Source organism: Oncorhynchus gorbuscha, linkage group LG01 (genome assembly GCF_021184085.1).
Source record: "Oncorhynchus gorbuscha isolate QuinsamMale2020 ecotype Even-year linkage group LG01, OgorEven_v1.0, whole genome shotgun sequence".
Lineage (NCBI taxonomy): Eukaryota > Metazoa > Chordata > Actinopteri > Salmoniformes > Salmonidae > Oncorhynchus > Oncorhynchus gorbuscha.
This window is the reverse complement of record NC_060173.1, coordinates 46,416,237-46,488,325: the sequence shown is the minus strand read 5'-3', so window position 1 is coordinate 46,488,325 and position 72,089 is coordinate 46,416,237. Positions and strand designations below refer to the sequence as shown.

General features: G+C 43.4%; 1 protein-coding gene across 2 annotated transcripts; it reads left to right on the top strand.

The window, feature by feature from the left end:
- Positions 1 to 14,854: 14,854 nt before the first annotated feature.
- Positions 14,855 to 65,800, top strand: LOC124038519 (fibulin-1-like). Of its 2 annotated transcripts, none has more exons than XM_046354522.1 (17): positions 14,855 to 15,129; positions 25,131 to 25,239; positions 27,047 to 27,179; positions 28,360 to 28,510; positions 28,876 to 28,944; positions 29,055 to 29,147; positions 29,300 to 29,437; positions 29,904 to 30,041; positions 30,744 to 30,887; positions 31,193 to 31,318; positions 31,999 to 32,124; positions 34,680 to 34,799; positions 34,946 to 35,077; positions 35,351 to 35,474; positions 46,534 to 46,676; positions 47,368 to 47,505; positions 64,961 to 65,800. In XM_046354522.1, the coding sequence occupies exons 1-17, from the start codon at positions 15,075 to 15,077 to the stop codon at positions 65,098 to 65,100; spliced, it is 2,079 nt and encodes a 692-aa protein (XP_046210478.1). In that variant the 5' UTR covers positions 14,855 to 15,074; the 3' UTR covers positions 65,101 to 65,800. The 2 variants fall into 2 exon arrangements, with proteins under 2 accessions (XP_046210478.1, XP_046210468.1); XM_046354512.1 differs by having other exon boundaries at positions 14,856 to 15,129; positions 46,531 to 46,676.
- The last annotated feature ends 6,289 nt before the right edge of the window (positions 65,801 to 72,089 follow it).

The window sequence follows — 72,089 nt, the reverse complement described above, 5'->3', positions numbered from 1 at the left end:
GATGCCTGCTGGACTGTCCATTAATCATGGTACTCCATTATGTTTGTTTATGTTTTTATCTGTCGGCCCCAGCCGCACTCAGGCTCTGTGTGTAGTTAATCCGACCCTCTCTGTCTAGTCAACACCATTTTACCTGCTGTTGTTGTGCTAGCTGGTTAGCTGTTGTTGTCTCACCTGCTGTTTTAGCTAGCTCTCCCAATCAACACCTGTGATTACTTTATGCCTCGCTGTATAGCTCTCTCAAATGTCAATGCCTTGTATACTGTTGTTCAGGTTAGTTATCATTGTTTTAGTTTACAATGGAGCCCCTAGTTCCACTCTTTATACCTCTGATACCTCCTTTGTCCCACCCTCCACACATGCAGTGACCTCACCCATTACAACCAGCATGTCCAGAGATACAACCTCTCTTATCATCATCCAGTGCCTGAGCTTACCTCCGCTGTACCCGCACCCCACCATACCCCTGTCTGCGCATTATGCCCTGAATATATTCTACCATGCCCAGAAATCTGCTCCTTTTATTCTTTGTCCCCAACGCTCTAGACAACCAGTTTTGATAGCCTTTTTAGCCGCACCCTCATACTGCTCCTCCTCTGTTCGCGGGTGATGTGGTGATAAACCCAGGCCCTGCATGTCCCCAGGCACCCTCATTTGTTGACTTCTGTGATCGGAAAAAGCCTTGGTTTCATGCATGTCAACATCAGAAGCCTCCTCCCTAAGTTTGTTTTACTCACTGTTTTAGCACACAATGCTAACCCTGATGTCCTTGCCATGTCTGAATCCTGGCTTAGGAAGGCCACCAAAAATTCTGAGATTTCCATACCCAACTATAACATTTTCTGTCAAGATAGAACTGCCAAAGAGGGAGGAGTTGCAGTCTACTGCAGAGATAGCCTGCAAAGTAATGTCATACTTTCCAGGTCCATACCCAAACAGTTCGAACTACTAATTTTTAAAATGACTCTCTCCAGAAATACGTCTCTCACTGTTGCCGCCTGCTACCGACCCCCCTCAGCTCCCAGCTGTGTCCTGGAGACCATTTGTGAATTGATCGCTTCCCAGCTAGCTTCAGAGTTTGTTCTGTTCGGTGACCTAAACTGGGATATGCTTAACACCCCAGCAGTCCTACAATCTAAGCTAGATGCCCTCAATCTCACACAAATCATCAAGGAACCCACCAGGTACAACCCTACATCTGTCAACAAGGGCACCCTCATAGACGTCATCCTGACCAACTGTCCCTCCAAATACACCTCCGCTGTCTTCAACCAGGATCTCAGCGATCACTGCCTCATTGCCTGTATCCGCTACGGATCCGCAGTCAAACGACCACCCCTCATCACTGTCAAACGCTCCCTAAAACACTTCTGCGAGCAGGCCTTTCTAATCGACCTGGCCCGGGTATCCTGGAAGGATATTGACCTCATCCCGTCAGTTGAGGATGCCTGGTCATTCTTTAAAAGTAACTTCCTCACCATTTTAGATAAGCATGCTCCGTTCAAAAAATGCAGAACTAAGAACAGATATAGCCCTTGGTTCACTCCAGACCTGACTGCCCTCCAACCAGCACAAAAACATCATGTGGCGGACTGCAATAGCATCGAACAGTCCCCGCGATATGCAACTGTTCAGGGAAGTCAGGAACCAATACACGCAGTCAGTCAGGAAAGCCAAGGCCAGCTTCTTCAGGCAGAAATTTGCATCCTGTAGCTCTAACTCCAAAACGTTATGGGACACTGTAAAGTCCATGGAGAACAAGAGCCCCTCCTCCCAGCTGCCCACTGCACTGAGGCTAGGTAACACGGTCACCACCGATAAATCCATGATAATCGAAAACTTCAACAAGCATTTCTCAACGGCTGGCCATGCCTTCCTCCTGGCTACTCTAACCTCGGCCAACAGCCCCCCCGCAGCTACTCGCCCAAGCCTCTCCAGGTCCTTTACCCAAATCTAGATAGCAGATGTTCTGAAAGAGCTGCAAAACCTGGACCCGTGCAAATCAGCTGGGCTTGATTTTCTGGACCCTCTATTTCTGAAACTATCCGCCGCCAATTTCGCAACCCCTATTACCAGCCTGTTCAACCTCTTTCATATCGTCTGAGATCCCCAAGGATTGGAAAGCTGCCGCAGTCATCCCCCTCTTCAAAGGGGGAGACACCCTGGACCCAAACTGTTACAGACCTCTATCCATCCTGCCCTGCCTATAAAGGTCTTCGAAAGCCAAGTCAACAAACAGGTCACTGACCATCTCGAATCCCACCGTACCTTCTCCGCTGTGCAATCTGGTTTCCGAGCCGGTCACGGGTGCACCTCAGCCACTAAACAGTACTAAACGATATCAGAACCGCCATCGGTAAAAGACAGTACTGTGCAGCCGTCTTCATCGACCTGGCCAAGGCTTTCGACTCTGTCAATCACCATATTCTTATCGGCAGACTCCGTAGCCTCGGTTTTTCTACAAAATAGCTTTCAATATAGCTTTCAAAATAGCTTTCAATACTCTACTCAGCAAACTGGATGCAGTTTATCACAGTGCCATCCGTTTTGTTACTAAAGCACCTTATACCACCCACCACTGCGACCTGTATGCTCTAGTCGGCTGGCCCTCGCTACATATTCTTCGCCAGACCCACTGGCTCCAGGTCATCTACAAGTCCATGCTAGGTAAAGCTCTGCCTTATCTCAGTTCACTGGTCACGATGGCAACACCCACCTGTAGCACGCGCTCCAGCAGGTGTATCTCACTGATCATCCCTAAAGCCAACACCTCATTTGGCCGCCTTTCATTCCAGTTCTCTGCCGCCTGTGACTGGAACGAATTGCAAAAATCGCTGAAGTTGGAGACTTTTATATCCCTCACCAACTTCAAACATCTGCTATCTAAGCAGCTAACCGATCGCTGCCCACCCAATTTACCTACCTCATCCCCATACTGTTTATATTTATTTACTTTTCTGCTCTTTTGCACACCAGTATGTCTACCTGTACATGACCACCTGATCATTTATCATTCCAGTGTTAATCTGCAAAATTGTAATTATTCGCCTACCTCCTCATGCCTTTTGCACACAATGTATATAGACTCGCTTTTTTTCTACTGTGTTATTGACTTGTTAATTGTTTACTCCATGTGTAACTCTGTGTTGTCTGTTCACACTGCTATGCTTTATCTTGGCCAGGTCGCAGTTGTAAATGAGAACTTGTTCTCAACTATCCTATCTGGTTAATATTTAAAAAATCTCAGTAACGAGTGCAATAGGTTTGTTATTTTATCTTTGTGTAGCATAACATTTGTCAACCAATCAATGTACATGCAAAAATACATTGAAACTTTAAACAATTCTGAAAATCAACTTGCAATGGAGCATGCTGGGAAATATGATAATGATGGCATGGTTTTGAGAATTTTACTCTACACAGAGTAAAAATGACACAATCACACACAACACTACTGAGGTTAGTTTACTCCACTGAGTGTTAAGTGAATGTAACTCCTGAATCAACACCATAAATATTACACTGAAAAATCAACACTTGGAAAAACTGGCCAATTTGCTGTGTAACATACAATACACAGCTGGTTCACTTATTCCCTTTTGTTCTCCTACTCTCAGCTGAATAAAATCACAGAAAATAATCATTTGAAAGAGAGAGATCGTGGCAAAGATATCAACTATGCCAGCACTATGTGAAAAGGTTAAGAGAATACCAGATAAATGCACAAATATTCCCATATAGATACAGTCAAAACATTCTCACACTTCTTACATTTATCAGAGAACTCAAACTCCTGATGTGAAAGTTGTTGTTTTGTCATTTGTCACGGAGCCATTCAACATCATTTATTTATCTAGATCTTACATTACATGATTTCTATGCAGTTTATATAAATACTTGCGAGGATCATTGATATTGTTCATTCATTTGACCTAATTTAAGCCAGGCATATCAAGATTCGACAATATGCGTTTTATTTCTCATGTATTCCCAAACGACCTCTCATTTGCTGTTTTCTTATGACTTCATACCATAGATACTTCTGAAAACCAAAATGTTTTATTCATAAGAAATACTTGCGGCTGTTTACAGGGTGAAGTAATGTATGTCTAATATCTTCATCTTACTTCATGATTCTTATTGGTTAAACGTGGGATACAGGCAGCATTTACCGTGATACACATTTTTTTGTTTAATGGGGTGAAAGACATGTAATAATTGATGATGAATGGGTATATTTAAGTTTTAATAGTTTCATAAAGGGATAACAGCTGATCCTCTGTAAGTGTTATACCGTAGTAATGAATTATGGCATTGGACCCCAAAGCTCAGGCCCAGAAACAGTACATGTTAGTGGCCCACCGCTGCGTGACATAGAGAGGACAAGACAAGTCGGGTTGTGCTTCAAAAGGACTGCAGGGTGTGTGTGTGTGTGTGTGTGTGTGTGTGTGTGTGTGTGTGTGTGTGTGTGTGTGTGTGTGTGTGTGTGTGTGTGTGTGTGTGTGTGTGTGTGTGTGTGTGTGTGTGTGTGTGTGTGTGTGGACAGTTTGGAGAAATGGTAGCCTTTAGATCTTTCTGGGGCTTAGGTTTGAGTCTAGTCCTCATCACAGGGCACCCTTATAAGGTCATAGCTGTACACTGATCCTGTGTTCCACCCCCTTCCACATTAAACCAGAGATAAGAGGAGATAAGACAAGGATTATATACCAGCAGTAAAAGTGTTGCCTTCTGGTTGTTCTCTAAAGATGAAGTGAGTTTGTGCTCTCCTTTCTTTTGATGCCACAGCCAAGTGATGTGAATGATGAGGTGGTCTGCAGAAACGTGATACACAATAAAAGTCTAACAGTAAACGTGCCTCTATATTTTGCCACTAATGTTCCTAAGACAATTATTTAGACGCAATTGTTTTACAAGGTGAATACAGAACTGGTGTCTGTTTCACCAAAAAGTTTCTAGGACACTTAGTTGAAACCTGTAATGCAGCTCTCCTCCTTTCAGCAAGGGTACAGAGAAAATGTATTGTAACTAACCCTAGCAGTACAGTAGAGTCTCATACAGTAGAGTGGTTTGCTAGTATTAGCCATGTATGGCTACTTGGAGATGTTTCTAGAGGGACTGTGTGATGTGGTGGTGGTGGTGGGGGTTGGGGGAGGGACACACACACATGGCTCTGATTAGATTATCGTTTACTCTTGGCTCTGTCACCATGCATGCCCAAAGCCAGAGGAGGGCTGATTGAGTTTGAAGAGGGCCTTTGTTTGGTATAAAAGGTTTATCATCCCATTTAGCTATTATTTATCTCCTTGCCAATCTTGGCACATGGCAGAGAGAATGTAGGGCCTGTGTGTGTGTCTGTGTGTGTGTGTGTGTTTACTGTGTGGACCAGAAGTCCCTACAAGAATAGTAAACAAATAAACATTTGACCAACTGGGGAAATTGTGTTAGTCCCCACAAGGTCAAATGCTATTTCTAGGGAGATTAGGGTTAAGGTTAGAATTAGTGTGAGGGTTAGAATTATGTTAAGGGTTAGGGTTATGTATTAGGGTTAGATTTAGGGTTAGGGCTAAGGTTAGGTTTTTGGGTTAGGGTTAGGTTTAGGGTAAGAGTACAGGTTAGGGATTAGGCAAAATAGGATTTTGAATGGGACTGAATTGTTTGTCCCCACAAGGTTAGCTGTGTGTGTGTGCATGGTGTGTGTGTGCACGGTGTGTGTATGTAGTTTTCAAAGGGATGTCTGATTGTGCCCTAAACAGTTTGAGAAACCCTCTGATTCCCGGCAATACTTTGGATATGGAAAGGAACACCGAGAATAGAGTGCAGATGAAGCCATGAACAGGCTGCATGAAATCTTTCCAGTTGAAAGAGAGCCCAGAGCCTTGAGGAGAGGAAAAAAACAGACAAGCACACTATGCTACAGACAGTGATGCCCAAGACCAGTTTATCATAAATTGAGATAATATTATATCCCCCCACAATACAATCTAGACTCTATTGTCCCCAAGTAACTGTTCTTAAAATATAGCATGTAAGTCAATTGTCAATAATTGTTCTGTGTGTGTGTGTGTGTGTGTGTGTGTGTGTGTGTGTGTGTGTGTGTGTGTGTGTGTGTGTGTGTGTGTGTGTGTGTGTGTGTGTGTGTGTGTGTGTGTGTGTGTGTGTGTGTGTAAGTAAACATGTGGTAAAATGAAGAGGTCTGGACAGATTAGGAAAGGATGTTGAGTCATTATTATTCTATGTTTGTATTTACAACTAAGAGTTAATGGTTGTTATTGGTGAGAATGGAGAGGGGCTGTATTTGGAGGATTGGGATGGGGTGACTGGTAGAGCATCAGACACTTTTCTGAGGTGTGCGTGGGGCCTCCACTCATCCCATTTTAGTCTCTTGGAGGACCCACTCACCCCAAGTAGACCCCACCAGCCACTTTACTTTAATTGATAAGGTAATACAAACCAACCACAATATTTAAGAGGCAGCCTTTCCTCAAATGTATGTACGATTTATGTATAAAGTATCCAGTTTTTTCTTTTTGGCTATAAAGCCATAGAGCCTCAGGTATAAAGACATACTTTGCTTAATGTTTTTTGAAATCTTTTTTTGTGTGTTTTTTTTGTTAAATGTTTGCTCAGCCCATATGCTCTACAGTTACAGTACCTGACAAATGTTTCAACACACCAACTCATTCAAGGGTTTTTAATTTATTTGTACTTTTTTCCACATTGTAGAATAATAGTGAAGACATCAACACTATGAAATAACACATATTGAATAATGTAGTAACCCAAAAAGTGTTCAAATCAAGTCCTTTTATATTTTATATTTGAGATTCTTCAAAGTAGCCACCCTTTTGCCTTGATGACAGCTTTGCACATTCTTGGCATTCTCACAACCAGCTTCACCTGGAATGCTTCTCCAATAGCCTTGAAGTTGTTCCCACATATGCTGAGCACTTGTTGGCTGCTTTTACTTCACTCTGAGGTCCAAATCTTCCCAAACCATCTCAATTGGGTTGAGGTCGGGTGCTTGTGGAGACACGGCGGTTGAAACCAAAAATCTCAAATTCGGACCCATCAGACCAAAGGACAGTTTTCCACTGTTCTTATGTCCATTGCTCGTGTTTCTTGGCCCAAGCAAGTCTCTTCATCTGATGCAGACAATTACATTGATGGAAACAACAATCTATCCGCAATATTAAAGCTGATCGACCCCCTACTTTGAAGAATCTCAAACAGAAAATATACTTTGATTTGTTTAACACTTTTTTTGGTTACTACTGTACATGATTCCATGGGTGTTATTTCATAGTTTTGATGCTACAGTGTAGAAAATAGTACAAAAATAAATAAAAACCCTGGAATGAGTACGTGTGTCCAAACTTTTGACTGGTACTGTATACAACAACTATGTACAGTGTTTATACTATGATCCTCCCATTCTATGGAATGCCCACCGCTCTCATAATGTATGTCATATCGACTAAAATGTTTTAAATGGTTCTTTATATATATATATATATATATATATATATATATATATATATATATATATATATATATATATATATATATATATATATATATATATATATATATATAAGGAATGGAGGGATGGCTTTCCCATATTATTCCATTGAACATTTGGAACAAAGTAGCCCCCTTATTTTCACAAATGACAACACACATGCCACTCAATTCAGTACTTCCTAGTTCCATATATCAAACAGTTATTTCAGTTATATTAAAACCAGGAAAATCTGGAGAGTCCCCTGCTGATTATAGACAAGTTTCATAAATTTTGACAAAATAATAGCAAAGCTTATAAGTGTCACGCCTTGGTCTTAGTATTTTGTGTTTTCTTTAATTATTTGTTCAGGCCAGGGTGTGACATGGGGTTATAGTATTGTCGTATTGGGGTTTTTGTAGGCATTGGGATTGTGGTTGATTAGGGGTGTGTCTAGTATAGGCTTGGCTGCCTGAGGCGGTTCTCAATCAGAGTCAGGTGATTCTTGTTGTCTCTGATGGGGAACCGTATTTAGGTAGCCTGGGTTTCACTTTGTATTTCGTGGGTGATTGTTCCAGATAGGCTGTAATTAGGTTTCACGGTCCGTTTGTTGTTTTTGTATTTCTATAGTTATTTCATGTATCGTCATTCTCTTCATTAAAGAACATGAGTAACAACCACGCTGCATTTCGGTCCGACTCTCTTTCTACAAACAAAGAACGCCGTTACAATAAGCAATAGAATGGCAAAAGTCTTACCAGACTTGATACATATCAATCAAACATGGTTTATTAAAAATAGACACAAACAAATACAAAAAATATGTTTAAAAGTTTAATACAATATGCAAAAAACCAAGATCTAGATTTATCAATAATGGTTGTTGATGCCGAAAAGGCTTTGTCTTGAATGGCCTTTTCTATTCCAAACTTTGTAAGCTTTCAAATTTCCAGCTGAAATAATAGATTTTAGAAAATTATTGTATAAATGTCATAAAGATAAAATATACATAAATAATACCATTATCTGATTAAATTGCTTAAGAAATAGGCACAAGACTGGGATGTCCCCTCTTCCCCCACCTGTTTGCACTGGCAATTGAACCGCTTTCAGAAAGAATTAGACAGGACCCAAACAGGTATCTGTTTTGGTAAACATTATTATAAACTAAACTTATTTGCAGATGATATCCTGTTAAACTTGGCCAATATTGAAAACTCAATGCTCCCTTTGCTAAAAATATTTTCAGAATACTTGTCACGACTTCCACCGAAGTTGGTGCCTCTCCTTGTTACTAAATATATGTATTTCCATGACAGAATTGAAAAGTAATTTTGTACTGACCAATGTAGATAGTTTCAAATATATGGAACATAAAAGTTACACATCACACAATTTCGATTTTGAGATCAGAGCAACCTTGAGGGAATCTTATTTGAGTCAGAAAAGGATGTTTATATGATAGGGAAGACATACAAAACCTTGACGAGAGCATATTCAACTAACAATTTCAATCAAACATTTTTAAACTATTGGGACCAAGACTTAAGTATAAAGAACTGATGTTGGCACACAATGGAGGGAATGTTGGAGCATAACTAACAATTACAGTTAACAAAAATGCATGCTTAATCCAGTATAAACTAATGTATAGAATGTATTATACAAGAATCAAAACTCACTAATTCCGTAGCACAACGGCAGAGTCATGTCTCAATTGCAAAATGAATAGTGACTCCATAATCCATGCCTTCTAGGAACATGATAAAGTCTGGAAGTTGTGGTCAAAGCTAGAAAGTTTGAAAGAAAGAAAGAAAGAAAGAACTGAAAACTGCTGTTCACAAATGCTCTCCATCCAACCTCACTGAGCTCGAGCTGTTTTGCAAGGAGGAATGTGCAAAACTGATAGAGACATACCCCAAGCGATCTACAGCTGTAATCGCAGCAAAAGGTGGCGCTACAAAGTATTAACTTAAGGGGGCTGAATAATTTTGCACACCCAATTTTTCAGTTTTTGATTTGTTAAAAAAGTTTGAAATATCCAATAAATGTCGTTCCACTTCATGATTGTGTCCTACTTGTTGTTGATTCTTCACAAAAAATACAGTTTTATATCTTTATGTTTGAAGCCTGAAATGAGGCAAAAGGTCGCAAAGTTCAAGGGGGCCGAATACTTTCGCAAGGCACTGTATATAGCCCTTCTTACATCAGCTGAAATCTCAAAGTGCTGTACAGAAACCCAGCCTAAAACCCCAAACAGCAAGCAATGCAGGTGTAGAAGCATGTTGGCTAGGAAAGACTCCCTAGAAAGACCAAAGCCTAGGAAGAAACCTAGAGAGGAACCAGGCTATGAGGGGTGGACAGTCCTCTTCTGGCTGTGCCGGGTGGAGATTATAACAGAACATGGCCAAGATGTTCATATGTTCATAAATGACCAGCATGGTCAAATAATAATAATCACAGTAGTTGTCGAGGGTGCAACAAGTCAGCACCTCAGGAATAAATGTCAGTTGGCTTTTCATAGCCGATCATTGAAAGTATCTCTACCGCTCCTGGTGTCTCTAGAGAGTTGAAAACAGCAGGTCTGAGACAGGTAGCACGTCCGGTGAACAGGTCAGGGTTCCATAGCCGCAGGCAGAACAGTTGAAACTGGAGCAGTAGCACCGCCAGGTGGACAGCAAGGAGTCATCATGCCAGGTAGTCCTGAGGCATCGTCCTAGGGCTCAGGTCCTCCGAGAGAGAGAAAGAAAGAGAGAAAGAGAGAATTAGAGAGAGCATACTTAAATTCACACAGGACACCGGATAAGACGGGGGGCGCCAACCCAGACAGGAAGACCACGTCAGCGACTCAACCCACTCAAGTGACGCACCAAATGACGCACCCCTCCTAGGGAAGGCATGGAAGAGCACCAGTAAGCCAGTGCCCCTGTAATAGGGATAGAGGCAGAGAATCCCCGTGGAGAGAGAGGAACCGGCCAGGCAGAGACAGCAAGGGCGGTTCGTTGCTCTAGAGCCTTTCCGTTCACCTTCACACTCCTGGGCCAGACTACACTCAATCATATGACCCACTGAAGGGATGAGTCTTCCGTAAAGACGTAAAGGGTGAGACCGAGTCTGCATCTCTCACATGGGTAGGCAGACTATTCCATAAAATTGGAGCTCTATAGGAGAAAGCCTTGCCTCCAGCTGTTTGCTTAGAAATTCTAGGGATAATTAGGAGGCCTGCATCTTGTGACCGTAGCGTACGTGTAGGTATGTACGGCAGGACCAAATCAGAAAGACTGGTAGGATGTAATGTAATGCTGTAATGCTTTGTAGGTTAGCAATAAAACCTTGAAATCAGCCCTTGCCTTAACAGGAAGCCAGTGTAGGGAAGGTAACACTAGAGTAATATGATCAAATATTTTAGTTCTAGTCAGGATTCTAGCAGCCGTATTTAGCACTAACTGAAGTTTATTTAGTGCTTTATCCAGGTAGCCGAAAGTAAACCATTGCAGTAGTCTAACCTAGAGGTAACAAAAGCATGGATTCATTTTTCTGTATAATTTTTGGACAGAAAGTTTCTGATTTTTGCAATGTTACGTAGATGGAAAAAAGCTGTCCTTGAAACAGTCTTGATATGTTCGTTAGAAGAGAGATTAGGGTCCAGAATAACGCCGAGGTCCTAAACGATTTCATTTCAGACGACTGTACAACCATCAAGATTAATTGTCAGGTTCAACAGAAGATCTCTTTGTTTCTTCGGACCTAAAACACGTATCTCTGTTTTGTCCGAGTTTACACTTGTCCGGGTAGACCAATTTGGGTTTCCAATCTCTCCAAAAGAATATGGTGATCGATGGTATCAGAGCAGCACTAAGGCCTAGAAGCACGAGGACACATGTAGAGCCTCGGTCTAACGCCATTAAAAGGTCATTTATCACCTTCACAAGTGCAGTCTTAGTGCTATGATGGGGTCTAAAACCAGACTGAAGCATTTCATATACATTGTTTGTCTTCAGGAAGGCAGTGAGTTGTTGCGCAACAGCTTTTTCTTTTTTTGTTTGAGAGGAATGGAAGATTCGATATAGGCCGATAGTTTTTTATATTTTCTGGGTCAAGGTTTGGCTTTTTCAAGAGGCTTTATTACTGCCACTTTTAGTGAGTTTGGTACACATCCGGTGGATATAGATACGTTTATTATGTTCAACATAGGAGGGCCAAGCACAGGAACAGCTCTTTCAGTATTTTAGTTGGAATAGGGTGCAGTATGCAGCTTGAAGGTTTAGAGGCCATGATTATTTACATCATTGTGTCAAGAGATATAGTACTAAAACACTTGAGCGTCTCTCTTGATCCTAGGTCCTGGCAGAGTTGTGCAGACTCAGGACAACTGAGCTTTGGAGGAATATGCAGATTTAACGAGGAGTCCGTAATTTGCTTTCTAATGATCATGATCTTTTCCTCAAAGAAGTTCATGAATTTATTACTGCTGAAGTGAAAGCCATCCTCTCTTGGGGAATGCTGCTTTTTAGTTACCTTTGCGACAGTATCAAAAATACATTTTGGATTGTTCTTATTTTCCTCAATTAAGTTGGAAAAATAGGATGATCGAGCAGCCGTGAGGGCTCTTCGATGCTGCACGGTACTGTCTTTCCAAGCAAGTCGGAAGTCTTCCAGTTTGGTGTGGCGCCATTTCCGTTCCAATTTTCTTGAAGCTTGCTTCAGAGCTCGGGTATTTTCTGTATACCAGGGAGCTAGTTTCTTACGACAAATGTTTTTAGTTTTTAGGGGTGCAACTGCATCTAGGATATCGCACAAGGTTAAATTGAGTTCCTCAGTTAGGTGGTTAACTGATTTTTGTCCTCTGATGTCCTTGGGTAGGCAGTGGGAGTCTGGAAGGGCATCAAGGAATCTTTGTTGTCTGAGAATTTATTGCATGACTTTTGATGCTCCTTGGTTGGGGTCTGAGCAGATTATTTGTTGCGATTGCAAATGTAATAAAATGGTGGTCTGATAGTCCAGGATTATGAGGGAATCATTAAGATCCACAACATGTATTCCATGGGACAAAACTAGGTCCAGAGTATGACAGTGAGTAGGTCCAGAGACATGTTGGAAAAACCCACTGAGTCGATGATGGCTCCGAAAGTCTTTTGGAGTGGGTCTGTGGACTTTTCCGTGTTTATTTTACCTTTATTTAACTAGGCAAGTCAGCTAAGAACACATTCTTATTTTCAATGACGACCTAGGAACAGTGGGTTAGCTGCCTGTTTTACAATAAAGATTTGTTTCCCACTTTGCCAATCAAGGTGTCCCGATTTAGTGTTATAAACTGGAGAAAGAAATGGTGTCAGGACAATTTGTGTTTGAAGAAGATACATCCATTCTGTGTTCAATATGTATATATATATTTTATTTGTATAGTGTTGTAGATTCAGTGGCGGATTTAGGTATAGGCGACATGGGCAGCCATCCAGGCCGACATCTTGCCGGGGGCAGCATTGGGCGCCCGCACATAAGAAATTGTTATGGTGACATTTGCGTGATCGGTTTTCTATCGCTCATTTGCGTGTCACGTCAATGATATCATGTCACCGTGTGGGGACTGTGGGTCAATTAACCTTGTCGGAGTGGGCGCCCTGATTCTAGTTTGTGAGCTAGGCAGGCTACTGACTGGTAAGGTCTCCCATTCAGAAGTACAGATGGGGAGGGGTGCGAGGTTGACCTAAGGTCTCTCCACTGGAAGCCAGAGGTATGGAGAGCGGGGGATTCTATCAAACCTCTAACTTTGTACAGTACTAATGCAATTAATCAAATCAGTCACACCAAGTAATGGTACCAAATAAACCACAATTCATTCATAATATTGTGAATACATAGTTTCACAGACATATTGTTGCATTTTTTTTCTGGTATGTGCAAAATCGTTAAGAATAATATAAATCCAGTCTGCACACCCCCAAAATGAATTGGTTTAGTCCTGACTCTTGGTTGACAGTGTTGGGGGATGGGTAATGTATTAACAACACAAATTTGTTTCTATTTGTCTTTGTTACTTCTTTTTTTATATTTATGAGTCTTATTTTTGAATAGTTTTTTATATAGCTTGAAATGTTATGATTATTTATTTGTGTTCCAAATGTCTGAATACAAATTACATTTAGTGCAGAATGGTGCTGGGGCTGCTGGGGGCTGCTGGGGGTGCTGAAGGGGGGGGGGAGTTTCGCCCAGGGAGCCTAGAGCCGCCACTGAGTAGAGTTCTTAAGCTATTTAGAATGGTATCATGTTGGGGTTAAGACAATTGGAAGATTCTTTAAGCACATTTTCAGAAAGTGTCCCACTTTACCAATACTCACACTACGTGTGCAACAAAAGTAGAACATTCAACTTTTGATAGTATTTCTGTCAAATCTATGCATACAATTTGATGCATAGGTTGGATAAATCCATTTCATGCGACACACAGAACACTGAACCCACTGAAACAGCCTCCGCAACGCAAGGCTGCAAAGCAAGCGCAGCATTCATTCATTAACATGCTTCTGGTGTACCAAAACGCAATGACGCTGTCGGTGAGGTAGATAGGCCTACATCCATGCATTCACTGTAGTTGTGTATCTACGCACAGGCAGTTCGAATTGAGAGGAAATGGTTTATAGGTTTATATCTCTCCCATATCGGAATGTGCTTTGTTTCACCATTTGGTGAAAAATAAACCCCAAGTCTGTCTGTCACAGTCTGAGAGGATGAAATAACCAGACAGACAGACCAAATAGCATATGCTTCAATTAAATCAATCATTTTCCTGAAGGGCAATTTTGTCAACCTCAAATACCGTGGTGGCGAATAATTACACAAGTCTGTCTACCGAGGAGGATGGTCGTAAATGTTCCAAAATATGGAATATGCATTACATTTTCAAAAATTTGCCTTAACCGACAAAATTCTAAGGATTTGATGTATTGAAGTCTGGCTATGGCCACAACAGGTTTTTATATAACCACAGAACCACTCCATAGTGGAGTCCAGATGTTATTCATATAAAACAGTGGGATCATTCTGTCACAGACAGAGATGTCTGGATGAAAGTAATTGAAGTTGGGGGACATTGTCAAATAATGTCATCATTACAGATTTTCAGTCAAAATAATAAATGTATATTTTAGGCTACTTATTTATCTGTCATAATGGAAAGTCAATGAAACGGCGTGAATTAAATGAGTGTGTCCTATAAGACATTTGGACGTATACTACTGTAAAGTGGAAATCAATACACTACAGTTGGGGTTTCTGGAGTTTAGATTTTTTTTTAGCGTCACCCGCCCCTAGGAGCAAGATAGACGCTCGTTTCGAGGTTGCGTTCCGAGACAGACACGATGACGCTGCGGTTCACTAGCCCCATCACAAGCACAAACACACACTCGTATAGACTACTCCTGTCCAGCGTGAGCTCACCGCTTTTCTACCTTTCGCTTGAAATCTGCGTGTCCGTGAGAAACTGTACTGTTGGTTGACGCTCTTAGTGCAGAATATTACAGATCTGACTGTTTGACACTTTTTTGGGGTTTTGCAAAAAAAGTATCTTCTTTATCCAATGGGTCCCGGGATAGTTATACTTTTCTCTCTGTTCGGATTTCTCAACGGACAAGGTCAGTTACCGTTTTACTTCAGGATACTAACCTACTGTTTCAAGATTGAATTCTTCCCATGAGAATCAATCCATGCCCATGCGTGATGCATATGATTGGAATACCATATCAATTCACTCAGGCATGTTAGATATTTCAAACGTATCACCCTAAGCAGGCTACTGCACTATCACTGTATGGGCAGAGGTCGGGTAGCACTGGAGTTAAACAGTTCCCATAAAGTGTTTACATGTGATTTCATGAACACTTTATGGCAGTTATATTACAGTAGTAACTTGAAGCCTACTGTGTTACATGCTGTTCAGTGTGTGTGTGTCATTTGGATTTTGGTTTGCTTTGATTTTGTGTGTGTGTGTGTGTGTGTGTGTGTGTGTGTGTGTGTGTGTGTGTGTGTGTGTGTGTGTGTGTGTGTGTGTGTGTGTGTGTGTGTGTGTGTGTGTGTGTGTGTGTGTGTGTGTGTGTCTTGTTGCCAGTAAAACATCTGCCCATGATTACCAGTTTTAGGGAAGATTTCAACATTCCCAATTTGTCCTAAAGTGATTTGACAGGGATTAAATGTATTTTGCATTGTGTAAAATATGGACTAATTTCACCAGTAGAAATTTCTCAGACTACTGGAAACAATTTCCCAAGCTGAAACCGTAACAAGGTTTTAAAGTTTAGAGTACGGAAATGTGCCCAAAATGATTGCTGCTCAACCAGCCAACCAGATGCAGGGCAGGTCTCTCCTTAAAACTCACACACCAGTAGGATTGTCAATCTCTTGTGTGCTCACACAGCAAAGACTTGGATGTCGTCAGCCACTCAGCCTTGTTAAACTACTCCAAATCAGAAGGTGGCAGTAGCGCTTGACAACGCATATCAGTGCGTATTGCTTATGGTCTAGATTCCAAGCTATCTGCGCTAATGTTGCTATTTTGTAGAAAGCCCTTGTTGATACTAGCCAGGTGCCTACAACTAGACAACTAGCTAGCAAAATGACAAAGAAACAAGTTATTCCATACCATACTGCCAGTGTTAGCCCACAGCCGAATGTTTAGCTAGCTAGGTAATGTTATCATATCTAGCTAGCTAGTTAAGGACACTGCACTAACTCAGAAGTTAACACAGGCAGCCATTTCATGGAAACTTCTTCAAACTAGCTAATCCATTGTGATTTAATTATCACGTCAATACTAGTTAAAGTGGTTAACTAGTTTGGATGTAGTATTTATTGTTGTGTGAATTGTGTTTGTGCACTTAACTAGTTACCTCCCATAGCCTACATTGCATATGAAGTGTGACTGTCTCATCCGTGGATGTTTGAACAAATGCTCCCCTTTCCCTTTTTTTTGTTGTTGGCTCCCCCACTTGGGGTTTTCGTGCTCTCTGACTGGCTCAAAGTCATTGGCCACTTGTGAGCATTGCGATTCTACAAGTAGAATAGGTAGGTTCGTCACTACGCAGCAGGTATCGCTTTTGTTCTAGCAAGAGAAGGAACGGCCTCCCACTATAATAAGTACTTATCAGAAGTGAGATTCACGGTGTGTTTCATACTTTTCACTATGAGGGTGTGTCAAATGAGTCTGGAAACACTGAGCGGTGGCTGGTCTGGAAAGGGAGCACGGTCCTGACTTAAACCTCTACAGGATCGGTGGGTCCCCCACGGAATGGTTGAGCTAACGTAGGCTAATGTGATTAGCATGAGGTTGAGATTAGCATGAGGTTGTAAGTAACAACAACATTTTCCAGGACATAGACATATCGGATTTTGGCAGAAAGCTTAAATTCTTGTTAATCTAACTGCACCGTCCAATTTACAGTAGCTATTACAGTGAAATAATGCCATGTTATTGTTTGAGGAGAGTGCACAGTTATGAACTTGAAAATGTATTAATTAACCAACTAGACACATTTGGGCAGTCTTGATACACAATTTTGAACAGAAATGCAATAGTTCATTGGATCAGTCTTAAACTTTGCACATACACTGCTGCCATCTAGTGGACAAAATCCAAACTGCGCCTGGGCTGGCAAATGGAAAAAAGGTGGAAAAAGGGGTGGATCCTTAAGAGGGGGACCATCCATGGGTCACAGAGGCATGGGATGACCTACAGTGCATTCGGAAAGTATTCAGACCCCTTCCTTATTAAAAAATGTATTAAATAATGTTTTTCCCTCATCAATCTACATACCCCATAATGACAAAGTGAAAAAGGTTTTTAGAAATGTTTCAAAATTTATACTAAATTAAAATCAGAAATACCTTGGGGTTCCTGAGTGGTGCAGCGGTCTAAGGTACTGCATATCAGTGCTAGAGGCTTCACTACAGACCCTGGTTCGGTCCCGGGCTGTGTCACAACCGGCTGTGATTGGGCGGCGCAAAATTAGCCCAGCGTCGTCTGGGTTAGGGAAGGGTTTGGCCTGGGTAGGCCGGAATTTGTAAAATAAGAATTTGTTCTTAATTAACTGACTTGCCTAGTTAAATAAATAAACATTTACATAAGTATTCAGGCTTGTTTCTATGAGACTCATCCTTGAGATGATTTTACAACTTGATTGGAGTCCACCTATGGTAAATTCCATTGATTTGACATGATTTGAAAAGGCACACACCTGTCTATATAAGGTACCACAGTTTACAGTGCATGTTCAAGCAAAAACCAAGCCATGAGGTCAAAGAAATTCTCCGTAGAGCTCCGAGACAGGATTGTGTCGAGGCACAGATCTGGGGAAGGGTAGCAGTCTTGGTGGATCCAAACATCTTCCATTTAAGAATGATGGCCTCCAAATCATGGCGGATCAATTGAATTTACCAGAGGTGGACTCCAATCAAGTTGTATAATTGAAGGTCCCCAAGAACACAGTGGCATCCATCATACTTAAATGGAAGATGTTTGAATCCACCAAGACTCTTTCTAGCTTTGTCCGCCCAGCCAAACTGAGCAATCGGGGGAGAAGGGTCTTGGTCAGGGAGGTGACCAAGAACCCAATTGTCACTCTGACACAGCTCCAGAGTTCCTCTGTGGAGATGGGATAAATTTCCAGATAGACAACCATCTCTGCAGCACTCCACCAATCAGGCCTTTATGGTACGGTGGCAAGACTGAAGCCACTCACGGCACATGACAGTCCACTTGGAGTTTGCCAAAAGGTGCATAAAGACTCTCAGACCATGAGAAACAAGATTCTCTGGTCTGATGAATCCAAGATTGAACTCTTTGGCCTGAATGCCAAGCATCACTTCTGGAGGAAACATGGCACCATCCCTACGGTGAAGCATGGTGGTGGCAGCATCATGTTGTGGGGATGTTTTTCAGTCTTTCCCTTGATCTTTTCGGATCAATAGAAAGATGAACGGAGCAAAGTACAGAGCGATCCTCGATGAAAACATGCTCCAGTGTGCTCAGGACCTCAGAATGGGGTGAAGATTCACCTTCAAACAGGACAATGACCCTAAGCTCACAGCAAGACAATGCAGGAGTGGCTTCGGGACAACTCTCTGAATGTCCTTGAGTGTCCCAGCCAGAGCCCGGACTTGAACCCGATCGAACATCTCTGGAGAGACCTGAAAATAGCTGCGCAGCGACGTTCCCCGTCCAACTTGACAGAGCTTGAGAGGATCTGCAGAGAAGACTGGTAGAAACTCCCCAAATACAGGTGTGCCAAGCTTGTAGCATCATACCCTAGAAGACTCAAGGCTGTGATCGCTGCCAAAGGTTCTTCAAAGAAGTTCTGAGTATACGGTCTGAATACTTATCTAAATGTAATATTTCCGTGTTTTATTTGTAATAAATTAGCAAAAAAATCTTAAGCCTGTTTTTACTTTGTCAATATGGGGTATTGTGTGTAGATTGATGAGGGAAACAAACTATTTAATATATTTTAGAATAAGACTGTAACGTTACAACATGTGGAAAAAGTAAAGGAGTCTGAATACTTTCTGAATGCCCTGTATATACCCCCAGATCAGGGTCCCCTGGACACACATGGTGCCGATTTCACAGTCTGTGGGGCTCCTGTCGGTGGTGTGCTTAGGAATTCTGGCCCATTGACTTTAATGTAAGAATTTGACATCACCCCTCCTCCGTTGAATTCAATTTTATTGGGCATGTCTCACTGGGGCCATACCCTCCCTCCAACACCTTTCAGCGCCCCTTGCTCCTCTTCTCAGCTTCAATGCTACACGGGAGAGAGTCAAGGGTCAGGGTGGTGTATCACTTCCATTAGGTATGGTGTCAGGGTGGATCGAAGATCTGAAGACGGTCCCATAGAATCAGGATATAAACCGTTCATGTACATGAATCACTTATTCACATGTTTGTGTATGAACTTACTAGACTCAGTCAGTCAAATACGTACCTGCAAATCGAATTTTATAATATGGCCAACAAATGCATTGCTACAGGCTATTCAGACCGTTAGTCAAATTACAAATGATAAAGATTTTAAGCATTTACATTATAAGGTAATTTGTGTCACGATGATGACAGTAGGGTAAACTGACTGAAGCGGGTTAGATAAAGGATGTGACCCATGGAAGTGGACTGTGCTGCTGTGATGTCTGGGTCTGTCTCCGAGAGGCCTTTGCTGTGGGTTTAGGCTGAGGGACTAGAGCTCCACTGGGCTCATTAAGCAGTGTTTACATGAGAAGTCTAGACATGGGCCAGCAATGGTTTTTTTCCCTGTCTCTCTCTCTGTCTCTCTGTCTCTCTCTCTCTCTCTCTGTCTCTCTCTCTGTCAGTCAGTCTTTAATGGCATGGGAAACATATGTTTACATTGCCAAAGCAAGTGAAATAAACAATATGCAAAAATATAACATTTGCAAATAGTTGTAGTATGAATAGTGGGGGAAGATAAATAAACATATTGTATATACAGTACCAGTCAAAAGTTTGGACACACCAACACATTCCAGGGTTTTTCTATATTTTCTTATATTTTGTTACCTTGTACAATAATAGTGATGGCATCAAAATATATTTTGACATAGAGCCTCAGGTATAAAGACATAATTTGCTTGATGTTTTAAAAAATAGTTTTTGGGTGTTTTTTTTGTTAAATGTTTGCTCAGCCCATATGCTCTACAGTTACAGTACCAGTCAAATGTTTCGACACACCAACTCATTCAAGGGTTTTTAATTTATTTGTACTTTTTTCCACATTGTAGAATAATAGTGAAGACATCAACACTATGAAATAACACATATTTAATAATGTAGTAACCCAAAAAGCGTTAAAATCAAGTCCTTTTATATTTTATATTTGAGATTCTTCAAAGTAGCCACCCTATGCATTGATGACAGCTTTGCACACTCTCATTCTCTCAACCAGCTAGATGAGGAATGCTTTTCCAACAGTATTGAAGGAGTTCCCACATATGCTGAGCACTTGTTGGCTGGTTTCCTTCACTCTGCAGTCCAACTCATCCCAAACCATCTCAATTGGGTTGAGGGCCTGATTCACACAAGTCTCCTCTGAACAGTTGATGCTGAGATGGGTCTGTTACTTGAACACTGTGAAGCATTTATTTGGGCTGCAATCTGAGGTGCAGTTAACTCTAATGAACTTATCTTCTGCAGCAGAGGTAAGTAACTCTGAGTCTTCCTTTCCTGTGGCGGTCCTCATGAGAGCCAGTTTCATCATAGCGCTTTATTTCTTTTGCCGACTGCTCTTGAAGAATCTTTCAAAGTTCTTGACATTTTCTGTATGTCTTAAAGTAATGATAGACTGTCGTTTCTCTTTGCTTATTTGAGCTGTTCTTTTACCAAATAGGGCTATCTTCTGTATACCACCCTACCTTTGGGGCGGCAGGTAGCCTAGTGGTTGGAGCGTTGGGCCTGTAACTGAAAAGTTGCTAGATCAAATCCCTGAGCTGACAAGGTAAAAAATCTGCTGTTCTGCCCCTGAACAAGGCAGTTAACCCACGGTTCCTAGGCCAACTTTGTAAATAAGAATTTGTTCTTAACTGACTTGCCTGATTTAATAAATATACCTTGTCATGACACAAATGATTGGCTCAAACGCAACAAGAAGATTCAACAAGTTAACTTTTAACAAGGCACACCTGTTAATTGAAATGCATTCCTCATGAAGCTGGTTGAGAGAATGCCAAGTGTGTGCAAAGCGGTCATCAAGGCTACTTTGAAGACTCACAAATATAAAATATATTTTGATTTGTTCAACACTTTTTTGGTTATTAAATGATTCCATATGTGCTATTTCCTAGTTGTGATGCCTTCACTATTATTCTATGATGTGGAAAATAGTCAAAATAAAGAAAAGCCCTTGAATGAGTAGGATTGTCCAAACTTTTAACTGGTACTGAATATATATATATATATTTTTTAAATCTTCCCCCACTATTCATACTACAACTACCTCTAGAACAATCCCCAAACCACACACATCACTCAGGCTCTAATCCCAGATTATCTTTAGGGTAGGAGAAAAGAGGGAGATAATTAGGCGTGCAAATGCCAGCAATCCGCTGAGAGGTGTGAACACCTCGCTCTCGTAATGTTGAGAGAGAGTAGTGTGAAAACACCAGAACACACCAGGGAGTGAGTCATGTGACCACCTCTTTCCGTCAGTTGAGACTGAAAGTGAGACATTGTATGACATTCTCATTCTATGCCTCCTCTGAGCTTGGAAGGGAACATTCTAGAGCTTTGTGCTTCATGGTAGTTGTTCCCTGGGGGTTTGTCTGATGTTTCTAACGACATACGGAGGCTTCCAGATTCTAGGTGGTTTTGGCAAGGGGATGTCAGTTAATGGCAGTGGTAGTGGTCAAGAAAAATAAAATGTCCAGACTGGCAAAAACTGGCCTGGGGCGAAGCCAAGCAAGGAGAATTGTTCCCCACAGGAGGTGTTAACAATTTCCGACCATTCCCTACTCTTCCAGCAGATGTATTTTACGTGTGTAACTGCTCTCTCTCTGAGCAACACTTTTGACCCTTTCCAAGAGCATCCTGGTGTTGGTCCCTGCCCTCAGATGAAAGCAGAGTTAGACCTTATCACCGTTGAAGATTGTGACTCTAGTCAGACTGAGACCGAAATGAAGGCTGGTTATGGGGCCTGTTAAAATCCCTCTCATCTCCCCCTGTTGCTAAGAGCTTTATTACTCAGTTCACGGCGGGACAAGGAGCTCGACTGTTGCAGTTGTTAGTCTGGCTGGCCTCAACAGGCTTGTTCAGTGAGTCAGCAAAATAGTGTTTCTTGGCTTGGTAATGCATCTATTATACTACCTATTACGTTGTTGTTTGATTATACACTCTGCTGTTGATTTACAATAAGAATGACTTTCACTTGCAGGAAAAGTTAGCATGGTTGTTGTATACCGACACTGCTTTTTATTCATCTGTCCACATCTTTTCATTGCTATTTCCCACAGTTAATGTTGACAGTTCTCTCATTTGCTTTGGACAAATGACCATATTATGTTTTATATTAAGTTCATTTGTTCACACCTTTGGCCCCTGCCTGCAGTTACCATATTCAAGGATATACTGTTCAGTGCATTTGGAAAGTATTCAGACTCCTTGACATTTTCCACATTTTGTTACATTCCAGCCTTATCGTAAAATGGATTCAATTGTTTTTTTTTCCCCTCATCAATTTGCACACAATAACCCACAATGACAAAGCAAAAACGTTTTGGGGGACTTTTTGGGGGATTTTTTTGCAAGTGTATAAAAATACAACGGAAATATCACATTTACACAAGTATTCCGTACTATGTTGAAGCACCTTTGGCAGCGATTACAGCCTTGAGTCTTCTTGGGTATGACGCTACAAGCTTGGCACTCCTGTATTTTGGGAGTTTCTCCCATTCTTCTCTGCAGATCCTCTCAAGCTCTGTCAGGTTGGATGGGGAGCGTCGCTGTAGAGCTAATTTCAGGTCTCTCCAGAGCTGTTCGATCGGGTTCAAGTCCAGCCTCTGGCTGGGTCACTCAAGGACAATTCCAAGTGGGCTGTCGTGTCTTTTGCTGAGGAGTTGCTTCGATCTGGCCACTCTACCATAAAGGCCTGAATGGTGAAGTGCTGCAGAAATGGTTATCCTTCTGGAAAGTTCTCTCATCTCCACAGAGTAACTCTGGAGCTCTGTCAGAGTGACCATCGAGTTCTTGGTCACCTTCCTGACCAAGTCCCTTCTCCTCCGATTGCTCAGGTTTGACAGGCAGCCAGCTCTAGGAAGAGTCTAGGTGGTTCTCTACTTCTTCCATTTAAGAATGATGGAGGCCACTATGTTCCTGGAGACATTCAATGCTGCAGAAATGTTTTAGTGCCCTTCCCCAGATCTGTGCCTCAACACAATCCTGTCTTGGAGCTCTATGGACAATGGTGGGACCTTATATAGGAAGGTGTGTGCCTTTCCAAATCATGTCCAAACAATTGCATTTTCCACAGGTGGACTCCAATCAAGTTGTAGAAAGATCACAACCATGATCAATGGAAACAGGATGCACATGAGGTAAATTTTGAGTCTCATAGCAAAGGGTCTGAATACTTATCTAAATAAGATTTTTCTGTTTTTTATTTGTAATCCATTTGCACAAATTTCTAAAAACCTGTTTTTCACTTTGTCATTATGGGCTATTGTATGTACATTGATGGAAAAAAACATGAATTTAATCAATTTTAGATTAAGGCTGTAACGTAACAAAATGTGGAAAAGTCAAGAGGTCTGAATACTTTCCGAATGCTCTGTAAACCAAGTTCCCTCCTCTGGCAGAAATAATTGGAACTAAAACTTTTTTTATGGAACTGTAAATTTAAGATAAAACCTCCAGGCACTTGTCCTCCTTTACTTGAAACCTCTGATCCTGTTTCGTTAGCCAAGATAGATTTAGCGTTTAGACATCCCCTGATCCACTATGATATGTGTTATTATAGTCAGTGGTTGAAGACACTATTGTTCCTTGTTCCAACAACTGGTTTATTAGATTAACAAATATGATTTTACTCTTGAGTGTTCTTTAATAATGACATATGCCATTTAGAAGACACTTTTATCAACTGGGAATCGAACCCATTATCCTGGCATTGCAAGCACCATGCTCTACCAACTGAGTAACAGAGGAATTTTAGGAGTCCTTTAGGATTACTTATATTAATAAAAACCAATTTGGCAGACAGGCCTTTGTTTAAGCCTAAAGCAAGAAAGGACCAGCCAACCTGCCAAAGCTATTTCACGTTTGGCAGAATACACTAACCACAAGGAAATGAATGTATTTGATCTGATTGCGATGGCTGAATTGTTTACAGAGTCAAGGCATTCCGAGCTCTTTTAATCCACATGGAGAAGCAGACGGAGCGCCACAGAGTTAGTCCAACTCCGGTCGTCACCTCTTATTTCTACACAACATATCCATCATTCAGTATTGCTGGCAAAAGGCTTACAGGCATTTAGAAAAACATTCCAAACAGTTTTTCAATCATTTGGGAGACAAATTGCTAATACTGTGAAAGTGTGAGTGGCATTGGGTGACAACAATATACTTGTGTTTTGGACTATTTTTGTTTCACTTTTTGTAAACATACTTTGCATAATCGTTCTAAACATGTCAATCCTCATGTATTACTCACCCAGCAAAATAGACTCCGTTGTATGCAAGACATGGCTTGGAACCACAATTTATTCTGTTCTAACAGTTTAGTTTCTAATTCATGTGAGAGTGTTTCTTATCCCTTTGGGTTGACTGTCACCTTATGTAACATAGAAGGTGGCTCTGTGCATCATGAGTAACCTGAGCCCTGAAGGCTAGCGTTAGCTCACGGCGCTAGTGCCTGGGCTTTAGCTCAGCAGGCTAACACCCCTATCATGGGAGATCGAATGCAGATGTTGACAGCTCTCATGGGTCTCTAACTGTTTTAGAGGACTGATGAGTCACAGTCCATTTGGGGTCTCTAGATCTCCCACACCGATACTGTTGCGCTCGCTTCAGTAGGCCAAGCCACGGCATTCAGCATAAGCCCATGAATAACACACGCTGTTTGTTTGTGGGTGTGTCCATCCACAGGTGGCAAACAGATCTCCATAGATGAGTGCTGTAAGGATGGTCGGGTTCGGGGCATTGACAACCAGGACTGCACAGCCATCCCTCTCATCTCTGAGTCCACCACGTGCAGGTGAGTGGGGCCTTTTTTTACAGTAGTTAATGTACTCTCTGACTGAACAGCCTTACTCAGAGAAATACAGTGACTATAGAAAATAGATTATATTTCTATGCTCTTAACCTCTGTGCCCATAGGGGGGACTGCTTACCTCAGTATTAGTCCCATGGGGTTGGTTGACTGTAAACGGTATAGATAGACTATGGTGCAATAGGTATGGTGGTAGGCCATAGTGTGAGAGGACTTTACCGTACCCCCCGGTCGTAAATCCCCAGCCACATTCTTGAATTGACGTGAGAGCAGGAGACATTACACTAGTGATAATAACAGTGTAATAACAGGGTAATAACAGCTCTGGTAGTAAGAGTAGAAGGTGTTCTGCCACAGGTTCAAGGCCAATAAGGAGGAGATCTGTCGCTCCATCTTCTCTCTGATGGCAAATGTATTGACATTGGCTACCCAAGTGATCCAGAATTTTTTCAAATTATAGAGTAAGGGTGGAAGTGTGATGGTTTTTGGTTGAAGGGGGGGGGGTGTTGGGTTTAGGGTTTAGAGAGAGGGGGTATTGCCAAATCCAGGAAATACCACTGAGGTGAAACTATAGAGAGAGGTCTGGAAAGGACTGGAGTGGGGGAAGAACAGGAAATCAGAGATCTTATTTCAGACACACACATAAAAAAGACAAGAAGAGAAAAGGCAGTCAGGAGCACTGCTGTGCCCTTAAAAGGTTCTGCGGAGGTGACGTGAGTGCAGTTGTCATGGGGACAGATCTAGATTATAGGGAAAGAGAGAATTTCTGGTAAGAGGGTTGATAAAGACAGGCTAGTTGGTAGAGGAGTGGAGTGGAGAGGAGACCTAAGTGCTGCACAGTACCCAATCTCGTAAAACAGACAATGGGTTTCACGCCCTCCCTTGAGACAGACAGGCAGAAACAGGCAGACACACTGACAGACAGACACAAGCACCCCTGAACTTATTGTCCTTCCTCAGAGTAGCAAACCATCTCTCCCGCTGGAGCACCGTAACCCAGTCTCAGTTGATGGTATGATAAAGAGGTGTTCTGCCTGCTCTCACTCACTTCAGATCTGATTATTTCCAACAGACTCACACAGCTCTTTGTCTACCTCCGTTTTCTCCTTTGAAGTCTTAGGGTCCTGTAACTGTTTCTGGTTTTACTGTAAAAGATTCATGAAGCCACTCTAGCTGGAGAGACAGGTCAGATAGTTGGAAATCACTGGTCATCCTGCTGTCAGGAAGTTCTCCCTGGCCTGTCCAGACTCGGAGAGGGATGTAATTCCAGTAATGTTGTCCGGGAATTCGGGTTACGAAATCCAAGCAGGATTTCTGGTATAACCTGGGAATTTTGGGAAGGTTACCGGAATTTTGCAACTCTATCTAGAAAGTTTTGCCGCCCTACAGCCCTCTGTGTCCATCAGAGGAGGGACATCCAATGGGAGGTGGGAGGGTTAAAACAGTGACGGTAAATAATGGATTCTTAAGTTAGCTTCACTGTACCCATAACAGTTAGCATGGTAAGCCAATTGGAGACAGTGCTGCATTGACCCGACTCTGGTAAAGTGAAGATAATGAACACAAAACAAAGTTTTAATCCACCTTGAGTTTACACAGGGCTTTCCTTCTTCACTCAACCCACGTACAGCAGCTGCACCAACCAGGACTATTAGCAGATCCCCAGTAGGCATGCCTGGGGCTCTTTTTAACAGGAAGCACTTTGAGACAGAGCTCTATTCCACTAAGGAGCACATTGATGGAGTTAAGAATAAACTGTGCTCCCTGTGTCTTTCCTGTTCCTGTCTGACAGGATAGTGCAGGAGCAGTGCTGCGCTGCGGTTCTGGAGGACAATATCTGCACCAGTGGCATCAACATGGCCAAAGAGCAGGGGGTCTGTGACACACAGTTCACTGGAAGCACCTGCGAGACCAAGACTGCCAAGGTGTGTGTGTGTGTGTGTGTGTGTGTGTGTGTGTGTGTGTGTGTGTGTGTGTGTGTGTGTGTGTGTGTGTGTGTGTGTGTGTGTGTGTGTGTGTGTGTGTGTGTGTGTGTGTGTGTGTGTGTGTGTGAAAGACTGTCCGCGTGTGCGTATACAGCCAAATACTTGTGTTTACATGCGTGTGTATCAAAAGTGTGTCGGGGGAAGTAATCATTGACCGCTTCAAGAACCTCACGCTGATCACCGTACATCACTCCGATGGACGTGCAATTTTTGCAGGAGAGTGAATGAGATCGAGTGTCCGTGTGTGTGTGTGCCTGGTGAGCAGGTTGAAACATGTCACTCTGGGGAGGAGTGAGGAATGGAGCTTGTTGCTGACAGGTAGATGATCAATTCCCCTCAGATATTCTATGCCAGGGTGGACTCTCTACACCTGGCTGTCCTCTTCCTCGGGATCCTACACAACCCTCTATGCACCCATCCTGCTGCACACTATGGCATCAGTCAAGGTCCTTGAAGCATTTTGCCAAGTGAGCCACAGTACATTTGCCCAGGAGAATGAGGTCGTTGTTAGTGCAGGCAGCAACACGCCTTTACTTGATCCGCCCCCGAATTGCAGGTGTCGGCTGATTGCATTGAGGTGTGCTGCGTTTGATGAATGGGAGTTTAGAGTGGGGGAGGAACCATAGCATACCATGGTCATTTTTAAGCTCCCCCTAAAAGCTCTCAGTACACTACCACTTTATTTTCTTTGTAATTTAGCAGACGCTCTTATCCGGAGCGACTTACAGGAGCAATTACGGGTTAAGTGCCTTGCTCAAGGGCACATCGTTTTTAAAAGTTACAAAAAAAAGAGTCAGCTCGGTTATTCGAACCAGCGACTGTTCGGTTACTGGGCCAACGCTCGTAACCACAAGGCTGCCTGCCACAACCGCACCACTCAACACCTCAAGGACAGCGATGATAGACAGACCAGACAGACACACTCAAACTAGATTCCTCCCCTTTGACAAGCCCGGATGGATCCCCTTCAGAAAATGGTGATAGATGATGGTGGGGAAGTTGTAAAGAAGTGGTGATGATGATGTAATTTCCCCCCGTCCGTCCGTCCGTCTGTCATTCTGGCCAAATGATGCATATAAACACATTGAGTAATCGTATATCTCTGGTCTGACCCCTTCAGATGTGCTGTGACTGTTGTCTGCTGGGCCGGGCTGCTCGCGAGCATGGTCTGACCTGTGACCACAACCTGTCTCTGGGCTATCAGTGTGGCCTGGTGTCCCGGGCCTGCTGCGATGATGGAGCCCCTGATGTGGAGACCAGAAACTCCCTGGGTAAGAGAATCAACTCTAAGACGAGGGAAGGACTAATGGTAGAGGGTGAAGAGACGGTGGAGGGATCGAGGGAAGAGAGGTGGAGAAGTCAAGCGAGTGGAGTGGTGGGAGGAGGTGAATGCTGGAGTAGAGAGGTGGAGAGTGGAGAGTGGAGAGTGGAGAGTGGAAGGATGTTTGGAACGTTATTCTTTCTAGTGTATGTCCAATGCTACTCTGCCCTCTGGTGGTCATTAGGAGACAGGGGTCTTACTGTCGTTTTAGTAAAGAACTCCATTGTCCTGATGCATTCATTGGTTTCAACACTCTTTGTTTGCGAACTTAGTTTTGGCCAATACTGGTAAATCTTCTCCTTTCTTTCCCCACAGTTTCTGACAAAGACAACGAGACCTTCACTGAGAAGGAGAATCCCTTACCGAATAACATGTGCAGCAGCGGTAACAACCCCTCCACACATGACCTTCACATGTTTGTAATAGACTGTGTCCTCACAGAGAAAGTCAGGAACACGAGTCATTTATCTTCTGTTTGTTTATAATGTGCACAGGATTAGCCAAGTGTGCACAGGAATGTGTGGGCAACAGCACCTGTGCCTGCTTCAAAGGTTACAAACTCAAACCAGATGGGAAGAACTGTGAGGGTGAGTAGACTGGAGGTTCAGTACCAGCCATATCTTGTTGAAAAGTTAGTGAGCTGGAATAAAACATCTAGTAGCTCCCAAGGACTAGGATTTCTCACCTCGTAGATACGGCTTCCATACTATCCGCCCCTCTTCCTCCCTCCATCTCCCAGATATAAACGAGTGCCTGCTGGGGGCCAGTAACTGCAGAGGAGGCGAGCACTGCATCAACACAGTGGGGTCATTCCGTTGCCAGAGAGAGGTCAGCTGTGGTACTGGCTACGAGCTCACAGACAGCAACAACTGCAAAGGTCAGATGTCACAACACAATGCCTCCTACAGGGGGAAAGGGAATAAGGAAGGATCAATATGTATGATTCATGATTCATACATCCATGATAAATTGGATCTATCTGCCTGCCTGCCTGCCTGCCTGCCTGCCTGCCTGCCTGCCTGCCTGCCTGCCTGCCTGCCTGCCTGCCTGCCTGCCTGCCTGCCTGCCTGCCTGCCTGCCTGCCTGCCTGCCTGCCTGCCTGCCTGCCTGCCTGCCTGCCTGCCTGCCTGCCTGCCTGCCTGCCTGCCTGCCTGCCTGCCTGCCTGCCTGCCTGCCTGTCTGTCTGTCTGCCTGCCTGTCTGTCTGTCTGTCTGTCTGTCTGTCTGTCTATTCCCAGCTGGTAGAATTTGACTTGCAATGAAACTATTGTTGAATATTTATGAGAATAGATTTGAATCACATACAGTTTGATTTTCCTCGTACAACATGCCTTCTTTCCCCAGACATTGACGAGTGTGAGTCAGGAACCCACAACTGCTCCCCGGACTTTGAGTGTCAGAACACTCAGGGGTCGTTCCGCTGTCTGCCCAAGAACCAGTGTGGCGATGGATACATCCAGGACGCCATGGGCAGCTGCATCGGTGAGCATCAGGACCCTGACAGACGTTACCATGGCAACCTATCATCAAGGCAACACATAACCCCATCCATCCCACATGTACCCCCAAACCCAGTATCTTCAAAGTACAGTTCACAGTGTTCTCTGACATACATGGCATATTTTAGGGACTCATCATCGTAGTGGTGGCGGGGAGGAAGGGGCACAATGGGTTCAGTGATATGACCCTGTGGTGCCCTTTGTGAACCACATCAGAGTTGAAGAGGCGAAGCGAGAGGTCTGACTGCGGCCCAAAATCTGTCCTTGCGAGAAATAAGTGTAAAGCAGACCAAGTGGGATTTTCTTTTGTATGAAGGTCAATGAGAGAGTGTCGAATTCGGTCAACACAAAATTTGATTGCACATTTTCTAAGTAAGGCTTATTTGATCAAATAGAAGTTTTGTAATGTTTAGGTTGTTTACGAATGTACTGATTTAAGTGGACTCACGTGGTATCCCGGCAACTTTGAAAAAACAATTCTATATCAGAGTTGGGCATGTAGTTGACATGAGTATCTGCCTTCTCATTGGCTAGAATGTTCCCACAAGCTCCTCCTCCTCCTCCCGCCTGCCTTCCGCATTTGCGAACATTCATTCCCATTGTTAGAGCAGACAGTCCAATATCTTGTCAATATATAGATAATCTTTGCCCGTCTGTACAGTATAACCTCTGATCTCTATCCCAGACATCAATGAGTGTCTGGCCCAGACAGAGCTGTGCCGCCCTGGCCAGTTATGTATGAACACGATGGGCTCCTTCACCTGCCAGAGGAACTCTATCAACTGTGGCCGGGGATACCACCTCAACGACGGCGGCAACCGCTGCGTTGGTACGTACAACTGCCTCACTTGCATACTTAGACCTCATCATGCCAGTTGGGGATAAGGCCTTCATAAGGCCCCGCTCCTGGGCTATATTGGACACCTCTGTCCAAGGGAGCCTCAACATTCCCAGTGTACACTGCAGCACTGCTAGAATGGATCTCTGCCACGTTCACCTCCATTGATTAGCATCAGCAACCGGATACTGTAGCCTACATTTCCATGTATTTCCTGTGGCCTCGCTATCCTTTTGCTTAAGAATGTGCTTGTTTCTTCCTGTAATATCTTGTGGTCTCGCTCCCCCCTGGTGCAGATATCGATGAGTGTAAGGGTCCTGATGGTGCGTGTGCAGGCCACGGCTGTATCAACCTGGTAGGATCGTTCCGTTGTGAGTGTAAGGCTGGCTTCAACTTCAACAGCATCAGCCGCGTCTGCGAAGGTACGCACGGACTTAATCCTCCTTGTAGTTACATGGCAGTGTGATGTCAGTTGATGTAAGCAGGACGCCAACAGTCATGACTGTTTTAAGGCATCTGTCATGTCAGTGTTATCACAGTGTTATGTAGGTCTTATGACAAAGGGTTCAAGTTAAGGGTCACCCAAGACTGGGTGGCTGTTATACAATAATGTTATTTTAAAAATAAGGCACGAGGGGTTGTGATATATGGCCAATATACCACAGCTGAGGGATGTTTGTATGCACGATGCAACCTGGTGTGCCTGGATACAGCCCTTAGCCGTGGCATATTGGCCATATACCACAAACCCCTGAGGTGCCTTATTGCTATTATAAACTGGTTACCAACGTAATTAGAGCAGTTCTCAAACCATGCTTTTTATAAAATAATCAAATATATACCAATTAGCAGATGCTTATATCGAAAGCGATTGACAATCATGCATATATTATTTTACGTATTGGTGGCTTCGGGAATCAAACCCACAATCCTGGCGTTGCAAGCGCCATACTCGGTCAACTGAGTCATACAAGGCCAGAATATTGTCCTCTGTGCTTGGGTCTGTAGATGTGTCATACAGGACCAGGATACTGGATACAGTCATCTGTGCTTGCTCAAACTGTAGATGTTCAAGTTAGTGTCGTTTTCTTCTGTGTCTTAGATATCAACGAGTGCAGGCACTACCCTGGGCGCCTCTGTGCCCACAAGTGTGAGAATGTCCTGGGGTCCTATAAGTGCAGCTGCACCCAAGGCTTCAAGCTGGCCAGCGACAGCAGGAACTGTGACGGTAATGCAGCCTTCAAAGGATAACAGAGGTGTTCAAAACTGGGCTTCTCTCATTGGCCATCTCTTTTTTTGCCTTACTGAAGTTTGTGGTCATGTATTTTTCTCAAGATCATGTGCAGCATCTTTATTTGTAAAGATATACACATCAATACACTACGGAAAGCAGAGCAGAGATACAAAACACTTTGTTAGCATTTGTCAGCATTTATTTTAACACTTGGAAGGAAATAGCACCTCCTGTGTGCACTGCTGGTAATACCGTATACCCCATTATTGTACCGGAACTGTAAAGATATGGAAATCTGGAGGCACTAAAACACCACATTTTAGAGAGTTTTGAGATTATTCCACAAGTAAGGTGCGAAAAAACTAAAAGCAGATTTACATAATTTAGTGGAAATGGAAGGGATCTCCAAGACCGGGTCTGGTAGCTCGTACGTCTGTAGGTTAACAATGAAGTAAGGTACGGCGGAAGTTTGTGTAAGAGGGCTGCATAAACAGAAAGAGTGCAATGCATCGATCTACGAGACCTCTGAGGCCCAGCCTACTTTCTGAGACCGAAGGCAGTGAGGTGAACTGAACTTGTCGCCCTTAATAAAGCATAGTGCGCCATGATAAACTACGCCCAATGTCTTCAATACAGTGGCAGCTGCGTTCATATAGCCGATATCACCATGATCTATACTGTCGACTGAATGATTTGTTTTCTGTTATTTAACAAAAAGGCATGCCATATTCCTATAAATAAATAGCATTTTATCTCTTAACTTCTTAATTAACTAACTCATCCAGATATTTAGAAGCGGGGACACGATCAACGTGGGCCTAGAGAAAGTTTACACTCACAGTTTTCACATTTTGCTGTCTTAAAATAAAATTCCAAAATTGATAGATTTTCTAACGGTGTATACAACATACTTCACATTTTCTATCGGTGTATACAACATACTTCACATTTTCTATCGGTGTATACAACATGCTTCACATTTTATATCGGTGTACACAACATACTTCACATTTTCTATCGGTGTACACAACATACTTCACATTTTCTATCGGTGTACACAACATACTTCACATTTTCTATCGGTGTATACAACATGCTTCACATTTTATATCGGTGTACACAACATACTTCACATTTTCTATCGGTGTACACAACATACTTCACATTTTCTATCGGTGTACACAACATACTTCACATTTTCTATCGGTGTATACAACATACTTCACATTTTCTATCGGTGTACACAACATACTTCACATTTTCTATCGGTGTACACAACATACTTCACATTGTCTATCGGTGTACACAACATACTTCACATTTTCGAAATGCAAGAAATTTTTCTGAACATTATCCAAATGAATAACAAATACAACACAAAGATGTATATCCATTTTTTGGGGGGGGGGGTCAAAATTGCTCAAGCACAATACATTTTGTTGGGAGTCGTTGATGAACAACAATATTCAAACCTTTTCTCTCATTTTCAAGCAGATTTACATCTGGTCTAAGACTGGACCACTCAGGAACACTCAACACCTATTGGAAATCCATTATGGTGTGTCTTTGGAATTAACATTTGTGGAAAAATTCAACTCTATCCCAGGGTTATGTATTCAGAAGACTGAGTCAGGGTTTTTATCTGGCCTTTGCTTCGTTCATATTTCTTTTGTTCCTGACAAAATCACCAGTCCCTGCCAGTGACGATCATACCCATAAATAATGCTGCCGCCACAATACTTGAAGATACAGATCAACAACATTGTATTCACTCCACATTACTGGCCTGTGTGACAAAGTGAAAATAATTAAGTCTGTGTTAAAAAATCCACTCCAAATCCTCAATGATGTTTTCAACAAGGCTGTTTAGTAATACTGCAAGACAACGCAGCAAATAAATACACTTTTGTCACCAGCAGGGACTATTGAGTTTGTCAGGATCCAAATAAATATGAAAGGAGCAAAGCCCAGATATAAAGTTAGAGGAAAACCCATCTCAGTCTTCTGAAAACCCGAACCATTTGATAAAGTTGTATTTTTCAGCAGGACAATTACAAGAAAGTGTATGCCAAAGGCACGCCATAATGGCTTTCCAAGAGGTGTTGAGTGTTCCTGAGTGGTCCAGTCTCAATCCTGACATATATTTGCTTGAAAATCAGAGACAAGATTTGAATATTGCTGTCCATCAATGACCCCAAAACAAATGTACTGAGCTTGTGCAATTTTGACAAAAACAATTGGTACATGTTGCCCTAAGAGTTGTGCAAAGTTAGTACAATCGTCTTAAAAATTATTCACAACTATAATGGCTGCCAAACATGCTTCCACCAACTATTAACTCTGGGGTGTGAAGACATACGCAATTAAGACATCGTCATTTCTTTATTTTGGAGTAGGTTGTGTAGATCAGTAGCAAAATGAATTCCCTTTTAAGGCAGCAAATGTGAAGTCTGTGTAAGGAGTGTGTGTAGACTTTCACTAGCGACTGTACATATGCATAAATCATCAGATACATTGTGTCTCTAACTGAGTTACATTGTTGGGTGTAGATCTAAATGAATGCGAGAGCAGCCCCTGCAGTCAAGAGTGTGCCAACGTGTATGGCTCCTACCAGTGCTACTGTCGCCGTGGCTACCAGCTCAGTGACATAGATGGCATCAACTGTGAAGGTAAGCTAAAACGGTATCCGATGAGCCATAGCCTACTGTCAAACCCAATCAGGAGCCCCATAACTGAGGTATATCTTATCTTTACTTCCTGTACCCTGTACATCCACCATGTTTGACCTCTGATCTTTAACCTCTGACCTTTCCAGACATTGATGAATGTGCCCTGCCCACCGGGGGTCACATCTGCTCCTACCGCTGCAACAACACCCCTGGGAGTTTCTACTGCACCTGCCCCGCCACCGGCTACACCCTGGCTCCCAATGAACGCAGCTGCCAGGGTAAGGCCTCACTCCTCAGGGGGGTGCAGGAGTCCACAGCATGGGGTCATGGTCATACTGCAGATCAGAAGACATATTGTAAAAGTGATGATTCTGGGTACATGAGTAACCTCGCCTGAGACCTGAAAATGTATGCTAGCTCTCTGAGCTAATGCCTAGGATTTAGATTAGCGGTCTAACACATTCAAGGTTTGAACCCAGGGTTTTATGTTTGATATAAAGGATTTTCCATTTTTTGTGGTTCTGAGTTTATTTGTTTCTATTTCTGTCCAGATGTTGATGAGTGTGTGACAGGAACACACACATGCTCTGTGACAGAGAGCTGCTTCAACGTGCAGGGTGGATTCAGATGCCTGTCATTCGAGTGTCCGCCCAACTACCGCCAAGCAGGGGAGATGTGAGTACCTACTTACCTGAGGTCTCTTTCTCAAATAATGGGGGTATATATCTGTTTTAAGTTCACATACTCGTACTTGTGTCCTAAATAGTAGGCTCATTTTGGCTTTGACAACAGCTGATCAATTAGATATGGGGATGTGCTACCGAAATCAACTTATAGCGGGAAACAAAGCAATCACGCATGATGCATTCTCAGTGTGCGAAAATTGGATGAGTTGTGGTATTGAATTTTTTAAAAATTGTGTATGGTTTAAATGCCAGGATGTTATACTAATTTTGGCTCTTCGTCTATTAAAATTCAATGCACTCTTTTCCACAATGCATTGGAAGAGGTGGGCTGCGAGTGATAGGCCGTAGTTCTCTTGAAGTAGCCAGACAACAAAACTAGGCTACATAATTGGGAAGGTGCCGAATAATGAAGCTTCTGCGGTGGTGTTCAAACGTAGGAAAAGTAGTTTTTGTCTTCTTTAAAATGATCACGAGTATTGCATTGTAAGCAACATCTTTGAAAACAGAAGTATTTTTCTTTTTTTAAAGTGGATTTCTTTTTCCTAATTGAACATTTGTTTTGTTCTCTTGGCCTTCATCAGAGCTTGTCAGAGCTCTTGGCCTCCGTCAGAGCTTTTAAACTAAATACTAAATCATATTTTGCTGTCCAGCAGTTCTGGAGTGGATGGCTGCCTTTTTAGGGGCTCCTAACCAAATGTACTATTTTGTTAGTTTTTTTCGCATTCTTTGTAAGTTATTTTGGACATAATGTTGCTGCTAACATCTCTTATGACCGAAAATAGCTTCTAGATATCAGAACAGTGATTACGCACCTCGACCTGGATGAAGATTTCTTCTTTAATGAATCCGACTCTAAGGATATACCGCTTCCCTGAGACAAGGCCCTAATCCTCGCCATTCCCGTGAAGAAAAGACGGAAATACAGAGTGTGGAGGTCGGGGTGCCTTGTGAGAATTTGTCGGCGAGTGGGTATACCACTTCTACCATCCGTTCTATTGGCAAAAGTGCAATCACTGGAAAATAAACTGGATGATCTACGATCGAGACTATCCTACCAACAGGACATTAAAAATGGGAATATCTTATGTTTCACTGAGTTGTGGCTGAACAACGACACAGATAATATAGAGCTGGCTGGGTTTTCCGTGCATTGGGAGGACAAAGCAGCTACGTCTGGTTAGACGAGGGTTGGGGTGTGTGCCTATCTGTCAATAATAGCTGGTGCGAGATGTCTAATATTTAAGAAGTCTCGAGGTATTCCTCACCTGAAGTAGAGTACCTCATGATAAGCTGTAGACTACACTATCTACCAAGAGAGTTTTCATCTATATTATTCATAGCCATCTATTTGTTACCACAAACCGATGCTGGCACTAAGACCACACTCAACAAGCTGTATAAGGTCATAAGCAAACAAGAAAATGCTCATCTAGAGGTGGCGCTACTAGTGGCCAAGGACTTTAATGCAGGCTAACTTAAATCAGTTTTACCAAATTTCAACCAGCATGTCACATGTGCAACCAGAGGAAAAAAAACTCTAGACCACCTTTACTCCACACACAGAGACGCATACAAAGCTCTCCCTCGCCCTCAATTTGGGAAATCTGACCATAATTCTATCCTCCTGATTCCTGCTTACAAGCAAAAACTAAAGCAGGAAGTACCAGTGACTCGCTCAATACAGAAGTGGTCAGATGACACGGATGTTACACTACAGGACTGTTTTGATTAGCACAGACTGGATTATGTTCCGGGATTCATCCATTGGCATTGAGCAGTATCCCAGCTCAGCCAATAAGTGCATTGACGATGTCGTCCCCACAGCGACCGTATGTACATATCCAAACCAGAAGCCATAGATTACAGGCAACATCCGCGCTGAGCTAAAGGCTGGGACTGCCGCTTTCAAGGAGCGGGACACTAATCCGGGCGCTTAGAATAAATTGCGATATGCCCTCAGACTAACCATCAAACAGGCAAAGCATCAATACAGGACTAAGATGGAATCCTACTAACCTGGTTCTGACACTCGTCGGATGTGGTAGGGCTTGGAAACTATTACCGACTACAAAGGTAAACCCAGCCGCTGATTGCACAGTGATGCAAGCCTAGCAGATGAGCTGAATGCATTTTTTTCTCACCTCGAGGCAAGCAACACTGAAGCATGCATGAGAGCACCAGCTGTTCCTGATGACTGTGTTATCACGCTCTCCATAGCCAATGTGAGCAGGTCAACATTCACAAGGCTGCAGGGCCAGATTGATTACCAGGACATGTACTCAGAGCATGCGCGGACCAACTGGCAAGTGTCTTCACTGACTTTTTCAACCTTTTCCTGACTGAGTCTGTAATACTGGTCTGTTTCAAGCAGACTACCATAGTCCCTGTGCCTAAGAAGGTGAATGTAACCTGACTAAATGACTACCACTTCCACTTACGTCAGTAGCCTTGAAGTGCTTTAAAAGGCTGGTCATGGCTCACATCAAGACCATCATCCCGACTCCAATTTGAATACCACCCCAATAGATCCACAGATGATGCACTCTCAATCGCACTCCACACTGCCCTTTCCCACCTGGACAAAAGGAACACCTATGTGAGAATGCTGTTCATTGAATACAGCTCAGCGTTCAACACCATGTGCTCACAAAGCTCATTTTTATTTATTTTATTTTTTATTTCACCTTTATTTAACCAGGTAGGCTAGTTGAGAACAAGTTCTCATTTACAACTGCGACCTGGCCAAGATAAAGCATAGCAGTATGAACAGACAACCCAGAGTTACACATGGAGTAAACAATTAACAAGTCAATAACACAGTAGAAAAAAAGAGAGTCTATATACATTGTATGCAAAAGGCATGAGGAGGTAGGCGAATAATTACAATTTTGCAGATTAACACTGTAGGGATAAATGATCAGGTGGTCATGTACAGGTAGAGATACTGGTGTGCAAAAGAGCAGAAAAGTAAATAAATATAAACAGTATGGGGATGAGGTAGGTAAATTGGGTGGGCTATTTACTGATAGACTATGTACAGCTGCAGCGATCGGTTAGCTGCTCAGATAGCAGATGTTTGAAGTTGTTGAGGGAGATAAAAGTCTCCAACTTCAGCGATTTTTGCAATTCGTTCCAGTCACAGGCGGCAGAGAACTGGAACGAAAGGCGGCCAAATGAGGTGTTGGCTTTAGGGATGATCAGTGAGATACACCTGCTGGAACGCGTGCTACGGGTGGGTGTTGCCATCGTGACCAGTGAACTGAGATAAGGCGGAGCTGTACCTAGCATGGACTTGTAGATGACCTGGAGCCAGTGGGTCTGGCGACGAATGTGTAGCGAGGGCCAGCCGGCTAGAGCATACAGGTCGCAGTTGTGGGTGGTATAAGTAACAAAACGGATGGCACTATGATAAACTGCATCCAGTTTGCTGAGTAGAGTATTGGAAGCTATTTTGTAGATGACATCGCCGAAGTCGAGGATCGGTAGGATAGTCAGTTTTACTAGGGTAAGTTTGGCGTGAGTGAAGGAGGTTTTGTTGCGGAATAGAAAGCCGACTCTAGATTTGATTTTAGATTGGAGATGTTTGGTATGAGTCTGGAAGGAGAGTTTACAGTCTAGCCAGACACCTAGGTACTTATAGATATATTCTAGGTCGGAACCATCCACGGTGGTGATGCTAGTCGGGCATGCGGGTGCAGGCAGCGAATGGTTGAAAAGCATGCATTTGGTTTTACTAGCGTTTAAGAGCAGTTGGAGGCCACGGAAGGAGTGTTGTATGGCGTTGAAGCTCATTTGGAGGTTAGATAGCACAGTGTCCAAGGAAGGGCCGGAAGTATACAGAATGGTGTCGTCTGCATAGAGGTGGATCAGGGAATGGCCAGCAGCAAGAGCAACATCATTCATATATACATAGAAAACAGTCGGCCCGAGAATTGAACCCTGTGGCACCCCCATAGAGACTGCCAGAGGACCGGACAACATGCCCTCTGATTTGACACACTGAACTCTGTCTGCAAAGTAGTTGGTGAACCAGGCAAGGCAGTCATTAGAAAAACCGAGGCTACTGAGTCTGCCGATAAGAATATGGTGATTGACAGAATCGAAAGCCTTGGCCAGGTCGACGAAGACGGCTGCACAGTACTGTCTTTTATCGATGGCGGTTATGATATCGTTTAGTACCTTGAGAGTGGCTGAGGTGCACCCGTGACTGGCTCGGAAACCAGATTGCACAGCGGAGAAGGTACGGTGGGATTCGAGATAGTCAGTGACCTGTTTGTTGACTTGGCTTTCGAAGACCTTAGTTAGGGACCCTGGGACTAAACACCTCACTCTGCAACTCGATCCTGTACTTCTTGACGGGCCGCCTCCAGGTGGTAAGGGTAGGCAACAACACATCTGCCACGCTGATCCTCAACACTGGGGCCCCTCCTGTACTCCCTGTTCATCCACAACTGCGTGGCCAAGCACGACTCCAACACAATCATTAAGTTTGCTGACAACACAACAGTGGTAGGCCTGATCACCGACAACGATGAGACAGCCTATAGGGAGGAGGTCAGAGAACTGGCACCAGGACAACAACCTCTCCCTGAATGTGAGCAAGACAAAGGAGCTGATCTTGGATTACAGGAAATGGTGGGCCTAACAGGTCCCCATTAACATCGACGGGGCTGTAATGGAGCGGGTCGAGAGTTTCAAGTTTCTTGGTGTCCACATCACCAACAAACTATCATGGTCCAAACACACCAAGACAGTTGTGAAGAGGGCACTCCGGTGGCTGAAAAGATTTTGCATGGGTCCCCAGATCCTCAAAAAGTTCCACAGCTGCACCATTGAGAGCATCCTGACAGGTTGCATCACCGCCTGGTATGGTAACTGCTCGACATCCGACCGTACTGCACTACAGAGGGTAGTGCGTACGGCCCAGTACATCACTGGGTCCAAGCTTCCTGCCATCCTGGACCTATATATTAGGCGGTGTCAAAGGGCCCAAAATAATGTCAAAGACTCCAGTCACCCAAGTCATAGACTGTTCTCTCTGCTACCGCAAGGCAAGCGGTACCAGAGCGCCAAGTCTAGGTACAAAGGGCCCCTTAACAGCTTGTACCCCCAAGCCATATTACTGCTGAACAATTAATCAAATGGCCACCAGGACTATTTACATATTGACTCCCCCCTCCCTTTGTTTTTACACTGCTGCTATTCGCTGTTAATTATCTATGAATTATCACTTTCCCGCTACCAACATGTACAAATTAACTCGACTAACCTGTACCCCCGCACATTGACTCGGTACCGGCACCCCCTGTTTATAGCCTCGTTATTGTAATTTTATTGTAAGTTTTTAGTTTTTAATTTTATTTAGTGAAAGTCTATTTCTTGAACTGCATCGTTGGTTAAGGGCTTGTAAAGTAAGCGTTATTTCTACCTGTTGCATTTGACGCATGTGACCAATACAATTGCATTTGATTTTATTTCTGAATGTGTCGGCACCGGGGACTTGGGATGTGGCTGCGGTACTGATGACATGTTAATCTGGCCTTTTGATTTGAACGTCTGGATTGTTTTTGGTTTTTGTAGGCTAGGCTACCTATTGAATTATCCAAGCCTTTAGCAGTCATTCAGATCTCGTCCCCAATGATCAGTGCTTCAGTATATTATGTTGCTGTCCAGCGGTTCTGAATTTGCAATGCACCCGACTGTCCACGTTTTTCGGTCCAACAGCCTTTTGATTTGAACATACAAAACGTTTTAGGGTGTGTTCTAGGCTGTTTAATTTCATTTATATGTGTTACAGCACTTTGGTTTCACTAATAAATATGTTGACATATGAAACCAAATGATTGGTTTCTGTCTTCAGTCCTTTTTAGATGGGCTATATGGGCTACATGGGCTACGGTATAGGTCGAATATGATAGTCTGCCTATAACCAACCTGAATAGGCCTGTAACGCCATTCTTAATCTATTCAGAGCTTAGATAAATTAATCTAATTGGAATTTAGCTATTATCAGGCTGGTTATTATCAGGCTGGTTAATGCGATGCATGTCTGTTGAATGGAAACAAAGCTTTCTGAAGTATTGAGGTTTTCCAGCCAATTGTGTCAAAAATAGGTTTATTATTGATCACTAGTGGCACCTGCTGGTCAAATGAATTTAGAGCAGCCAAGTGATTATAGATGACGTCCCACACACTGTAGTGCATACACAGCATAACCTTTTTATCTTCTACCAAACCAATCAGGTGGTTGTCCGACAAAACGACGTTTCGGACGTCATTGATCACGTGCTTCTGGTAATGTGATACAGGCATCAGTACACTGCTTAGCGATTTTGACACATGCCTCGGAGCTCCGGTATTAAATGTAACATCACTAGTTTAACCACCCGATTGGTTCGGTATTGGTTTGGTAGAAGACAAAAAGGTTATGCTGTGTATGCACTACAGTGTGTGGGATGTCATTTATAATAATTTGGGTGCTCTAAATTATTTTGACCAGCAGGTGCCACTAGTGTACACTGTGTTGATCAATGCTTTGAGTAAACAACCTATTTTCAACAGAATTGCCTGGAAAACCTCAATGCTTCAAGAAGCTTTGTTCTGCATCACTAGTTTTAACTCCCTGTCTCTGGTTACTGTTAATGGAGTTCAAAGTACTCAGTCCCAATTAACTCCAGTTATCAACACTGACTCCCGGGAGCATATCACTCTGTTCAGGGTTAAATCAAGTAGAATGAATTTAACTCTAAATCTTTTTACTTTGTCATTTCAACTTTACTTGATTTACTGTGTCAAATGCAGTTGAAGTATGCAGTACGTTAGTATGGCCAACGTCACAAGCTTGTCAGGTAAGGAGTTCTCAGTTAAATTCTCATGATTTCAGGGAACCCCTTGTTGGTCAAGAGAACATAAGCCTTTTCACTCTACTGAGCCGAGTCAAGCATTACTGGGCTGGCCTGGTTACACATCCAGGATGTGGATGGAAAGGATAATGTGAAAATAAAAATATCAGAGCCAGCACGGCATGGTCGGGTCGATATAGTGTGGATCAGGCACCAGTTATTTTATGGCCACTGCTCTATAGTATATACACAACCTAAACCCCATCTCCAACTCCTACCTCTGTATGGACGCTGTGCATGCCCAATGTTGATGCACAATCAGTTAGGATTCAGTTAAAGCATGTTCTGTTATATTCCGTGTTAATGCAGGCAGTTGAGTGACGAAATGTAATACTTTGCTTCGATATGTTCTTGCATGACCCTACAGGGGGCAGAGTGACACTTGCCGTTCCACAGAAACACATGAGGCTGCTGATTCTGATGTGACTTTGCCCCTACCAACCTAGCCCCACCCAGCTAGCAGCATGCCATGCACGGCAAATCAAACTTATACCTCTCTATTTTCTCTGTTTCTCTGTTTGTTCTATCTGTCCGTCTTTGTCTTGTCTTGTTCTGTCCCTGGCCCTTGTCTTTCCTTACAGTCGTTGTGACCGCTTGCTTTGCAATCAGACTAGCTTGTGCCTGGCCTCGCCTCTGAGAATAACTTACTACCACCTCACCTTTCCCACCAACATCCCTGTGCCAACTAACGTCTTTCGCATGGGCCCGTCCAACACCGTGCCCGGAGACCACGTCCAGATTGCCATCGTTGGCGGCAACGAGGGCAGCTTCTTCAGCGCTCAGAGAGTACCCTCTGGTGGCGTGATGGCTGTGGTGCAGCCCATCACCGAGCCACAGGACTTTGAGCTGTCTCTGGAGATGAGACTGCTGCATTACGGCACCACCAGCACCTACCTAGCCAAAGTCCTTGTGTTTGTTGTCCAGGAGCACCCTATAATGCCGTTCCAGAGTAGAGAGTAGTAGCATAGCAACAAAATAGGTCTGTAACGACAACAGCAAAAAAAGAGCAAACACTGCGACGATAAGCAAACACTAACACAGCTGACGTAGACCTCAAGCCGCATAGCTGTCATTTGTCTCATTGTTTTTGTTCCTGTTTTGTTTTTGTGATTACTGTAGCTTATTCCATGTATTCCCCAGCAAGACAGGCCAAATGTAATGTCCTCTGTTGGAGGTATGGCGTTTGAATGGCCACTAGGTGGCACTCTAGGGCAGGGTATTGAGGTAGTTGCCTGGGGATGCCTATTGATTACCGTACAGCATTGTGAATGATCATTTACATGTTGTAGTCCTAATATCTTAGTGTTGACTTGTTGAATAAATTGAATAAGACGTTCAATCCGGATCTACTTTCTAACATACAGTATGTTTTGTGGACAGCATCAGTTATCTTATTTTGAATAGGAGACTTACATAGCTGGGGGCACTATGACCTGTAACCTAAGTATGCAGTTAATGTATGGGGCAAGAGTATGTGATTTGTAAAAACATATTGTCAGTGGCACATCTGTTTAATAGAACTGTGATATTCCCGTAGGTGATTATCAATGTTTTATATGGCGTATTAGCACTGTCAAGTCATGGTTGATTTGGTGGAAGCAGTTAATTGTTGGATGTACATACTTTTAAACCGGTCTCACATCCTGCACCAGCCTATTTATATTTTAGGAATAATGTGAAATGCACAGATAGATTCTACTGCATACTGCGTGTATAAAACCAAGCACACAGTGAATCAAATACAAGGCAGGGCAAGTGACAGGTGATGGGATGCAGTCATGGAAGACAAGGAAATATGTCTAGCACACAGTATAAATAGCCTGACGTGCCGTTAGGCCACTAGTCAGAGTCTGCCTGGGCTGTGGCTTAAAATAACTGTAAATTCATGTGTGGGTACCAGGTTCCTCCTGACCTGTCAGAGCAGTAAGGATGCACCTCTCTATTGGGGATATCCTTCAAATAAAAAAAACATGGCGGTCGGGACACAGCTACAGAACACTAGGTTTTCCTCTCTACTCTGACACTGAGTTATGGGGATCTGGGTTCTGGCCGGTGGTCTGAACAATTTGTGGCGGAGCAACATCACCGCTCGGAGAATGACTGATGCCCTGCTGTATTTGTGTTGGGGCGTTATCAATGAGCAGACTATAAATAATAATTACCCAGAAAACTTTGCAGCGCTTGACCAGAGGACTTCCATCCCATCCAACAGTCTGTTTTCCTTTCTGGTCTTGAAGTATTGGGGTTTTTCTGTAGGGCTGGGTCTCTCCGGGCCACGTGAGCTGGAGAGAGAGATGAGAGGACTGGGACGCAAGGGCCTTCCTGTGGCACGCACACACACACCACACACACACGCACACCACACACACACACACACCACACACGCACGCACACACAAACACCACGCACGCACGCACACACACACACACACACACACACACACACACACACACACACACACACACACACACACACACACACACACACACACACACACACACACACACACACACACACACACACACACACACACACACACACACACACACACAGGCCATAATTAGCACTCTTCTCCACTTGCTGTCTTGTCTTTGATGTACCCCGCTCTGGGCGAGGGGCAGTTCACCCTGGGTCATTATAATCTCGTCAATTTACTCTGTGGCCCAGCGGAGCAGAGCATTCGCCCTGTCCTCCAGGGCCTGCTCTCTCCTCTCGCTGCTGCAGGCCGAAGTATTATAAACTTGGAGAACATTTTGTGGCTTTGGCCTGGACCAAAGCAAAACTTGGACCCAGCCGCTAATTGCTAATTACAAGCCCCTACCCAGTGGCGGCTTTACTTTTTGTCAGGGGCTTCTCCCCTCTCTCCATGTAAGGAGCCGTGCAACCCGAGCCAGGTTCTGGCCTGGGGTTGAGCTGCTGCCTATAGGTCCCACGAGGAGAGATAATGAACCACTATGTAGCTACATTATATATTATACTGGAGCAGAGGTGGACGTTGACTGGATCTATACATGTTACTCTTGGAAACCAGAGCCAAATCATGTAGGCACTGGCCAGCTACTTACAGGGTGACGCATATTGCATAAACTTCTGTTTGAAGCCCATCCACACAAGACTATTTAAGCGGCATATAGGGTATTTTGGCTGTTTGGACTAGGTTCATAGAGAAGCTGAGTTCATTGGGAAGAGCATGATACATCCTTACACTCCACCAAGCTGAGGAGATAACAGCTGACGTTGAGTTGCAGAATTTGTTTTGATATGTTTTGTAACCAGGACCTCTCTCGTCATCCCCAGGGCCTTGATGATTTAACGACAGGGCTCTGTCCCTGGTGCTTGGGGGGTGAAGAAGCAGTTCCTCTCAGATTCCAGTACAGGTTCCTGGCAGCGTAGCGGCCCTGTAGTTGTAGGTATGCTGGTGGGTGGCGTTTGTTTCAGCGGGGTCTCCCCTTGAGCTGCCACTGATTAGACTGTGAAATAAACCGTCTTAAATAATGGGATGAGAGCAGCTTGGAGCGCTTGGGAGTTGTCTAGTCATGTTCTTCACAATTTAGGAGACTTTTAAAACCCCCCTCGTCCCATAAATTCTCCTCAGGAGATTATCAGATACGAAGCCGGGGACACACGCTCAACAAATCCAAAATATTTTCCCGCGAGCAGGTCGTGCATCATTCTCCCATCTCCTCTTAGTATTTCGTATTTCACTCCTCTTCTCTCCACAAAAAACCCCCACAACCGGTGCATCAGAAACTGAACCGTATCAGAAGCTGAACCATATCAGAAACTGAACCATCCACGTCTACCAAAGCCTCCAGCAGGCACAATCTGCCTGCTATGTGATCTTTGGCCGTCATTGTTTTATTATTCTTGCTAGCCACATTCAGTACCATTTTTATTATTTTTTTAATGTCAAACATTATACCCAGCATCCCCCGCTGTCGTCGGACAGATCGTGTTTGTGTAGCGGTCTTTTCACAGGCCCTGCTGAGTTCTTGATTGTGCGGTTGTACTTCTCCCTTTGAAGAGGATGCCCTGTCATTGTGACCACCAGGGGAGGAACTGAAGGCGGTTGGTGCCTATAGGCTTTTTATAGTCTCACCCCTAAAGGTCAGAGGCTGTGTGTGCATGTTTTTCTTCTCTTAGCAGGGCGAGAGTTGAGCGCTCAGACACCATCCGCTGTGTGAAGTCATGCCAGCCCAACGACATTGGCTGTGTACTGGACCCCGTACACTCCATCTCCCACACCGTCATCTCCCTGCCCACCTTCAGGGAGTTCACCAAGCCAGAAGGTAGGGGCGCAATCTCAGACACTTATTTGGATTACAGCGAACTTTCTTTTTTTCAGACCCAGTGTTTTTTTTTCCACGGCATGTTATATAAAAAAAAAAATTGCAAGTGTAGTCCTTTTTATGTTACCTCTTGCCCAAAATCAGCCAATGCTTAAGAGTGTTGTTGACAGTGTACTTGTAATGTCGTGCACCAGACATGTCCTCCGAAACTCAGTATATATTTGAGCTGTGTTCATCCAAAGCCTGGGGATGAGGTTAATGTACTGGTAACACTATCAAGTATTGGCTAGCCGCTAGCCCAAAACCAATGACTAAGTGTCCCTTAGGATGGATCTGACTGACTGACCACTGTAATCACACACAGACAAACCGAAGAAAACTTGGTCCTACATGTGGTGCATGTTTCAGACACACTCATCCTCAACTTCATGGGAAGTTAAATCCTTGTTGTTTCTCATGAGCTCCTCATCGGGGTGTTTAGGAATTGCAGGCCTCCAACTGAACAACAGCACTGAACACCCATTTGCCCCATCATAACCCCCTCTGCACACTATAAACCCAGAGCTCAGCCGCCTCCCATTTAATTGTCTTCCCCCGAGGAGAAGTTGGCACGAGCCTGGCTGTTTCAAACCCAGCCTGATTATGAGGGTTTAAAGCTCTTTTGTCTCTAATTGTTATCTTCTTCCAACAGAGATCGTTTTCCTGAGAACCATGTCGCCGGCGCACTCCTCCCCCCAACTCAGCTCTGACATTGTCTTCGACATTCTGGAGGGAAACGTCCAGAACTCCTTCGACATCGTCAAGCGACAGGAGCATGGCATGATTGTGGGTGAGTGGAAAGAAAGGAGGAGGGAAGGTGGCTAGGAACAGATCGTGGGTGAGTGGAGCGAAGGGATGCAGCTAGCTAGGCCATACGTGGCTTGACTTGGTTATTAAGGTATAAGTAACTCCTCAAATGACTAGGGACAAATAACAATAGCAGGAGACCACTATGGGTTCTCCCTAGTCCCGAGGCCTGGACGGATGGATATTTCATTTGCTCTGAGACCCAAAAGAATAGTGGTTTTCTGACCTAATTTCGCATTACGAAAAGGCTTTTTTTTCCCCTTTTTTTTTTTTTTTTTAACCAAATGCATATGTGTCTCCATGTGAGAGCAGAGTGGGGAGGAGAAGAAAGAGAAGCCTTGGATATTGAAAAGCATGAAATTCTCCGTCATAAGGATGCTCCTGTGACATAAGTACATCTGACACGCACTTCTAATAACATTTGCACTCTGGTGGCATTTGGGAGCTGTCAGCGTCTTCTGTGGCCCTTTATGTCTCCCTCTAGAGAGCTGTCCTTTGGGTTGTCCTCGGAGACCAATGAAGGACGGCTTTCTCTTCTTTACCAAACACCAAACATTTGGCGACAGTTTGTCCCACACTTGTGGGAAAGCACCATTTAATGAACTTATTGACCGCCATGTTTTTTTCACTCCTCTTAAGCAACAAAGCCCTTCTTCTCCCTGACAGATTATTGTGGCTACGATGTACAGAGATGGCCTTATACTCTTGCACATCAAGCAGTCTGGATGTGCATAATATCTTTCCATGTGCGTGTGTACATGCCTATGACTAATATCAGTCCTTATACAGGCCTTGAGACAGTCATGGACACTAGCGGCAATCGAGGCTCAGATCTCAGATCTGTTCATGTAAAACAGAGAGGAGAGGAGCCCTAATGGGTGTGACTGCATGTGGAGCCTCTGTAGTTTAGGAGCCCATCCCTCTACTGTGGCCTCCACTGGTCTGGTGAAGATCCAGCGCTGCTCACGGTCTCTGGGGGCGATGAACCGAAGCCTGGCCCCAAGAGGACGGGGGTGTACCGGTGACACGTAGTTTGGCCCTCTTGGATGTCTTGGCTCTGCGATGGGAGAATGGCGGGATGGGGACAGTGGGAGAGAGAGTGAGAGATGAACACTGTGCTGATGGATGAAGGCATGGCCTATCACTACATACATCTGTCTCTTCCCAGAACTGAGCAGGGAAAAAATGGAGAGAGTATGCCAAGCAGTCGTCAGCTCATAGGCTAATGGGCGCACCCAAGGTCTTACATTGCACACATACATATGTGTATAGTCACACAGACACACAGGTGCCCACACACAAGCGTACACAAACATAACTCTAACAACTACGCAATAGAGTACAGATACTATCTGTTGAGTTCAGTGGTTATCGTGTCATTGCTTTTGGGGGTATAAATGAACTATCCTTTGGTGTTTGGTACTTACTTCACCACTCCTCAGAAGTTAAACCGGGTGCATGTATGCGAGAGAATGTGTGTGACTTGCGTATGTGAGAATGAATGTGTGTGTGTGTGTGTGTGTGTATGTGCGTGCCCAATGTGTGCAGAAGTAATCTTAGGCCCTTGTGATTCATGTGGTTAAATGTATTGTTCCATTTCCCTCACTAGCCCTCAGTGTCTCGCGGAACATTAGAGTTCTTTAACTGACGACCACATGAAAGGCCTCGCTGCCCTGTTTGTGAGGAGCCACTTCTCTCCCAAACCCTGGGATGCTTATTGGATGCAGCTCTCACGTGTTAGCCTTAGTCGGCCATGTTGACGTGCTCTGCTGACAAAGGCTTCGGTCAGTGACTGTCTGCTCTGAAGTGTCCGTGTCCGTGATTAGCTATGGAGTTTGGTTTATTCTGCTCAGCGGTGGTGCTCTTCTCTGATTTGTTTGGCTACTGACTGTGGCTTAGTTCTGTAGCTAGCTGACGTGTAAACTATCCATACGAGTTGCGTATAAATTTACTTTGTGAGTGAGAGGAAAGTCCTCCTTTTGTATTCACCAATACCGCTTTTAATAGACTGACCACTTTGACCAGCGTAAACCGTTTAAGTTTGGTACACTGCTACTTTGGGAAAATGATTCTGATTTGGGGCTCTGTTTCACACAGTGACGCACAGTCTCACCCACTCTCACACTGGCTCTACAACGAGCCACACACTGCGAGAGAGCCGCACCACTCTTCTGTAGTCATCCATCAGTGTCATAGGAGAGGTTTTCCCAGCTCTGTCACGTCTGGAAGACAGCCTTGACAGCCAGCCGCATCTGTGCTAACACAACAACCCCCCCCCCCCCCCAACGCTCGAGAAAACATGATCACAACCAATAAAACACTCACCGAATCCAATGTCCTGGAGCCCAGGGCCTAGCCCTGCACCACGTACTGCCATGACCGCACAACGGGCGCTGTGTGGTCGTGGCAGTACATGGTGTCTTACGGCACTACAGGTAGAGATAAAGTAGATCCAGCTTGATGGTGTGTCATGACTGGGACAATCAGATGACGCATATTCGGAAAGACAAACGGTGAAGGAAGAGGTTTGCATTACTGAGACGATCTTGCACTATCACACGTGCACTTCTGATTTGGTCAGATTGAGGACAACGCCTGTTTGAAGGGACAGGATAGGATGATTGATTCTGGAAGCCAGCAGGTGGACTGCAGAGCTACTCCATTTAAAAACAAGGGTATTGTGGTTCTGTGGTCTGCAGCACAGGGAGCAGGTGGTGGTCCAGAATCAGGGGCTTTCCTCTGCTGCAGTTTGTTGTGATGGTAGTGATGTGTGTATATGTGTGCGTGTGTGGTGTGCTACAGATTGATGGTGGTCTCGCCAGTGGTGTTGGTGGTTCCCCCTGTTTGACTTCCTCTCCCAGGCCATGCTTTCCCAGTGGGACTAATATTGTTTTAACACCACTCCCAGTGAATGCATGGTGTGGATGGACTGAGCTCCCGTCATGCTCATGTTAGCAGGCAAAGGTAGCCATGGCTTGGCTGGGGCTGGTACTGAGGGTGGGAATGAAGATGAGAATAGGGATGGGGCTGAGCTGGAGTAGCAACATGTGATCTATATTAGAGAATGAAAGAGGGTGGGAGTAGCATCTCCAGATTCTCCACAGAAGGGTTTGAAGCTTTCCTTCTGGCCACCATGAGTGGGGAAGTGAGCCAACCATCGCAGGGTAGTTCCTCAACCTCATCCTTTGGTGATGCTAGTATCATCCGACAGTAAGTTAAAACCACCAACAATGGTCCATATAAAGCTTCCCTGGACTGACCAGAGGGCCCAGAAGCCACAGCTTGATTCCAACCATTGTAGAGAGCAGGTAGAAAAATGCTTGTGGTTCAATTCTTCCCAAACAATTTGGAATGCCTATTTTTTTTTAACGTTATTGGCAAGGAGATGGCGGGCTGTGAAGGGAACCATGGAGTAAGTAACCTGTCTGTGTCTGTGTCAATGGAGTCTTCCACAGTAGCTGGTGTAATTTGGCCGTGGTGTATCAAATATTAGCAGAGTGTTACTGTGGAAGAGTGGGGCTTGAGGCTTAAGTCTAGGAATGTGTCTGAAATGGCTCCTTATACTGTATAGTGCACTAGTGTGATTCCTCACGAAACTAGAACAAAAAAAAGACCATGATTTTCTGAATTTTCACAAAGTCCTTTGGAGGAAGGATTGTTCACATTTATTTGACATTTGTATCTTAAAGCATAATAATTGAGAACTAGTTCATTGAAGTTTGAATATTTGTGACATTTTGGCCTTACCCAGGCCTGCTTTAAAACTCCATAATGTTTCATCGGTAGGTGCACAAAGCTGTTGGTGTCATATGACACTTTAGCGCTTGCTATGTAATATGAGTATTATTTTTTATTTCAACCACACATTTCTTATGTACATTTATGGATATTGAAAAATATAAGATGAATATTGAAAATATAAAATTTCAGATTTGGCAAATTTTTCAATATAGTGTTTGAAATAAATATAATCTACATGTATATCAAAGTTCCCGAGTGGGATCTATGCTAGTTTTAAAGTTATCGCCCATTTTATACAGAGAAATTGGCATAGTAGGCAATGTAACCAATCACAGCTCTCCTTTTATTTGTATCATTGCACATCCATCATCGACCATTTTGAATCCATTTTGACATTCACTCTGTTGGTAATGGATCATAAAGTACCATAGATCCCACTGTGGAACTGTGATATTCCCATAGAGTATATAGAAAAATTGGCCAAATAAAATGTTTTCAATATTCATGTTTATATTTTTCAAAATTCATAGATGTACGATTTTTATTGAAATTGAAATACGACTCATATTACAGAACAAGCAGAAAAGCAACTACAGATGAAACGTTATGGAGTCTTAAAGGAGGCCTGGGTAAGACCAAAATATCACAAATATTCCAAAACCAATTAATTATTTCTCAATTATGCTTTAAGATACACATTTCAACAATCCTTCCTCCAAAGGACCCTTCTAAGGATACAATTCCCCCCAAAATCATGGTCTTTTTTTTGTTCTTCTAGTTTCACAAGGAATCATACTAGGCAATAGGTTGCCATTTCAGGTGCAATCTAGTTTACGTGTTGTCTTTGTGTGGTTCGTGTGGAGCTGATGACAGAACTGTGAAGGGTAGGGTGATAAGCAGAGAGTGGAAAAGGAGAGCAAGAGAAAGAGGGAGATAGAGCGAGTGAATGAGAGAGAAAGAAAGAGAGGCTGTCTTGTCAGGGGATGATCATGAATCATGACATGGCATCAGCAGGCCCCACCAGAGTGGGCCAAGCCCATGAAGAATCCCTGCCTGCTTGCCTGCCTGTCACTGAGGGGATTAGTACAGCTAATCAAAACAGTGTCTTCTCCACCCGACAACCCCACAGCACAGCCAAACACACAACGCCTTCTCTTCCCCGGGTTGGTCTACACTGATGCTAGATATTGTCACACACACATGCGCCCACAGAATGTATGTCATCTTGCATGCAATATTGCACTCTTCTGCATACGCCTGCACATACAATATGCCTACATACATCCTCACACACATACTATACCCACACACATTGAGACACCATGGATTCTTACTGTAAGTGTATAACGATAATTTGCCAGACATAGCTAACGAGGTACTTGTCTCCCTCTCCTCTGCGCTCCACTTGATTTGTATACAGTTGTTCATCATCACTCCCTACTAGTATCTCCACAGCCACGCAGCTGTTTATTTCAGCTTTATTTTGATTATTTATATTTGACTCATTTATTTCCACATTATGTCAGTGGAGGCTTCTCAGAGGAGGAAGGGGAAGACCACCATCCTCAGTGAATTTCATAAAAATTGAAATTGTAAAACAAAGTTATCATTTTTTTGATATATATACACTGCTCAAAATATAAAGGGAACACTAACACATCCTAGATCTGAATGAATGAAATATTCTTATTAAATACCTTTTTCTTTACATAGTTGAAGGTGCTGACAACAAAATCAAACAAAAATTAACAATGGAAATCAAATTTATCAACCCATGGAGGTCTGGATTTGGAGTCACACTCAAAACTAAAGTGGAGAACCACACTACAGGCTGATCCAACTTTGATGTAATGTCCTTAAAACAAGTCAAAATGAGGCTCAGTAGTGTGTGTGGCCTCCACGTGCCTGTATGACCTCCCTACAACGCCTGGGCATGCTCCTGATGAGGTGGCGGATGGTCTCCTGAGGGATCTCCTCCCAGACCTGGCCTAAACTCCTGGACAGTCTGTGGTGCAATGGAGCGAGACATGATGTCCCAGATGTGCTCAATTGGATTCAGGTCTGGGGAACGGGCGGGCCAGTCCATAGCATCAATGCCTTCCTCTTGCAGGAACTGCTGACACTCCAGCCACATGAGGTCTTGCATTGTCTTGCATTAGGAGAAACCCAGGGCCAACCGCACCAGCATATGGTCTCACAAGGTGTCTGAGGATCTCATCTCGGTATCTAATGGCAGTCAGGCTACCTCTGGCGAGCACATGGAGGGCTGTGCGGCCGCCCAAAGAAATGCCACCCCACACCATGACTCACCCACTGCCAAACCGGTCATGCTGGAGGATGTTGCAGGCAGCAGAACGTTCTCCATGGCGTCTCCAGACTCTTGTCACGTCTGTCACATGTGCTCAGTGTGAACCTGCTTTCATCTGTGAAGAGCACAGGGCGCCAGTGGCAAATTTGCCAATCTTGGTGTTCTCTGGCAAATGCCAAACGTCCTGCACGGTGTTGGGCTGTAAGCACAACCCCCACATGTGGACGCCGGGCCCTCATACCACCCTCATGGAGTCTGTTTCTGACCATTTGAGCAGACCCATGCACATTTGTGGCCTACTGGAGGTCATTTTGCAGGGCTCTGGCAGTGCTCCTCCTGCTCCTCCTTGCACAAAGGCGGAGGTAGCGGTCCTACTGCTGGTTGTTGCCCTCCTACGGCCTCCTCCACGTCTCCTGATGTACTGGCCTGTCTCCTGGTAGCGCCTCCATGTTCTGGACACTACACTGACAGACACAGCAAACCTTCTTGCCACAGCTCGCATTGATGTGCCATCCTGGATGAGCTGCACTACCTGAGCCACTTGTGTGGGTTGTAGACTACGTCTTATGCTACCACTAGAGTGAAAGCACCGCCAGCATTCAAAAGTGACCAAAACATCAGCCAGGAAGCATAGGAACTGAGAAGTGGTCTGTGGTCACCACCTGCAGAACCACTCCTTTATTGGGGGTGTATTGCTAATTGCCTATAATTTCTACCTGTTGTCCATTCAATTTGCACAACAGCATGTGAAATGTATTGGCAATCAGTGTTGCTTCCTAAGTGGACAGTTTGATTTCACAGAAGTGTGACTGACTTGGAGTTATATTGTGTTGTTTAAGTGTTCCCTTTATTTTTTTGAGCAGTGTATATAAATACTAAATATAATCACATCACCAAATAATTTATTAAAACACATTACCTTGCAAAGAAGGTCGACAGTAGCCTCAACAGAAATTGATGATAAAATTATTGTGGGGGCTGTCTTGTTCGACTTCAGTGCAGCTTTTGACATTAACGATTATAGTCTGCTGCTGGAAAAACGTATGTGTTGTGGCTTTACACCCTCTGCAATAATGTGAATAAAGAGTTACTTGTCTTACAGAACACAGAGGGTGTTCTTTAATATATAAATATAATCAAATATAATCCAGTTAGAATCAGGAATTCCCCAGGGTAGCTGTTTACGCCCCTTGCTTTTTTCAATTTTTACTAACAACATGCCACTGACTTTGAGTAAAGCCAGAGTGTCTATGTATGCGGATGACTCAACACTATACACGTCAGCTACTACAACAACTGAAATCAATGCAACACTCAAAAAAGAGCTGCAGTTAGTTTCAGAGTGGGTGGCAAGGAATAAGTTGGCCCTAAATATTTCTAAAACATAAAGTATTGTATTTGGAACAAAACACACACTAATCCCTAAACCTCAACCAAATCTTGTAATAATAAGGTGGAAATTGAGCAAGTTGAGATGACTAAACCCTAGATTGGAAACTGTCATGGTCAAAACATATTAATGCAGTAGTAGCTAAGATGGGGAGAAGTCTGTCTATAATAAAGCGATGCCCTGCCTTCTTAACAACACTATCAACCAGGCAGGTCATACAGGCCCTAGTTTTGTCGCACCTGGACTACTGTTCAGTCGTGTGGTCAGGTGCTACAAAAAAGGACTTCAGAAAATTGCAATTGGCTCAGAACAGGGCAGCACGGCTGGCCCTTGGATGCACACAGAGAGCTGATATTGTCACGTTCTGATCTTTATTTCCTTTGTTTTGTCTTTATTTAGTATGGTCAGGGCGTGAGTTTGGGTGGGCAGTCTATGTTTGTGTTTCTATGTTTTTTCTATTTCTGTGTTTGGCCTGATATGGTTCTCAATCAGAGGCAGCTGTTTATCGTTGTCCCTGATTGAGAACCATATTTAGGTAGCCTGGGTTTCACTGTTGGTTTGTGGGTGTTTGTTTCCGTGTGAGTGTTTGTCGCCACACGGTACTGTTTCGGTTTGGTTATTTCACGTTATCGTTTATTGTTTTGTATTTCATAGTGTTCAGGCTTTTCTTATTAAAATCGTCATGGGCACTTACCACGCTGCGTATTGGTCCGATCCTTGCTACACCTCTTCAGACGAAGAGGATGAAATCTGCTGTTACAGATATTATTAATATGCATGTCAATCTCTCCTGGCTGAAAGTGGAGGAGAGATTGACTTCATCACTACTCTTATCTGTGAGAGGTATTGACATGCTGAATGCACCAAGCTGTCTGTCTAAACTACTGGCACACAGCTTGGACACCCATGCATACCCCACAAGACATGCCACAAGAGGTCCCTTTACAGTCCCCAAGTCCAGAACAGACTATGGGAGGCACACAGTACTACATAGAGCCATGCTACATGGAACTCTATTCCACATCAAGTAAGTGACGCAAGCAGTAAGCCGCATTTAAAAAACAGATTTAAAAAAGCACCTTATGGAACAGCGGGGACAGTAAAGCAATACAAATATTGACACAGACACACACACACACACACACACACACACACATGGATTTAGTACTATAGTTATGTGCTAGTGGTAGAGTAGGGGCCTGAGGGCACACAGTATGTTGTGAAATCTGTGAATGTATTGTAATGTAATGTAATGCTTTGCCAGCAGCTAATGGGGATCCATAATCCATAATAAATACATATACAGACAGCACTCTGTAGGGTAGCACCATGGTGTAGCCGGAGGATAGCTAGCTACCATCCTCCTCTGGGTACATTGACTTCAATACTAAACCTAGTAGGCTCATGGTTCTCACCGCCTTCTTTAGACTTACACAACTTCCAGAGGGCACCCTCCAGACTATTAGAACTATTGCAGTATGAACAGACATGTTGTCCACCCAATAAAATGATCAGAGAATGAATCTAGTATTGAAAGCATAACCTACAGCTATCTGGCACTGCAGTGTATAAAATGTTGTGAGTAGTTGACTCAAAGAGAGAGAAAGACAATAGTTTTGAACAAATTAATATCTTCTAAAATGAAGGAGAAGCAAAAGAGGAATAGTGAGAGAGATCTCCTCATTTGTTTTCACTTCTAGTTACACTTACTTAGCTATCAAATTCAGCTAGCTAGTTTAGCCTACTCAAACACCCTGCTCAAACTGAGGGATGCTATGTTAGCTAGCTGGCTATGACATTCCAATACAACACTGGAAATTTTCCAAGTCAAGGTAAGCTTTTGGTATTGCTAATTTATTGCCACTGGGGCCCACCGGTGTAACTGCTTACTGACTGTACATTGTAATGTTACTGCATGATTGTAGTGGGTTAGTAACGCGCTAGTTCTATTAGCTATGCTGACTATGACGTTACATTAGCGAATATGGTGAGAACGATGTTGGCTGTGTGTATGTGTTTATGTGTGATCGCAAATTCTGTTGAAAAACATTTCTTAAACGGAAGCAAATGGAACAAAACGGGGATTCACATACCTTAATTTGTCCAATAGAAACTCTCGTTTGCAAATATTGGACTAATGATTACACCCTATATCAGCTAGATGCAGGCAAGTGTGTGCTAGGCGGTATTGAATGTCACATATTTGTCTCTCGACCTATCTGCACATACGTTGTAAACTTTCATTCATAGGCTACCTCAGGATGGGTATAGGGAACATTTGAATATTATGTAGTAGCCTAAACCTATCGCTGTTACATTGAACTAGGTGAATGGAATATGAATGAGAGTCATCCAGTATGCTGTTATAGAAATAAGGCCAGTCTCATGAAAAAAAATAGTCCTCCCTCATCTTAAATGGCACCGACCGCCACTGCTTTATGTATATATTTTTGGCCAATACAGATAATGTAATGAAAGGTATCCAGGGATACTGACATACTGTATCCGTTCATCAAATATGGATCCAAAAGACATTCAGGAAATGCGCATGTTGATAAATCAATGTTTCCAGGAAGTCCACCAAATCCAGCATCAACTTCTGTTGTAGGTTTGAATGTCATGTTTCTAGATATAGAGTGCTTTTGTCTAATTTGTCCTATGCTCCTCAGCGGTAGTTTAGGTTACTGTACAAGGTCACTTTTACTACGATGTGAAGGTCACAATAAAGATAATGTGACTATATGTTACTATATCATCAATGCTACTCATCCATTAAACAACCACTGAACATAGAAAGTCCAAGAAAAGCAGCAATCTTTTCCTTCCAGCTACTGTAGCTACTTTTTTCAATGATGTCACAAGCAGTGGAGCATGATTGCATGCGTCCAACGGTTCATTTGATCTGTAACTGTGACTCATTGCTAAATGACCTTGAAATACCAAACCACACGAGCTGGCCTTTCAGACTGGGGGTGTTCAGTGCTCGCGTCTCCTTTGGAGTGGTCAAGGGACTGTTTAGACAGCCTGGCTGGACTGCCCAACCATCGGTCAGTTGGTTGTGATCAGGAGCTATACCAAACACACAAGAAAGGCCAGTCAGGCCCGTGCCCTATGGTCCGGTCCCCAAGGGGTTTCATGCTAATCCTATGCCTCTCTCCGAGCGGACTGGGCCTGGGCCGTAGCGTGCTCTGCCTGGCCTTTGTCCAATGGTTTTACAGCACGGAGTATGCATCGCACCACGGCCAGCGTGTCATTATACAATACTGTGGTAAGGCCGACGCATGCTTTTCATTTGTTTCTGGTGTTAAACCCGTTCATTTTGGATTTTGTCATACACTTCCTCGCCGAGTTGTAGAAACCAGAAAACCCCGAAATTGTACTGTTTACATGTAACCCTTTAATATTATATTCCTCGCAGCCTCCTGACATTTGCTTCACTTTGTTTTGTGGCAGTGTCTCCTCTGCTACCATGTATTTAACACATAAAATACCCCCCCCCCTCTTACTACGCCAATGAGCAGCCATTTTGACTGCAACATTCTAACTATCTAATAAGTACATTTCCCATATCCTATCAGAAAAAGTATCCTTTGGTTGTGTTCATAAAGGTCTTGGGTAACAATCAAAGAACACCATAACATTTTTATTAGTTTATGTTACTGTAGGGGATCTCACGTGTGGAGCGCAAAATAACAGCGGTTATTCATGGAACAATGTATATTTTGAAATGTATTTAGCAAGGGTAAGTGTTTTGGAAATCTCAGAATCTGCTCTATCTGATACTATATAGAACTCAGAGGAGGCTGGTGGGAGGGGCTATATGAGAACGGGTTCATTGTAATGGCTGGAATGGAATTAATGGAATGTATCAAACACATCAAACATGGAAACCACGTTTGACTCTGTTCCATTGGTTCCATTCCAGCTATAACAATGAGCCTGTCATCCTATAGCTCCTCCCACCAGGCTCCTCTGATAGAGATCAAAACGTCTTACCTGCATGTGACTCTATAGGATGATTAGAAAAAGTCACTTTTTGGCAATCCAGGGAAAGAAATGACATGTCCTCCTAAAACTTGTTATAACACAAATTCCGTTCGTGATATCCAGTGGCGACCAGTCATTCATGGCAGAGCACCACCTGTTTTCAGCCCCACATTTTTAGCTTAAAAAAATCAGGGTTGCCTGTTTTGCATGTTATTTTGTTATTAATATTTGTTTGCAAACAATGTAATTTCAAAATAATAATAATTATTGAGTTAATAATTGTTATCTTTTTTGCTTTCTTGAGTAAGGCCGCTCCAAAATGCAGGTGTTTCAGACTACCTCAGCGCTTTCTCTGGTGCTGGGGCAGCCAATTGGAAAATATGGAGGGTAGGGGTTTGTAATGTTCTCTAGTTGCACCGTGATCGACTCAGTGTTCTGTCACTCGTGGGGACACTACGTCACCGCCAAATCTAAGGGTAGAGCTCTGAAAATTCAATCCTCTTGGGTGCTGCCATAGAGATACATTAGAAGTGCCCATCCAAGAAGGCTCAAGGTCATTGGCCACAGATAAAATTACGTTACATCACGTTATATCTACAGCAGCTTTGATTGGACTGAATCTTAGCTAGCAGTCATCATCAAGTCGACAATCTACTGGAAAATCTTCTTTAATCCTTGTCATATGAAGAGAAATAATGAAAATAAATTATAGATGGAACGTATCAGTGCTCAAGAGCTACGACCTGAAGATCACTGACGTCATCATGATTCAACCTTGTTTTTCCGAGTTCTCAGTGGTCTTGATAGCACCATAAATGCAGAGAATGCCAGACTTTGATTACAAAGTTTAATGACAAAATCTGTCCACGAAGGACTGCCGCGCCACCTTCCAATTCAAGTGAGCACATCACAACAGGGTGAGTCCAAAAATGTATTGTATGCTGCTGCATAGATGATGTAATATGCCAGGGAGATATGTATACTGTAGCTGAGAAAGTAATACTAAGTGTATGTTGTGTAGTAAGCTGTTAGTAGCTCATGTGCTTCACCCTAATAATTTGGTATATTTTCCCCTCTTAATTTCACCTACTGTTCTGACTTGGTGGTGTAGCCTATAACCTATTTTTAGAGAAAAGTAATAATTGAATATTGTATGAGCTTTCATTGTTAATGTGTTGTTTAGTGTTGTGTGGTGTAGTAGCTTTAGTTTGCCCTACCAAGATTTACATGCTAAAATCACCAATGGTGATATCTAAATTCTAACAACATATGTGGGTAGCCTAGTGGTTAGAGTGTTGGACTAGTAACCGAAAGGTTGCAAGTTTGAATCCCCGAGCTGACAAGGTACAAATCTGTCATTCTGCCCCTGAACAGGCAGTTAACCCACTGTTCCTAGGCTGTCATTGAAAATAAGAATTTGTTCTTAACTGACTTGCCTAGTGAAATAAAGGTTCAAATATATATATATATATATATATATATATATATATATATATATATATATATATATACTTATTTATGAAAATTCAAGGAAGGAGGGCAGCATGACTTTAAAAAATGTAAGAGATATTTCAATTATAAATTCATATGCAGTCAAAATGACTGCCTCTGCGCCTCTAGTGTTAACGCTTTTTTCTACTTACAGGCTATGTTATGGTGTGCCGGAATGTTCTGGGGAACAGGGGGTTTGTGCAGCTGTGTGTTTGATGGAGGTTGGAACATGGTGGGGTCACCTCTGCACCCTGCGGCAGATATACTACCTCAACGCACTCCCAGGGATAGCAGAGCAGAGCACTTTCAGACGTACTGTAGGCGTACAATCATATCCTGGAATGTACTAAATACACAAAGTAGAGGAGAGATGATATCAGTGAGAGATCTGCTCTTTTTGATTGTTTATGTGTAATGGCCTACACCTCAGGTACTGACGATATGATTGCATCAAAGTAAAACCTGGTAGCTTTGAGGTTTTCACCTCACCACAGCTCGTGACCGAGTGAAATGTTTGCAATGATTATGTGGTTGTGGTGGTTTGGTTTCACCTCAGATTCATAGCTAGTATGTTGAGCTCCAGCTGTCACTGTAGATGCCTTGTCTTCGTGGAGGATACAGTACTCTGTGTGCTGTGGATGTGAAACATGCTGAAGCATTAGAGCCCTTATAAGGCTTCATACGAGACTCTTCAGGTGTAACATCTGGCTGGTCTAACTACGCAATTAAAACTTGGGATGATTAAGAGGAACACGCACTGCATGCACTACATCACTCGGCCACTTGCTGAGCTATGTTGAGCCAATCAAGGGACTCAGCTGCCGCACCTCACTGATCAGTGACGACATGTAAAGCTGCTGACAGTAGAACTGAGCACCGCACCTGAGAAAGCCATGAGACGCCTACAGGCGTAACAGAGTTGTGCAATGCCATTTAGATATTGAGGAGTTTTGACTGTGGATGCTCAGGGCAACATTTGGTTGAATCCTACATTGTCTAGTGTATTTTTTTTTTACATCATGTAAATATAAAATAATGTAACATTTTGCTTGTTTGTCCCTCCGATTTTCATTTGTCCTTGAGATATTTTGTTTGCGCCAGCAGCAAACTTGGCCCCAGCTGACCCCTGTAATAAAAAACATTTCGAGCCTCCATTGGATTCGGGTCACATTTATGATCTGAAACCATTGCTCTACTCCCAATAAAACAGGGCTATTGTGAAAGTGAAACCCATGCCGTATTGTGGTGCGCCATACTGTATTCATAATGAATGATATGTTTCATTGTGCTCGTCTTGATTGGGTCTTCCAGTTCATCCAATATTAAACCCTGTGAACTGACTAACTTCGAAGTTACATGGGCAAATTTGAACTTCGTGAACTCTGTTTCTTCTCATGCATTGCACACAGTGCACATGTTGCATTGGCAGTATATCTTGTTGTACGTCAACGACTCACATGCAGTGGATCAATTCCCAAACTCAGTCAACTTTGTCTACATGATCTCTCCGCATTGAGTGAATATTTGGCACTTGTATAACTGAACAGCATGCCACCTCCATTTGCTCGTGATGATAATTGTTTCATATACGCAAAGCCCCAATCTGTTTTTCCATGTCCTTTATTTTTCTGAACATTAGTGCTGCAGCGCTGTCGTTGAGTTCACACAGAGGTTCCTTCTCTCTGATGAAGCTGACGGTTTGGAAAACAATAAAAACCCCGTCCCGCTCCCCTCAATCTCTCAGCCCTGTGTCACTACGCAACAGAGTCCCAAAACACCAAAACAAGGGGGCAACCCTGGTAAGAAGGGCCCTATTCCACACTCTTCAGGCGCTTATCGCTGGAATCTTCTGGAATCTTCTGTGTGGCCGCAGGGATCCAGACTGACTGGGAGAAGGGAGAGGGGACGAGAGGGTAGGCTCAGTAAGACTGACTCTGGTTGAGCGTCTCTTGCTGCCGCCTAAAGATGGATCCCTGAAGGAATGTCTGCCTGCCTTCATGGCTGTATCGCGTGACAGACCAGTCCGCTTCCCGTCGTCCAACACATGGGACTCATTTACCCTCGCGGGCCTCAATGATGGTGCCACAAACATCAGGCAGGCGCCGTTAGGAAGAGGAGAAGATGAGACAGGGAGAAGGCAAGAGAGGAGAAGAGAAAATAATGTTAGCGTTTTAGAGAGGGTCTAAATTCTAACCCCACACCGTGCCAGTGTCCACCCCAGAGGACATTTGCAGCAACCAGCTCACCCTTGATCTTCATCGTTTGCCCTATGGTGAGAATGAGGGCAATTCCACAGAAACAGGATGATGCTGAGACTCCGATTTTTCACTTTAAAAGTATGCCAAACAAAAACCATTGATTGCAAAGTTAAACAAACCATGCAACTCTATGCACAAGGAATACTTTTTATTTCCAGTTTCCAAAATCACATTTAGTCGAAGAACAGTGCAGATGTAAAGTTTGGTAACAGATGGACGGTAAAATCTCCCAGTTTTTTATATGACTATGTTTTACAAAAACTCTTAAATATCTGCAGAAAAGGGGGGTGCCAGCTATGATATAACACCTTAAATTTGAAGAAAAAAAAAACATTTTTTGGTTATTGAACTATAATACAGATGTAGGTTCTTCATTTGAGCCAGTTTGCTACAGCAGGAAAATAATCCTGCAGCAACAGGAAATGGGAATTATGTGGATTATAATTAATGGGCAAATCAAGTCTGAAATGTCAATGTAGAAATTACAAATGTTAGAAACATTTTTAAACCTCAAATACACTACAAGTTTGCATTTCCTTCTGTGCAGGAAAATTCTCAGCAACGAAAGAGTGCTCAAATTAAGATCCTAATTCTGTAAGTGAAGTGGATTAACACCCATTAACAGACTGATGGTAACAGAATGAAATCATGGGTCTTTGATCTGTACTATACAGAAATGCATAATTATGAATGTCCTTCTCTTCATGGTAGAAAAATGTTTACATCTTCCTTTACATGTTTGGGTATTATAATACACACGGGCTATTATTTGAATGAGCCCCACCTCCAAACAAGACCACATTTGGTTAGTCCAGACCGGTCATAACAGAATGCCAGTGGAAGGGAGGACAGTAGTAGGTGACCCAACTGTGGTTTGTTACTACAATGAATTCCCACTGTAGCCAATTCAGTCATTATGAAACTGATTTTGTAATGACAAGACAATAGGCAATATTTAGTCAACGTATTCCAAATAATTTCTGCAAAACTAAATATAAAATGTTGATTTTAGTTGGTAGGGGTCTTTACTCCAAAATTATTGTGTTTTGATCTATTTCAAATACCTTTTATGACTTTTTCGGTTTTCTAAGAACCCTTTTCCATCTGTTTGACCAGAAGTCAAAGCCTTCGCATATTCCTAATTTTCAGGATGGAAACCGTAGAAAAATTTATAAAAGCCTTAGTTTCTCTAGCTTTCTTTTGACATCAAATTTTATGTGCTCATATGAACTTCATATGTTAGTGCTCATGGGGCTTTTAACATGGAAATACCCATGACCAAATGTCTCTCACTGGTTTATGACAATTGTGGTACAAAGGCTTTTCATGAGTCACATTGAGTGATGGCGGGACATCTTGTTGATTTGATTTAAGATAATTCATCAGGCTGTACTTTTGATAGACTTTACCGCATTGAATTCAATATATTTTTGAATTATGAGACCAATACCTACTTCATCTAATACCTGTCTCTCTGTGTGAGAAACCGTCGAGAGAGAACAAGAGAGATGGATAGATAGAAAGACAACAGTGAATGGACAGTGCAGTGATTGTGCTGCCTGGCTGCACGCTGGGCGATGGCTGTTCAAACAGGACTGAGCTGAAATGTCACCAGCCCTCCGCAGAGAAAGGGCCTGCTGACAGCCTGGATAAACACGGTCGTTCTTTCACCCTGTAATCGCATGTTCACTTAAAAAGAGCTTCCAACAAATTCCATGTGCATTCGGTCATTCTTGGGTCTCGGTCTAAAGCAGCGGTGTTGTGTTTTCCCCACGTTGTTACCGTGATAGGAGAGTGTCTCTTTTGCTTGTCCTCCAAGGGAGGTTGGAGGTTGGAGGGAGGAAGGTGGGGGACGGGTGGATGGAGGGAGGGAGGGATGAAGGAGAGAAATAAAAGCCCGATTCACATCAATAGGTTGGACATTCCTCTCATCGTATGAGGTCAGCATGTCACCAGGCTCCAGTAATAGTATTGCTGCACGTGATGAGAAGAAAACAACATCGATCCATCCCTGCTGCCACTTTTCATTCTAGAATGTCCCGAGATAGAACTAGAATGGGCCTATTACTTCCATACAGTATGTTACGAGTAGGAATGCAAAAAATGTAGAGAAATGTTTCCTATCCCCTGTAAGGTTGACTGCAAACAAAATAAAACTGTTTTAATTAAGCTAACTTGATGGTCAGTCATAACACCCCCCCCCTCCTTACCCAGTACGTTTGGTACCCTTCACTCTCTGACTATCCCTCTGTGTCTCCCTTAGGTGTCGTCCGACAGGTGAAGCCCCTGATTGGCTCGCTAAACATGGTGTTGAAGCTGGCTATGAACTATGTCACCTCTGGGGTGGTGTCTCATCGGAACATCGTCAATGTCCACATCTTCGTTTCCGAGTTCTGGTTCTGAGTTTAGGACATGCCACCACCACCACCACCACACATAGCCACACAGTTCTACCACAGTACTACCAGCACCGTCACATAATAGCCACAAAGTACTACCAATTACACGTTACTACCACACAGTACTACCACCGTACTATAACTTACCGTCCTAACATGAAGAGAAATTCGAATTCTGAGTGCATGGAGGAGAAAAGGAAGATTATTTAGGTGTTTAACTACAAGGATGTGCATGCACACCATTGGGAGGTATAACACAAGTAATTCCTGATAAACACAACACATTGTAACTAACTTTTGTTCATTTTCGTTCCGTTTCCATGAAGATAAACAGACCACAAGCTGCTTAATCGCTTTTTTTATTGCATAAAAATAAGGCACACTTCCCAGTCAGTGTCCATGTAATAGAAATTGATGTAACAAGCCATGAGTGGACGCATGCATCTGGCACACAGAGCTTGATGTTGAAGACTCACATACTGTATCGTGTAATGTAAGCATGCTGTCATGCTGAAAGACAATAGAATGTGATTGTGAATTGAAAGTGCATGCGTAGACATGGAGAGGTGAAACGCCATTGAAGAATTTAACAGTTGAATGTAACACTTACCCATAGGTTCATGGTGTGCATTACATTTCCTTTTCTTACTTTATAGACCTCGAAAGGTGTTATGGTACTAAATAAACCATCTTGTTTTTACTTATCAAGCCTTTTCTTTGTGTGCGGGCAAGCGAAAGCTTCAGGTTGGTTGATGAATTTAACTTGTGTTCATTTGGAGGAAAGGTGGGACAGAAGTCATTTCTGGTACAGTGATTTGAGAGTGCAGAAAAAAAAGGGTGAGTCAGGGTACATAGGCACTAGGAACCAGGAACCACAGCCCTAATTAGGTTAGTCACTGAACCAGAACGGTTCTCTCTACTCTCACTAAGTCAGCCTAGTGGACATGAGACGCTGTTGGTGGAGCAGATGACAGCAATGTTCTAACCATGGGGCTGTAATCATCCCCGTGGTTGAGGCCCAGGCAGAGCTTTCCAATGCTTCAGACAATGGAGGAAGGAGTGACATTCATCAGGAGCCCAGCCTGTCTACACGGACGGCTCTAAAGGTACTGAGGAGATAATTCCCTGGATTATTGTTATTTTTTTTGTATTTATTAGGAATTACTGCACTGTTGGAGCTAGAAACACAAGCATTTCGCTGCACCTGAAATAACATCTGCAAATCTGTGTACGATACCAAAAAACTTTGATTTGATAAAATAGAGGCCAAGAGGTCAGACCTGTGGTCAGATGTGAAAAGGAAAGGAGGAATGTTTGTATGTGTGTGTGTGTGTGTCCGTGCGTGTGTGTGCGCAAACAAGAAAACATATGACAATAATATGATGGTTAGACCAGTATCTGTAAAGACATACCCACAGAGGTAAAGGCAATTAGCCAATCTGGAAGGACATTACAAACTGTCTGACGTGGGGGATTATTTGAAGGACCATAGGACAGACACATTGGGTAGATGTGTGAGAGTAGCTAAGTTTAGCTGAACATGGACAATGGGACAGAGTGTACAGACTGTACTGGGCAGAGTAGAGTGTGTAGGAGGACAGCACAGATTCCAACAAGCTGAATAATATGGACAGTCAAGAAAGGCTGGAGCAGCAGTCCCTACTCCCTGCGCTGCTGCACTACAAAACCACATACATGTGTGGGGACAAATGAGCAAACATCTCTTGCCAGATTCCCTCTGCAAAGCCAAGACGAGCTGCTTGCCTTACACTGGAAGCTCCTATGACTAACCAGCTAGCGTGGGTCTGATGAGTCGACATAATGGCAGAGCAGCAGAGAAGACCTGTGTGGACTGGACTGGTTTGGCCTGTTTGTTTATGTACTCTACTGTGGCACTGTGATGGTTAGGGCTCTCTGTGTGAGTTGTCATGGTGGTGTCTGGCTCTGGGGGAAGAAGGAAAGGGGTATGGGGACTGAGGTGACCTGATCCCCAGCCTGGAGGCCTCAGTGGAGGAGGAGAGGTTGTGGCAGGAGCCAGGACAGACACCAGGGCCCATGGAGGCACGTGCTGGGGCTGACTCCTGCACTCGCCTGATCCCGCTTTTTCCTGGCGGCCAACCCTGGCTACCACCGCAACATATGTTATAGGATATAAGTGAGTTCTTTTAATAAAGGTTGGGGTATTTTTTTTAAGGTTACAAACCACTGTTTCTCATTACAGAAAACACAAAAATGTTGCTGTTAGATGGATACTACTAGAATGCCAATGTCCTACCCTCGTCTGCACTATCAATACAAAAGTATTTGGACATCCCTTCAAATGAGTAGATTTGGCTATTTCAGCCACACCCGCTGCTTACAGGTGTATAAAATCGAGCATGCAGCCATGCAATCTCCATAGACAAACATTGGCAGTAGAATGGCCTCACTGAAGAGCTCAGTGACTTTCAACGTGGCAACGTCATAGGATGACACCCATCCAACATGTCAGTTCGTCAAATTTCCGCCCTGCTAGAGCTACCCCGGTCAACTGTAAGTGCTGTGATTGTAAAATGGAAACATCTAAGAGCAACAATGACTCAGCCGCGAAGCGGTAGGCCACACAAGCTCACAGAATGGGACCACTGAGTGCTGAAGCGTGTAAAGTGTAAAAATTGCCTGTCCTCGGTTGCAACACTCACTATCGAGTTCCAAACTACCTCTGGAAGCAACGTCAGCACAAGAACTGTTCTGTCGGGAGCTTCATGAAATGGGTTTCCATGTTTAAGCAGCCACACATCAGCCTAAAATCACCATGCGCAATGCCAAGCGTCAGCTAGAGTGGTTCTCTGGAGTGATGAATCACTCTTCACCATCTGGCAGTCCAACGGATGAATCTGGGTTTGGCGGATGGCAGGAGAACGTTACTTGCCAGAATGCATAGTGCCAACTGTAATGTTTGGTGGAGGAGGAATAATGGTCTGGGGCTGTTTTTCATGGTTCAGGGTAGGCCCCTTAGTTCAAGTGAGGGGAAACCTTAACGCTACAGCATACAATGGCATTCTAGATGATCCTGTGCTTCCAACTTTGTGGCAACAGTTTGGGGAAGGCCCTTTCCTGTTTCAGCATGACAATTCCCCCACGCACAAAGCGAGGTCCATACAGAAATGGTTTGTCGAGATTGATGTGGAAGTACTGGACTGGCATGCACAGAGCCCTGACCCCAAACCATCAAACACCTTTGGGATGAATTGGAACGCCGACTGCGAGCCAGGCCTAATCGCCCAACATCAGTGCCCGACCTCACTAATGCTCTTGTGGCTGAATGGAACCAAGTCCCCGTAGTACTGTTCCAACATCTAGTGGAAAGCCTTAGCAGAAGAGTTGAGGCTGTTATAGCAGCAATGGGGTAGACCAACTCCATATTAATGCCCATGATTTTGGAACGAGATGTTCAACGAGCAGGTGTCCACATACTTTTGGTCATGTAGTATATATTTAATTTACATGACCGTACAATCATTTTTCATCCATTCTGAAGATGATAGGTTAATTGTAAAAATTTGGTGGACACTTATTCATATGTATTCCTCGCAACTTTTGTGGTAGTGACTGACACCGAGTGATATGATCCCCTCATTCACTGTAGTTGTATTGACTCAGAAGTGTATGTAAACCTGCAATAATGCATGTAACATACAGTAAATATTAGACCTGAGTGTAGTAAAAAATCATCCAATACATCCATTTCACTGACATTCTCAACTAAAATGTCAGTACAGCGCGACACCCATCTTCTCTTTGATTTTCTACTTGGTGTTTCACAGTAGTCCAATAGATGGCAGACACATACAACACAACTCTTCCTTTACACAACTCTCTGTCCACTGCAACTGCTTTAACAAGGACTGTACTGCTTCACCATGGTGGAAAACCAACCCAACACAAATTGTGCTAATTCCTTTCTTTAGGCCTTCATGGAACCTGGCCACGGCAATATCCCCTCTCACATGATCAATGAAACTCTCTGTGGTTTTGAGGCAGAGACAGTGGACCAATTACCCAGCGGGCTCCACCTTGACCCCAAAGAACAACATAAAACACCCGAGTTGTGACCCTCCATAACTTACTGCTCCAGACTTAACCACCCTATGACCAGTGCTGTACTCACCCTGATGCCAGAGTACACACTGGATCAATCACATCGGGGAGTAGGGAGTCGGGCCGTACTCATGAAAATTCAGAGCACAATCTTTCTGTTGTTGTAGCTCCTGAAAAGAACACCATACCGCCACTCCTTATTTTGGGAGGAGAGACGCACAGAGACGTCCGCAGAGCTTAACTAGATGCATATCATATGGAGGGAAAGATGGATAGGAGACAGTCTGAGTACCTCATAGTGTTGCAAATGACGCTAAAATAGATAGTGACATCAGGTTGTAAAGTGGCCCTTTTCATATGGGATGATGGGATGAGAGGATGGATGGCTTTAGCATGACTCTATTCATTACAGACACATATTTTTTCTATTTCATTGCTCGGGGTGACATTTAAAACAAATGTGTTCTTCATAAGAATAATAGCACATTGTTTATTGAAGAAAATAGCCATGTGCCAAATGACATACTGGCTGCGAGGTTTGTAAATAGGCAATAATGGGAATTCAAAAGTATTTTTTTCTCTGTAGCCAGAGCTCTTACAATGTGAAAGGCTTTTTGTGTGTGCGTCTCTAGGCAAGCAGCATGGAGGCCCATTCTGAGGTTGACAATCAGACAGGCCACATTGTATACTTGTAATTATGAATATAAATGAAATCGACTATCGCTGTTTGGTTCAATTGATCTGTGACACAGAAACAACTCACAATTTGACAACTGTGGAGTTACCACAAGGCGTCACCTTACAAGTCTGCTGAGTTAAAGGTCATGGATCAATATATGGAATAGGTACGTTTTTGCACTTTTGCACCCGTTAGGGAATCCTATGAGAAAAGGGTTTCTAAAACCTGTCGCGTATAGCGACAGCCCCGCCATGCCTCTACTGAGACTCCTCTGACATCACCAACCATTTGACCCTAAACGTTTGAGTCTTTCTTGTCGTGAAAACAACTTGAGAGTTTGCTGTGTCTGTGTGAGAGTGTGTTGCTTTTTCTGTGGCTGCGTACACACACCCCACTGTCCTCCCACTGCAGACCCACTGAGCTGTCTGGTCAAAAGTAGTGGACAATATAGGGTGAAGGGTGCCATTTCGGACATAACTGGGAGTCACCATGCTGTTTTGGCATCTGGTTATAAGGAAACCAGTACACTGTATGTTTTGATAAGTGTTGTCAGCCGTGTAATTGTTTTGAACTTGTACAGTTTAGGCCACCTGCCCACAGAACCTGACACTGGCAATCAGCACTTTACACTGACTGGCTGGAATCACACCCGGTAAAGAATGATCAAATCACTCACTTAACCTATGGTAATAATGACCGATGAGGGAGTACGAAATAAGATGGAAGACTTCCTTTCAGCCAAGCTCCAAACTGATCCACATACTCTGCTTATGCACAAGTTCACCCAGCAGGGGTGTTATCTCAGCTAAAAATAGGGAGTGGCAGAATGACCTCCTCACCAACACACACACACACACACACACACACACACACACACACACACACACACACACACACACACACACACACACACACACACACACACACACACACACACACACACACACACACACACACACACACACACACACACACACACACAATACACAATACACATATAAAATAGGAGGAAATGGTGTCCTGAAAATCATAGCAGGCAAAGTTATGCCCACAACAACATCCAATAACTAGCTACCAAGTGCCAATTGACCTACCTCTGTGCCTCTTGCACATGTCCTCTGTTTTAGTGTATTTTTCTTCACTCAGCAGGCTTTCTTAGCTAGCTTCATCGCTCACTTGTAGGCTGCTAGCTATGCCAGATGGCTACCCAGCTACCTAACCAGACATCTAGCTGAGAAGCTTGCTTGAGCTACAATTACTGGATGTCTTTTAAGGCAATATAATCTAGCAAAATGTCTTTGAAATAAATTGTAGCTAACTGTGTGTTAGTGTGTGGAGACATTGCTAGTGTTTGGAGCTGCGTCTACACACAATACTTAATTCATCACTCTCCATATGCCAGAGAAATTTTCACCGGATTTTATAAAGAGGTATAGGCAATGATTTGTATAACTAACCCAATAAACACCATAACCTGTCATTTCCAAAGGGAGCAAAGGGAAGCATAGTGGCCAGAACAAGCAAGGAGGTGGGTATTCTCCCACTGCCAGTCACTGGGCTTCCAGTGGAAATACCAACCATGGACAATCAGCTGTGAGGAATTGGTCTGAGGGCAGGGTGAAGGAAAATCATAAAAGAGGCTAAAAGAGCTAGCCACCACAGACACGGGAAATCGAGCACGCCAAGATCTCTGTTTTTGCATACCGTAAAAGTTTGAGTATAATGAAAACTTGCAGTGATCGGGTCTAAGTTTACTCGTTCAGGTTATTTCACTAGTTTTTGTTTCGACCATGTTTTACTAGCTACAATCAGTGAAGTATGTTGAAAGCATCACCGCGGTGTAAATAATCTACCTCATCAGGGACGATTCCACAAGGAAACCAGCACTCTCGTGACCGGCAAAGGCTTGAGTTCCTCTGGCAACAAAGGAGAAAGATCCCCATGTAAAACTTTACCACGTTTATCTCGCTATTGAGTTTGAGTTCACTAGCGCTAGCCTGGGGGCGAGGACCATGCTGCTGCCTTGCATGTTCCTACACAGAGAGAGAACAACAAAGGTTGATGGTCGCCGGTGGACACGCTGAACTTCACGCCAGTGATCGTGAGTAAAGACATTGTCACGATTGATAATTTGATGATTGATGGTTTTATTACATTTATCACATCTATCAAGGTTTTGTAATGCTATGATGAACTGTTGTGAGTTCTCTTTATAGAGGGGTTAACATCTTAGG

Excerpts from the sequence above, each read along its gene's own strand:
- LOC124038519 (XM_046354512.1), top strand. The coding sequence starts at position 15,075 with ATGGGTCCCGGGATAGTTATACTTTTCTCTCTGTTCGGATTTCTCAAC. Across the intron at positions 30,042-30,743 it reads CGCCATGGGCAGCTGCATCG|ACATCAATGAGTGTCTGGCC; the intron begins GTGAGCATCAGG and ends TCTCTATCCCAG. Across the intron at positions 34,800-34,945 it reads AGATGGCATCAACTGTGAAG|ACATTGATGAATGTGCCCTG; the intron begins GTAAGCTAAAAC and ends TGACCTTTCCAG.